This window comes from Pituophis catenifer, unplaced genomic scaffold (assembly GCF_029215685.1).
Source record: "Pituophis catenifer annectens isolate HBS135680 unplaced genomic scaffold, rPitCat1.0.hap2 SCAF_2, whole genome shotgun sequence".
Taxonomy (NCBI): Eukaryota; Metazoa; Chordata; class Lepidosauria; order Squamata; family Colubridae; genus Pituophis; species Pituophis catenifer.
The window spans coordinates 31,935,852-31,991,153 of record NW_027256882.1 but is presented as its reverse complement, the minus strand read 5'-3'; the positions used below and the strand labels follow the sequence as shown (position 1 = coordinate 31,991,153).

The 55,302-nt window shown below is 43.7% G+C and overlaps 1 protein-coding gene across 2 annotated transcripts; it reads left to right on the top strand.

Moving 5' to 3' along the window:
• The first annotated feature begins 16,793 nt into the window (after nt 1-16,793).
• Nucleotides 16,794-54,866, top strand: PBX2 (PBX homeobox 2). Of its 2 annotated transcripts, none has more exons than XM_070936587.1 (9): nt 16,794-17,215; nt 19,778-19,851; nt 40,478-40,722; nt 44,680-44,870; nt 47,305-47,440; nt 47,686-47,734; nt 48,531-48,619; nt 52,494-52,580; nt 54,475-54,866. In XM_070936587.1, exons 1-9 carry the CDS (start codon nt 17,010-17,012, stop codon nt 54,565-54,567), a joined length of 1,170 nt encoding a protein of 389 aa, XP_070792688.1. In that variant the 5' UTR covers nt 16,794-17,009; the 3' UTR covers nt 54,568-54,866. The 2 variants fall into 2 exon arrangements, with proteins under 2 accessions (XP_070792688.1, XP_070792687.1); XM_070936586.1 differs by having other exon boundaries at nt 47,686-47,830.
• Nucleotides 54,867-55,302: the final 436 nt, after the last annotated feature.

The window sequence follows — 55,302 nt, the reverse complement described above, 5'->3', positions numbered from 1 at the left end:
ACGCAGTCTGTATGTCATATTGGAATACATCAAGATTGAGTGCTGATGCTACCACTAGAGCTGTTTTGACACTCTCTGTTCTTACTGTGGGGGAATACGTATCAGTATAGTCCTCCGGATATTTCTGTGCATAACCTTGTGCAACTAGTCTAGCTTTGTATAGGGTATTGCCTCCCTCTAAGTTCTTAATTTTATATATCCACCTGGTACCAATAATTGTTTTATCTTTAGGTGCAACTGCAGGTGTAAATACATTTAGTCCTTGTAAACTTTCCATCTCTTTTTTCATCGCTAATTCCCATTTTTCTTTTTCTCTACTAGGGAGTTTTAACACTTCCTCATATGTATTAGGTGTTGTAGGCTCACCATCCATATGCATTATATAATCCTTGTATTTATTTGGTATTTGATTTCTGGTGTTTCTAATAGTTTTTTTAGGTTTACTATCGTTATCATGCAAATATCTTGCTTCCTTTTTTGTTAGTGTATCTGTTTTTATTTTGTGTTGGCTATTTGTCCATGTTTTGGTTTTGTTTTTATATTTGTTGATATCTTGCTTTTCTATAGTCTCTTCCTCATGAGATTTTGTATCTTTGTTGTTATTTGGAAATATTTCATTAAGATGTATTTTAGACCAGTTGGCCTGTTCATGGAACACAGCTGTTCTGGAGACTATAAATTTGTTATTATTATCAATGAATCTGTATCCTTTAGTGCCTGTCTCGTAACCCATAAATCTGAGTCTTCTGGATACGTTTTCTCCCTTTCTTCTTAATTGCTTAGGTATGTGTACGTCTGCAGTGACTCCAAATATGTGCATGTGTGCTAATTTTGGTTTCCTATTATACATCACTTCATATGGTGTCTTATTTACAATGCTGGACCAGGTTCTATTCTGTGTGTAATTTGAATAATGTAAGGCTTCTGACCAGAATTGTTTGCTTAAGCCAGCATCTTCCAATGTGCATCTAATCATGGTTTGTAATGTTGAGTTCTTCCTCTCCGCAATCCCGTTCTGGAACGCAGAAAATAGGCTAGATGTGTAATGTAACATTCCTTTGTCTTTTAACCATTGGGAGAATTCTTTAGACATGAATTCACATCCCCTATCTGTCATGATTTGTTTTATTTTGATATTGTGTTGTGTTTCTATGCGTTTGTAAAATTCCTTAAATTTTTGAAAGGTTTCATCTTTGTGTTTTAATGTATAAACAAATCCATAGCGGCTATAATTGTCTACTATTGTCAAGAAGTAACGTTTTCTATAAGTGATTGATGGAGTTAATGGACCAACTAAGTCCATGTGTACTAAATCAAAAATTTTGTTGGTTGATCTAGTAGATTTTCTTGGTCTGGGACTAGTTTTTAGTTTTGTAGATTTACATACTGAGCATTCCAAATAGTTTTCACAATTTTTTATTTTAACACCTTCTGCGTGTTCAGTCATTTTTTGTACTACAGGAAAACTGGCATGTCCTAACTTCCTATGTAAGATGTGAGCACACTCATCATGAATTGGCTTACCTATTTTTGGTTTTTTTTCATTGTGTGTATCTATGTGATCATGAGATATTTTACATTCATCATTGTCACTGTTGCTAATATTTTCATTATCTACTTCAATACAATCTTCCATATTTGAATCAATGTTATGCAACCATTTTTCCTTTGTTATCAGATAAGGTAGACCTCCTTTAATCATCACAGTGCCTATATTTATTTTATTCTTCTCCAAAGTCGCTTTTCCTTTAGAAAAAACAATGTTAATGTCAGAATCTCTACTTAGTTTTATGGCACTTAGTATGTTATGAGGTATTTCAGGTATTAACAATACCCCCTCTATTTTTCCTAGACCAGGCAGGGTTACATTCCCTCTACCTAATACTTGAACCTTTTCTTGGTTAGCTACCTTTATTACAAATTTATCTTCTATAAATGAAGATAATATATTTTTGTTATTAGTGGTGTGATTAGTTGCTCCAGAATCAATAAGCCAATTATTGTTCTCATTTTGCTGTATGTTAGTGTTGTCTTGTTTATTTAATCCATTTAGTGAACCAGATTTTCTATCTTTTGAATTATCTCTGCCCCCTCTATTCTCTTTGTAATTTGGTGGGCTTCTATATCTATGTCTATCTATGGAAGACTGTCTATAATTGTATTTGTTTCTATATTCTGACCTATGTCTTTCTTTTGAAATCTTGGGGCAATCTCTCCTATTGTGTTCCCTGGATCCACAGTTATGACATTTAAATGTTTCATTATATTTTTCTTGGAAAGCTACTTTCCTATATGGTTTGTGTTCTATGTGATTGTTAGAACGATTCCTTCTTGAATTGTCTTCTGCTATTAATTTATTGGATAGACTTTCTATGGATAAGTATCCTAGATTGATTGTGTCTAAATGTGTTATATAATTGTCCCATGATGGATCAAGTGAGTTGATAATAACACTTTTCATTGTTTGGTCTGAAATCACCTCCCCCCTCAAATGCAGCTCAGCTCTTATTTTGTTTAAAGATATTAAGTGCTCACTTATGGAAACCCCTGGTTTTATCCTAGATGAAAAGAAATCTTTAGACATCCTTGTGGTGGTAGCTACACTGTCACTGTGAAACAAATTAAACATGCATTGAATAATTTCTGAAACAGTCAGATTTGGCTTAATGCTGTGATACATTGCAGGAGACACACTAGATATTAATAAGAAAAATGCTCTATGGTGTAAACAATCTATTTTTAGAGTCCAAGGTCTTTTTGGGGGACTAGTGATAAAAAATAGTAAGTTTTCCTTCATAAAGACAACCTGGAGCTGTTGATACCATTCTTGCAAATTAATGCCATCTACCCTTAGCTTTGGGAAGTCACTGGGTAAATTTCCGACATTATTAGGTCCATTACTTACAACCTGAGGTAGTCCGTGGTCTCGTAAATGCAGAAAGTTACAAAACGGCATGGGGATGCTCGCAACGAGCCTGCACGGTCTCCTCGCCAGTTCATGTCTTCCCGGGCCGTCTGCGTAGTCTTGCGCATGCGCGTTGTCCATTTCTTCCTTGGAGTCGTCGTGAAAGGTTCTCCTCACTGCAGCTCGCTCGTTCCGTTCCTCCTCAGATGAATCGGTCTCTGGTTCGATTTTGGGAGTCCTGACGACGGCGGCTGTTCTTCCTTTTCTTCTGAGGGCGTTGGTGCTTGCTTCGGTCTGTGGCGTGGGGCGGTATCGGCAGGGCTCTCTGGGTTCGGGCGTCGGCGCTCTCGTAGTCAAGATGGGAGCGGGCAGGTCTTGAGGCATTGGCTTGCTCGCTCGCTTCTTCGTTAGCTTTTTAGTAATTTTTAGTTTTGGCCCAAATGCAGCAAAAAGCGTTTTCATTGCTGATTTTATTTGGTAGTTTGTTGAATCACCTTCACTTTCTGATTCTGATTCTTCTGAGGAGTTTGAATCTTCTTTTTCATTTTCGTTGTCTGATAACGTTTTTCGCGCCAGAAATTTTGAATTGAGCTTTTTGATTGGCTCTGCTTCGCTCACCTTGGAGGCCTGTTGAAACCAAGATGGCTGCCATTCAAAATTTCACGCTGGATCACCGTTTTTCTTCTTCACAATATTTTTTTCTGCAGTCATATCACTCACTATTTTTGGGTCTTTAGACTTTTCATTAGTGATGTTTTTCTCTCTCGCTGCTCCGCTGTTCTTCAGCATATCTTGGAGGTTCGCGATGAGGCTTTCATCGTTCTTCTGGCTCTTTAATAGTTTTAATATTTCTGACCTGAGTTCGTTATTCTCTATTTCGATTTCCTCCTGGTCATCATTTTCATCTATAATTTCTTCGTCTTCAGTGGTGTATTCTTCAGATTCTCTCGAAATTGCGTTTGTGGATTCGTTGGTTATTTCTTGTTCTGTTTCCATTTCTTTGCTGTATGCCCTGGTGTTGGGCCTATCTTTCTTAGACATTTTTAAGTTTTTATTGAGTCAATTAACCATCCTCTGCTACCAGCTTGTTGCAATATTTTCAGGATCAGACTCAATAAGATTAGTGAGAGTTAGAGGTTTGAATATATTTTCTTTTATTTACAACAGGCATTCTATATTCACTGAATATTCACAGATAGAAGCTAGGAAAAGGATGCAGACAGCTCCTTATATATACAATGGGAGGAGCTAGATGTGGGAGTGGTGAATTATGAATACATTAAGAAGTGAAGAATAAATTAACCCCTGATACCCCGTTCATATACTATTTACACATTGGAGAATAAGGCATTTACATCTGACAGATTTGGTCCTCTATAAAGTTTTTAGAACATTGTGGGGCCATAATATAGGACCGTGATGATGAACCTATGGCATGCGTGCCATGGGTGGACGCATAGCTATATCGGTGGGCACGTGAGCTCAGTTCTGGCGCGCACCAGCTGATTTTCAGGCCTACTGGGCCCACCAGAAGTAGGGAAACAGGCTGTTACCTGCCTCCGGAGGACCTTAGGAACTGGTGGGGAAGGCCCATTTTTCTCTCTCCTCAGCCTCCAGACTCTTTCTAGGAGTCTGGGGAGGGTGAAAACAGCCTTCCCCAGCCCCCCGGAGGCCGGGGACCAGAAGTTGGTGAACGGGGTGGGGAAGGCCGTTTTCACCCTCCCCAGACTCCTAGAAAAGGCTGGGGAGAGCAAAAAATGGGCCTAGCGTGTCAGGAGCATGGGGAGCGTGGAGGGGTCATGCACGCATGTGCAGGGGCAGGGCGCATAGAATTATGAGTATGGGCACGCACGCAACCCCCACACTCCTGCATGCAATGGCAAAAAGGTTAGCCATCACTGATATAGGACAAAGATCAACCAAGCTCTATAGTCTAGACAGAAAAGGACTCTTCCAATTGTATGCATTGGATGGAATAATTTTTTCAGGGTTAATGCATTTTTTTTTTCTGTTGTCATTATCTGGTCACTAAGTCGTGTCTGACTCTTCATGACCCTATGGATCATAGCATGTTTTCCTGTGTTTCCCGGAGCCTGCCCAAATTCATGTTCATTGCATCGATGACACCATCCAACCATGTCATCCTCGGCTGTCCTCTTCTTCTTTCGTCTTCAATCTTTCCCAACATCAGGGTCTTTTCCAGTGCATCCTATCTTCTCATTAGGTGGCCAAAGCATCTGAGCTTCAGCTTCAATGGTGTCTGTTCTTCCAAAGGACAGTCAGCGTTGATTTCCTTTAGGATCGACTGATTTGATCTCCTTGTAGTCCATTTGAAAGCATCAGTTCTTCGGCGCTCAGACTTCCTTGTGGTCCAAATCTCACAGCTGTATACATTATTACTGGGGAAACCATAGCTTTGACTATATGGACCTTTGTCGGCAAGGTGATGTTTCTCCTTTTTAATATGCTGTCTAGGTTTGCCATAGATTTCCTCCCCAGGAGCAAACGTCTTTTAATTTCATGGCTGCAGTCACCCTCTGTGGTGATCTTGGAGCCCAGGAAAATAAAAATCTGCCCCTGATTCCATTTAGAACATAGAGCACAGAGTTGGAACAGACCTTGAAGGTCTTCTAGTCCACCCTCAAGCAGGAGACCCTAAATAATTTCAGACAAATGGTTGTCCAGTGTTTTCTTGAAAGCCTCCTGTGATGAAGCACCCATAATGTCTGAAGACAAGCCATTCCACTGGCTGATTGTTCTCATTGTCAGGAAATTTCTCCTCAGTACTAGGTTGCTTCTCTCCTTGTTTAGTTTCCATCCATTGTTTCTTGACTTCCATTCTGGTGCTTTGAAAAATAGGTTGACCCCCCCCTCTTCTTTGTGGCAGCCCCTCAAATATTGAAACACTACTACCATGGCACCACTTCCTGTACCAAGGAGCCTTGGTGGAGCAGCGGACTAAAGTGCTGTTAAATAGCACTTACCTGCCAGCTGCCTGCAATTACTGCGAGTTCAAATCTCACAGGTTGACTCAGCCTTCCATCCTTCCGAGATAGGTAAAATGAGGACCCGGATTGTGGGGGCAATAAGCTGACTTTGTATAAAAAAGAACACCGCCTGGGGGTAGGGGGGCGAAAGCCCTACTAAGCAGGTATACACAAAAGTATGAAGGCTATTGCTTAACGCATTGTAAGCCGCCCTGAGTCTCCGGAGAAGGGCGGCATATAAATCAAACCAATAAATAAATAAATAAATAAATAAATAAATACCCCTAATCATCTTTGTTGCTCTTCTCTGCATTGAAACATCTTTTTTATATATATAATTTGGTGACCAAAACTGGATGCAGAATTTCAAGTGTGGTTTTACTAAAGCTTTATAAAGCAGTATTTCTCCCCCTTCTCTTTCTTCTAAAATTTTCTTCCCCTTCTATTTGCCAGGAAATGATGGCTTTTTTTTTTTTTTGTCTACCACAGTATTGTTTTTTTTTCCGCCATAGTTCCTCCTGCTGGTATGGTTTCATACTGGTTGTTCTATGTTCCTGCTTTTAAAAACTAAAACCTTGCATTTGTTGCTATCAAAGACAGCCGCCTGAATGGAAAGTGATTGACAGAAGATATATGGATATAGACTAAAACATGGTTTATGGTATGGGGAAAAAAATAAAATTATGCAAAGTAGCAACAATAAAAACCCAATAAAAGGGCCAGGGTGTAGAGGACTACATTAAACTAAAAGCAGCTTGGAAGGTAAAATTGTGAACTAAAAATATTATTAGTGATGTATAACAAAGATAAAATAAAATGATATGTTAGTGATAGTACAGTAAAACTCAATACGTTTCAGCAATTAAAATAAAAGGGGGGGGCGGGACACTAAGAAAAAAATCCACACAATATTAATGTGAAATTAATTGAATTCTTAAACTTATTCTTAAATCCAGAGCATACAGAAACATGGAATAACGTGGAAACATGTTATTCTAACAATGAGAAGAAAGATGCTTCTTCTCATTTTTAAAATATAAAGACATTTCAAAACTTGACAGAGCATGTATTCTATTCTATTCTATTCTATTTTATTCTATTCTATTCTATTCTATTCTATTCTATTCTATTCTATTCTATTCTAAAAGACTACATTAACATCAGTTGCAACTTGAAAGCAACTTGGACATGCCGGAATCATATGAATAAACAAACACTCAAATGTCTTATTTACTTTTGTTTGTTTGTTTATCACATTTCTATATCACCCATCTCACATAAATGATACCTTAAAACACCAGCATGAGATATCTAACCCCCAATCTTTTCTCAAACATGCTTTGAAGAGTATCTATGGAGATTCTCAGTCGTCCAGGTCATGATTGTCCCAAAGATGCTTTTTCAAAACACAACTGAACTTCCTTTGCTTTTCCTTGAAGACTTTTCGCTTCTCACCAAGAAATGTCTTCAGTTCTTCAACAAACTACAGAAACTTCTTGGAGGAGAAACGAAACATCTTCAAGGAAAAGCAAAGGACGTTCAGTTGCCCTTTGAAAAAGCACCTTTGGGACATGTTTTGAAGAGCCTGGTAAACAAAATCTTCTTTTGCTGATGAATTAGGAGAAACCCTTCCATACTTCCACCTCTCACAATACTAGACAATACAGTATCAATAGTAGAGACCTTCAAATTTCTAGGTTCTACCATATCGGAAGATCTAAAATGGACAGCTAACATCAAAAACGTCATCAAAAAAGCACAGCAAAGAATGTTCTTTCTGCGCCAACTCAGAAAGCTCAACCTGCCCAAGGAGCTGCTGATAGAGTTCTACAGAGGAATTATTGAGTCTGTCATCTGCACCTCCATAACTGTCTGGTTTGGTTCTGCAACCCAACAAGACAGATACAGACTTCAGAGGATAATTAGAACTGCAGAAAAAACAATGGCTACCAACCTGCCTTCCATTGAGGACCTGTATACTGCACAAGTCAAAAAGAGGACTGTGAAAATATTTATAGACCCCTTGCATCCTGGACATAAACTGTTTCAACTCCTACCCTCAAAATGACGCTATAGAGCCGTGATGGCGAACCTATGGCACAGGTGCCACAGGAGGCACGCGGAGCCATATTGGTGGGCACATGAGTGTTGCCCTAGCTCAGCTCCAGCATGCATGCACGCACCGGCCAACTGATTTTCAGGCCTTCCGGTCCCACCGGAAGTCAGGAAACTGGCTGTTTCCGGCATCTGGAAGGCCTCCAGGGGGATGAGGAAGGCTGTTTTTGCCCTCCCCAGACTCCTAGAAAGCCTCTGGAGCCTGGGGAGGGGGAAAAAACGGGCCTACTGGGCCCACTGTGCCATCGCATGCCAAAAGCAGGGGGAAGTGTGGGGAGGTCACGTGCGCATGCCCGGGAGGGCGGGGCTCATTGAATTATGGATGTGGGCACCCACACCCGCGATCCCCCACGCTCCCCCTGCTTTTGGCACGCGATGGCAAAAAGGTTAGCCATCACTGCTATAGAGCATAGCACACCAGAGCAACTAGACACAACAACAGTTTTTCCCCAAACACCATCACTTTGCTAAACAAATAATTCCCTCAATGCTGTCAAACTATTTAGTAAGTCTGCATTACATCACCCATCTCCTTCCACTTATGACTGTATTAACTTTGTTGCTTGTATCCTTACCATTTATATTGATATTGTTTCCTGATTGCTTATTTGTACCCTATGACTATCATTAAGTGTTGTACCTTATGATACTTGACAAATGTATCTTGTCTTTTTATGTACACTGAGAGCATATGCACCAAGACAAATTCCTTGTGTGTCCAATCACACTTGGCCAATAAAAAATTCTATTCTATTCTATTCTATTCTATTCTATTCTATTCTATTCTATTCTATTCTATTCTATTCTATTCTATTCAGATCATTCTCCCATGATACTGGCTGGGAATTTTAAAAATTCAACAGATTTGAAGAACACCAGATTGGAAGTATTTGGAATACACCATCATTGTCTTGGAATATCAGAAGAATAAGAGGCAGACATGTTGGCAAATAAATAAAATGAACATGCCAAATTGTGGTTTGACTAACTATAATACATTGCACAAATGATAAATAGCTACGTCTGAACAATGCATGAAACTATGAACCACTTAAACCACAACAGCTGAATTCACACACTACCCATTCAACCAGAATTGAACAAACTGCCTCGTGACCCAACTGGCATTCCGAAGAGCCAATACGGAATTCTAACAAAAAGTGGTTTTTCTTGTATAAGGTAGCTTCCTGTTTGCCTGTTATTTCTCTGAATGCACATACAATAATTTATCTCAAAGAAGAGGGGGAAATACTCACCTGATCCAAGACTCGGCAAGCCCGAAGGAGTCTAGTTAGCTTTCTATTGTTATTCCTGAAAAAGCTCTCTAATATTAGCGGACTGAAAAATTAATAGGCAGGACAAATCTGTTGACTAGCCTTTTGGCTATTTACTGTACAGGACTGTGCAAATCCAGAGAATGAATTGATTTAATGTAAGTGAAGCCTCTTCCGTGAATATAATCACTGCATTATGAAATTCCAGAAACTTGAGTTGGAGAAACCAATTTTTCATGGCCAAGTGAAGCCATTACTGACAACAGTTCATTTAGTGACTGCTCAAAGTTACAACAGCACTGAAAAAAGTGGCTTATGAGCGTTTTTCACACTTACGACCGTTGCAGCATCCCCATGGTCACATAATCCAAATTCAGACGCTTGGCTGCTGGGCTGCTGGGAGTTCACAGGGGTTCGGGAGAACCTCTAGCTTAGATTCTGTGCAGTTCGGAGAACCTCCTAATCTCACTCCTGGCTGGCCCCGCCCATCCCGCCCTGCCCCTCCTAGGAGTCCTCACGCTGCCCGTTTTGGATGCAGATAAGTGCAGAGAGTGCATGGAGGCTCGTGGAGGGCAAAAAACGGACCTACCGGAAGTTCAGGAAAGCCAGAAACAGGCCCGTTTCTGGCCTGTAGAGGGCATCCTGAGCCTGGGGAAGCTGTTTTTGCCCTCCCGGAGGCTCGGGGGGGGGGAACCTCCGGAGTCCAGGGAGGGCAAAAACGCCCCCCTCCGCCGTGGTGCAGGATGCTGAATAGGCCACACCCACCATGGCCATGCCCACCCAGCAACCAGGCAGAGAACCCCTTGCTAAAATTTTTGAAGCCTGCCCCTGGATTCACTTAACAGTTGTGGCAAGAAAGGTCTTATTTTGGGGCAAAATTAACAAATGTCTCACTTTGCAATAGAAATGTTGGGCTCGATTGTAGTCGTAAATCAAGGACTACCTGTATAGGCTCCTGTAAGGCAGTGTTTCTCAATCTTGGCAACTTCTAAAATGCATGGACTTCAACTCCCAGAATTGAGGGGAGGAAAATTTTGGCTGTTGAAGTCCATGCATCTTAGAGTTGCTAAGATTCAGAAACGCTGCCTACTGGGTGACGTTTACAGTTTTGGGATCTGGATGGGATAGGGCACCCCACTACAACAACTCTTGTTGATTTTTGCTCTCACAGTACCACAATATCCTTCGGAGTTGCTTTTAAGGGTTGGGGATCAGAGATACTTCCTACTGTAAGAAGAAATATCCTTCTGGGTTCAGCTCCAAGTGGGGAAAAAGACACTGGAAACATGGAGACTGCTTGGAAAGATGGTTTAATGGTGGACAGGATCACATGGTTTGAGTTCCTGAACAGAAAAAGGGGCGAGATACAGCGAGTCCCCAGGTTTTATGCTCTCTCTGGCTTTGAACTTCCTGGGGCCCAGAAAAAGTATCCTGATTGGTTGTCAGACTCTCAGGGGGTGGGGGTCTTAGCTAGTCTTGCTGGCTGATGTAATCTTCCCAGGTGCCATGTGTTAGTTTCTGTTGCTAGATGGGTTCTATTGTGTTGCAGATGATGGTCCTTTGACAAAGGATTGGGTTTCTGCCTCTGGCCCATTAACGAAGGGTGGGGGGCAGGAAGGTGGGAGCTGCTTTGTCTTTAAAACACGCTTCTCCATTTCTCATCCAGGGAAACATAATATTCTGCCTTTTTAATATTTCCCAAAATATTTAATTCTTCTAGGAAAGGGGTGGATGCTAACTTCCTACACTACTTCGGGGGTACCGCAAGGTTTGCTCTTCATGTTTTAATATGAAGCTTCCGGGAGAATCCAATACTTAGAAGTGCAGCATTATATTGCCTTCCGAGTACCAGCTGCAGAGGTCACCAAATTCTTGTTCAACAGATGAACAGATGTGGAGGTCTGGATTGGATGAAAGATGCTAAAAGCTCTTTGTGCTTTGCTGTCCTCTGCTGGTTCCAGCCTCATCTCTCAAAAATAATGCACTTCCCATAAAGTAGCAAGTCTGAATTGGGGTTCTCTTGGATTCACAGGTGGTAGAAGCGAGATGCCACCGAGTGGGCCTTCTAAAAGCAGGAGGACCTGGCTACAAAAACCTGTGCCCTTATTGCTGCTTGGTTAGACTTCTGCAATGTACTCTACGTGGGGCTGCCTTTGAAGACCACCCAGAAGCTGCAGTATGCCCATCGTGCAGGCGTTGCATTGGCTGCTAATAGGTTTCTGGGGGAAATTGAAATGGTTACTTCAGGCCTAAGCCCAAAGATGACACAGTGAGGCCCAATCGAGTCCACTTCTTTATTTGCTTAGATCTGATTGACAGAATTTGGCCAGACTAAAGCTATAACCTTCTAACTTAATCATTATACCCTGGGAGATTCTAAGATGTGTCTACCCTGAACCTTTTCCTCCCTCCCTCAGCCAGTTCAGGACAGTGCAGTCTCTTGTGCTGGGGCCCTCTCTGGAATGGGCTGCCTCCTCCCTGGGAAATTGCAGTGCTGTTGATATACACCCCTACTATCTCTCAGTTGCACACTGCATTACAACTTTTGACAATACGGCTCGGGACTAAGATATTTCAGCCATGTGCTGGAAATGGTATAGCGTCTCCAGCTCGAGCAAGGGGCTGGACTAGAAGACCTCCAAGGTCCCTTCCAACTCTGTAATTCTATTCTATTCTGTTCTGTTCCGTTTCATTCTTAATCCTATTCTATTCTATTCTATTCTATTCTATTCTATTCTATTCTATTCTATTCTATTCTATTCTATTCTATTCTATTCCATTCTATTCTATTCTATTTCATTCCATTCTTAATCCTATTCTATTCTATTCTATTCTATTCTATTCCATTCTTAATCCTATTCTATTCTATTCTATTCTATTCTATTTCATTCCATTCTTAATCCTATTCTATTCTATTCTATTCTATTCTATTCTATTCTATTCTATTCTATTCTATTCTATTCTATTCTATTCTATTCTAATCCATTCCATTCCATTCCATTCTTAATCCTATTCTATTCTATTCTATTCCAGTCCATCCTACCCTATTCCATTCCTATCCTATTTTCTATCCTGTCCTACCTTCTATCCTTATCCTATCCCCGTGATGGCAAACTTATGGCACGCATGACCGAGGTGGCACGCAGAACCATCTTTCCGGGTATGCGAGTTGTCGCGCAACTCACCTGCAGCTGCGCATGCCCGCGTGCCCCAGCTGGTGTTTGGACCTCCGTTCCACATGTGCGCAATTCAGGGGACCCAGCTGGTCTTCGGAGCTCTCCTGCGCATGCGTGCGTATTTGTGCATATGCGTGAGAGTACTTGCACGCAGGGCACGCATGCGCAGACAGCATTTGTGCACATGCATTGCGCATGCAAAAACCACACACACGTGCAGGTGGTGCGATTATGCATGCAGCACACGGGGGAGGAGCCGTGCATTAGCACGAATGGCACACAGGCGTGAAAAGCGTGCGAAGCATGTACCTGTTCAGCACTCACTGAATAAAAGGTTCACTACCACTGTCCTGTCCTATCCTATCCTGTCCTGTCCTGTCCTGTCCTGTTCTATTCTTTTCAGGAGCACTTGACTCCCATGGTATGGCTGTCCAAAATTAAGCCAAAATATTCTCTTCTGGGGACTTTTTAGAAATTAAACCCTTGGCATCCATTGTTTCAATATATTGTTTTGACACTGTTCTTACATTATTGTTTATTGTCTTATTTCAGTGATGGCTACCGTTTTTATCACCGCATGCCAAAAGCAGAGGGAGTCGCGCACGTGCGTGCCCACACCGATAATTCTATGCACCCTGCCCCCCCGGTGCATGCGCGTGGCCCCCCCTGCTTCCCCCATTTTTGGCATTTGATGGCACAGTGGACCCGGTAGGCCCATTTTTCACCCTCCCCAGGCTCCAGAGGCTTTCTAGGAGCATGGGGAGGGCGAAAACAGCCTTCCCCACCCTCCTCGGAGGCGCTCCGGAGGCCAGAAAGAGCCCGTTTGCTGACTTCCAGTGGGCCCAGAAGTCCCGGAAATCAGCTGGCCAGCACGTGCATGCATGCTGGAGCTGAGCTAGGGCAACGCTCGCGTGCCCACCAATATGGCTCCTATGGCGTACCATAGGTTCGCCATCACGGTCTTATTTAGTTGTACTAAGTTACTTGGGTTGCATTTTTTTACGATATGATGCAATCTGCAGCTGCAGTGGAAGGAGCAGTTAAGAGACTGGCTAGCCTGGAATTGCTGAAAGGGAGGAAATGACATAAAACAGACACCCCACCCCAAAATATACCCCTTGGAGTCCTTATCTAGTTGTTCTGTAGTGCGTACAGTTAGTCCAGCAAGATTCTAGTAACTAGGCAAGTAGCAATAAATCTACTGCTCTGATCAACTCTCTCATATTGTTCTGTTTCCGTGCTCCTGACAATTATTTTGTATGTTTTTGCTGTTGTAAACTGCCGGGAAACTTCAAATCCTAACATGATCCAAATCCTTTGTCCTAACAAGTTTTTTGAATCGTACAAATGCTACATGTGCTAGAAAAAAAAAAAAACGGGAATGATTTGCATACATTGATACAAAAATTATCCTAGACTCATCAACCAGTTTTGTTTCTCAGCCTCCAGAAGGCTGGCGTTTATCCCCTTGGATTTAACATCTGCTTGTAAAAACATGAAGATTTGAAACCTGATATTTTTTTTTATGATGATGAAAGCCATCATATAGAAAATTGTTAAATTTAATATCCAGTATTTAATGTTGTGATTCTTTTATACTTGTATGGGATTAGGCTATATAGAATAGAATAGAATAGAATAGAATAGAATAGAATAGAATAGAATAGAATAGAATAGAATAGAATTTTTTTATTGGCCAAGTGTGATTGGACACACAAGGAATTTGTCTTGGTGCATATGCTCTCAGTGTACATAAAAGAAAAGATACGTTTGTCAAGAATCATAAGGTGCAACACTTAATGATAGTCATAGGGTACAAATAAGCAATCAGGAAACAATATCCTGATATAAATCATAAGGATACAAGAAACAAAGTTACAGTCATAAGTGGAAAGAGATGGGTGGCGGGAACGAATATATTGTTTTAAATTATAAACTTGAGTTTAGTGGACTTCATTCACACAGTTTTTTTTAAGAAAATTGCTTTGGCAAATGTGTATCTTTATAGCTGCTGCGCTACTTTTTCAAACTGGATTTAGGGCAAATGCTAAGCATATGGGGTTTTTTTGGAATAGAAAAGAATATCTGCAGCTCAGGCTTGAACTGTGGAGTCTTTGGTGCTCTCTGAACTTGGTTGTTTGCTTGCAAACCTCTCATCACCCAGCTAGGTAACATCATCAGGATTCTAACCAAGTGGAATTCTTTGCAGTTTTGGAAACAAGCTTCAAAACTACACACGTTGCTTAGGTTCGTCTGGTCTGTAAACCATGTTTAACACCCTTAGTGCTATGTGGACCCACTCAACTGTAATTTACCGAGTAAACTATGATTAAGCCAAATCCAGTTTAGTGCAATGTACAACCTCATAGTCCCTGGGCTGGCACATCTCATAAAGCTATTATGTGTTTATTTCAGTTTGTGCATGCATGGGGTAAATGTCTCTCAGCCCAGTAACTACAGATGTAAACCATGGTCTACATCTATAGTTTTTTAAAAAAACATTTATAGTTCCTTTTTTAAGGGACACGGTGTCTCAGTGGCTAAGACGCTGAGCTTGTTGATCGAAAGATCGGCAGTTCAGCGGTTCGAATCCCTAGTTCCACGTAACGGGGTGAGCTCCCATTACTTGTCCCAGCTTCTGCCAACCTAGCAGTTCGAAAGCACATAAAAAATGCAAGTAGAAAAATAGGGACCATCTTTGGTGGGAAGGTAACACCGTTCCATGCACCTTTGGCGTTTAGTCATGCCGGCCACATGACCACGGAGACATCTTTGGACAGCACTGGCTCTTCGGCTTTGAAACAGAGATGAGCACCGCCCCCTAGAGTTGGGAACAACTAGCACATATGTACGAGGGGAACCTTTACCTTATTTACCTTTAAAAAAAAAACTATATGGGAGCCCATCTCACTGAATGCAACTTTGGGTGGCATACAAGCAGGAATGAAAATTTAACAGAACAGAGTTGGAAGGGACCTTGTAGGTCATCTAGTCTAACCCACCCCAAGCAAGAGACCGGACATCATTTCTGACAGATGGCAGTCCAGTCTCTTCTTGAAAGCCTCCAGTGGTGAAGCTCCCACAACTTCTGAAGGCAAGCTGTTCCATCGGTTGGTTGTTCTCACTGTCAGAAAATTTCTCCTTATTTCTAGGCCGAATGATCAGTTTCCATCCATTGTTTCTTGTCTGGCCTTCAGGTGCTTTGGAAAAAAGCTTGAGCCCTTCCTCTCTGTGGCAACCCCTCGAGTATATTGGAAGACTGCTAACATGTCTCCCCTGGTCCTTCTCTTCACTAAACTAGCCATTTCCAGTTCCTGCAACCGTTCTTTATATGTTTTAGCCTCCAGTCTCCTGATCATCTTTGTTACTCTTCTCTGCACTCTTTCTAGAGTCCCCACATCTTTTTTTTTTTTAATAGTGTGGTGACGTTAAAAGACTTAAAAATAAATAAATAAAAGCGAAACGCCGGCAGAAGAGCATCCCTCCAAACGCCGCGTACCGTACAAACATAGGGCGGGCCGGGCAGGCTCCCATTTCATCTACACACCGCGCCAAGGGTGGCTTCTTCGATTTTAAAAACGCAAATAAAGAAGCCGTAGCCCAGCGCGACAAGCGGGCCGAATCCCCGGTTGGGTGGATGAAGAAAAACCGTCCCCTCCACTCCACCAAGCCAAAGGCAGCGCCACTCTTTTCGCAAACAGTTTGGGGCGGCGGCGGCGCGCGTGTTGGTGCCTGTGGTTTGTTTATGTGTGTGTGTGTGTGTATGTCTTTGGGATCTTCAGCGGGAAGGCTGAAGGCTAGCTGCTAGTTGGCGATCCCGAAAGATTCCCTTCACTGGATCCCAGTCCCAGCGGGAAGGGGCAAGCGCGGAAAATCCGTTGACTCTGAGGCGCTTCAGCCTTGCGCTCCGCGAGGGCGCACAGCGCCCCCGCCGCGGCTCCTCCGTTTCCTTTCCTTTCGTCTAAGCGCTTCTCCGCCTCCGGGAGGAAGCCGGTGGGCTCTGGAGAAAAGCTGGGCTGCTCGGCGTCTCTCCCGGCGTTTTGCTTCTCCCAAGCCAGCGGAGGGCAGCAAAAATAGATAAAAGCACAGTTTGCGCCTCTCCGCCTGGGCGCACCAAGAGCAGGGGAGGAGGCGCCGAAGGAGGAGGAGGAGGAGGAGGAGAAGAAAGGGGGGGGAAGGGGTAAACTGAGCTCCTCTCCTCCTTTCTCCTTCTCTTCTTTTCCCTCCCCCTTCTCAGCTCCTCCTCCTCCTCCCTCCCCCTCCCTTCTCCTCCTCCTCCTCCTCCTCCTCCAGCCCTTGTGCGGGACTCCATTTTCCAGTCCCAAAGTCTCCAAGGAAGGGGCCGTGGGAGCGCACCGCCAAGATGGACTAGCGCGCCAGCCTTTCTTTCTCCAGCGTCGCCCTTCCGTCTCGGGCGGCCAAAGCCGGGAGCGCCCGCCCGTCCTCCAGCCGCCGGGGCTCGCTTGCTCGCCCGCCCTCCAGCCAGCCCCATCGCTTCCTCGATCGCTCGCGGACGCGCGCGCGGGGAGGGAGGGGAATCCCTTCGCCGAGCATGGATGATCCAGGCAGGCTGATCCAAGCGCGGGGGGCGGTCGGGATCGCGGGGCACCCCTCGGTCCAGGGGGTCCAAGCCATGACCCCCCACGCTCTCCACGAGCCCCCTTCGGATAACGGAGAGCCCCGGAAGCAAGATATCGGCGACATCCTCCAGCAGATCATGACCATCACCGATCAAAGCTTGGACGAAGCGCAAGCAAAGTTGGTTCTCCTTCTCGAGTCTTTGGACGGCCGGGGCGAAAGGGAGCGGGGTGGGAAGAGTGGGGCGGCCCTGGAAAGTTGGGCCGGGAGGGCTCCCTTTGTGTGTGCGGGCGGGAGAGGGGTGCAAACTCTTGACAAAGCCTCACCGAGTTGTCGAAACGGGGGATCTGGAAGGCCCTGCGGTGAATTTGCCGGCTCGCCTTCCCCGCGAGTTTTTTTTTTTTTTTTGCCCTGAGTGGCTGGTTGGAAAAGAGCGCTGGGTGGAGACTGGGTGGAAATCCAGGAGTGGGACGGGGTTCCCGACTTTTAGGGGGTGCTCTGAACAACCTGGGCTTGATCGGCTCCTGGAAACCAAATTCCACCTTTGGGGCAGAAAGTAGAATTGGAAGTTCTGGAGAAGGGGGTATTCTTTTTTTTTTTTTTAAAGGGGGGGGGAGATGGGCTTTGCAAAGAAAGGGGTCGCTTTGGGGGAACTTGGTGGGGGGAGTTTGGTCAGAGGCTTGGAAATACAGAGCAAGTTTTGGTTTTTATTTATTGTTGGGAAGAAGTGGTAGGTAGGAGGCATAAAAACTTGATTAACAAGCAAGCAGGCAGGGTTCTGGGGCCTTCTGGATCTGGCATTTAGGATACAAAGAGGAAGGAGGGAACGGGATCCTGAGAATGGGTTTGGGCTTTATATGCAATCTAGGTGGACAGGCAAACCGATTTGCGGTAGAAAATATTTGCAGTAGTAAAAACAGCTGTTGGGCTTGAGGAAACTGTAAGATAGGATTTAGAGTGGTGGGATTCAAGTAATTTAACAACTAGTTCTCTGCCTTAATGATTTCTTCCAACAACCAGTTTGCAAAGCTGTTCAGACAGTTAACAACCGGTTCTCCCGAAGTGGTGCGAACTGGCTGAATCCCACCACTGATTTAGATACAGATATAAAAATTCAGTGGATCTGTTTTGAAACGGCAGGAGAAATAAATAGGGATTGAAACCTTAGCATTTAAGATCTAAGAGCTGATTAGAAAAAAAAAATTATGGGATTCTTTCTCCAAATTAACCATTCACACTCTTTTCCGCATCTTGACTTTCCACACAATTTTCTTTCTAAACATCTTGTGCCTATATCTATCCAGTTCTCCTCTTCTGGTGGAGAATTAGAGCTTCTCTGGTTACATTTTAGTATTGATGATTTATACCTGGTAATTTTTTGCATGTGTACCTTCTGATCTGGAGTGTAACACTGGCCTGGTATTAAGGTTGCAACTTCCGAATTTTTAACTTTGGGTGGATTCAGGTTGCGGTTTTCTTTAAAAATAGTTTATTTCCTGGCAGTCTTTAAAGAGCCATTGTTTTGCCATGATGCCGTTTTTTGCCAGGCATGGCTACTGCGATGTGTTTTGAAGCTCTGTTGTGTGCGAAGAGCTTTGTAGTACATTAGTTTGCTTCAGAAGATGGATTTCAGTTCCTGGAAGGTATTTGTTTTTTAATTAGGATTGTTGCTGTGAGTGGAGAGTACTCGGCTATGCTACTTAACTCTTGTGATGTGCCAGCCAAAAAGAAGGAGTATGGTATATTTGGATGGTTCCTCAGGGGTGTATTTTACTAAGACTTGTGGCTTTGTGTCTATTAAATCTAATATGAGTCCTAATAAATTGAATAGCAGGCTCTGCACGAGGAGTTTTTAACGTTGAATTGCTGGGCGCTGAAGCTTGTAAGAGAAAAGAAAAGAAAAGAGAAAAGAGGCTTTTGATTTTAAGATTTTAGTTTGGATTGCAAAAGTTGTGTTTTAGTGTGGAAGGTTCATAATTTTGAGTGTGGTTACGCTCCATTTTGGGGATAATTAGCCCTTTGGGGGTATTCCTTAAAGATGTATTTGTCTGCAGCAATGTTATCTAAGATTCAGATATTTGTTCTCTTTCTAGATGGTTTTAATTTACAAAAAAAAACAAACCAATTACAATACTTTGTGTATTGGGTTACTCTTTGGAACTGGGGTGAATTATGTATGCAAAATGGAGAATCTTATTTCACAGAGGGCCCCTTTGTATCAGGAAGTAGAGTATTTGCATACACACACACACACACACACACACACACACACACACATATATATATATATAATTAAATCAAGCAGAAAAATGGATAAAAACATCAAAAGCTGCAACAACATTCAAACTTTGGATTTTACTGCTCCTCTGTATAGACCTGGCAGGTGATGAATATAGAGTTTATTATTTTGTGGTTATGAAAAAGTTGTTGAAAGAAAAAGTTTTGCTGTTTTGCTGCGCCCCCGTGGAACGTATCCCATCATTTGGACAAACCTTTCCATAATGGAAGGAAATGCATGGGATTTTTTTTTCCATTGCTGGGGAAATCCGGATGTTGGAATTACATTGGGAATTGCTGGGGGGGCGGGGGGCGAAACTCTGCTAGATGTGGAAACGGATTAATTCAGTTGAGCGAGGCCTATGAGCGATGGTGGACACAAAGATTCTCTCCTTTTTCATGAAACTACAGAAAAGGAACCAAATGGCTTTATCTGCTGTCTTTCTTCCACTGTTTCAACTGCAGGAAACACACGCTGAATTGTCACCGCATGAAACCGGCTCTCTTCACCGTCCTTTGTGAAATCAAAGAAAAAACAGGTATTGTTTGAGTTTGGGGTCTCGATCAGGGGGTGGAGGGTTGATTGCTACTTTTCTAAGAGCATTATTTCCTGCTTCTTTTTTTTTTCCTTCGGGAATTCAATGATTTGGGGTTTGGAGGTTCGGAGAATGGGGTGCGCAAGAGAGAAAGAAGAGTGGGTATTTTCTCTTCAGAGGCCTGCTGTTTCTACGCCATCTTGACGCTGGCGTGTCTGGAATTTCTTTGCCGTCTGCCTGGTTTTCTTTCTTGTTTCTTTCTCCTCCCTCCCGCCTTCCTCCTCTGCTTTCTTCCTTAAACCCCGTTTGGGGGGGGCGATCTGAAGGGAAAGGGGTGCCTCTTACTCTTTTTGTGTTTGTCAATCTTGCTTGGAAAACGGGCGAGAGGCCTCTAAAAACACCTGCATCTTTTGTCCGCAAGAACCACCAACCTCCTTCTCCTCGGTGGCTTGGAAACATTTCGTCTTCCTTGGTCGAATGTCAACATTGGCCCTGATTTGAGGAACGTTGCACCACTGGATGGTTGGAGAGTCGGGTGTGAGTGGCTTAAGGATACCGGTACGGGTGCTGTGATGCGAGCAATTGTGCAAGTGAGAGAGGAGGAGAAATGGTGTTTCTCCATCTGTTTGCATTTGCACTTTCCCTAGATGAAAAAAGCGAAAGAGCTTTTCGGGATTAGGGAAAGGGATTAAGGAAAGGGAAGGGATCATCCTTCCAAGTTGTCATGAGAAGTTCATCTAAGCCACTGAGAGATCTGGGCCTCTCAGGCAGCCAAAATTGGAAAATAAGCCTCTGAGATGTGTCCTGGATAGTGTATGAATGGTATGACATATGTGTTGCTACATGATTTTATTTCAGAGGATGGATCCAGGATCTGTAAGCGGTTCTCACCTCATTTTTAGTAGACTCGTATCACCAGGGCTTCATTGCTGAGTGTGCTGACTTTTTGGGGGGAGAGTGGGGGAACATTGCTATTTCTGGAAGTTGTTTTGTAAGTGGAGGTGGGGGGGCAGGAGGGAGGGAGGGAGGGAGAGAGTGAGAGGTCACAGTGAATCTGAGTCTTCAGTTGACTTTAGCTGGGATCTGGGTCAGAATGTTTGAAAGAGTTTAGGGCAGTGATGGCTAACCTTTTCCAGACCAAATGCCCAAAGCGCGTACACGTGCCTGAACCCCCAAAATACAATGTGTGTGCCCCCCCACGCATGTAACCCACCCCCCACGCATGTGTGCGTGGCCCCCTGCACGTGCCCCACTCCCCCATGCATGCGTATGAGGCCGTACCCCACCTCCTGCACATATGCGACAGAGACCCAAAGACCAGCTGGCTGGCGGGAGGCGCGTGAGCATGCGTGCCAGAGCTGAACTGGGGTGATGGCTTGCGTGCCCTCAGAGAGGGCGCTGTGTGCCACTTCTGGCACACATACCATAGGTTTGCCATCACGGGTTTAGGGTTGTTGCTCTGTGTAAATGATCATTCCCTCTCTGAAGGTTGCTTAGTTTCTTGCAAACTAAACCTGGTTAAAAAGAGTAAGGGGCACCGTATCTGGGCTGTAGAATTCCAGATGATCCATGGATGGCAGACAAGAGAAAGTGTGAACGTATCCAGATTATTGCAGCCCAAATACGAAGCCAATGGAAAAAAATATGTATTGTTATTAATAATTGTAAGCTGCCCAGAGTTACCTTCAAGTAAGATGGGATGCCTATAAATTTTATAAATAAATAAATACTAAGATGGTTTCACCAATATTTCTATTGATATATTATCAATATTTCTACTGAAATCTGATTTCCTTTCCGGTGTTCTTTCTATTTTTTCTTGTTAACGTGTTTCTAGAGCTCTATTTACTTAGAATACCCTTCTAATGCATGTGATAAAGTTACATCGCAGTAATCAATCCGTTAACTCAAAGGTGCCATTGAATTGAAGGAGGCTTACTTTCTTTCCAGTAAACAGACATGTGACATTGGTGTTTTAAGTTTGTAGATAGGTTTGCTGCCTTTAGTTATTTGTAAAAATAATAAAGGCAGGAGGAATATGGAAGATTAACTTAGATTCGGGTTAAAAAGGACTCTGCAGTCTAAACTGCAGTTATATTACAATTTTACATTTATGCCTGCATATCATTACATCTCTGTCTGTAGCTGCTTATATATCCCAATTGTACATGTGGTATTTCGGTTGTATTTTTATCCAGCATAAAAATACCGAGGTGACCTTGAATTGCTAGTACAGCTCATACCACTTAACAACATGCCACCCTCTAGACGAGAAGCCAGTTTGACTTAGTGGTTAAAAGCAGTGAAGTAGAAGCTGGGGTGACTCTTAAATTTCACTCTTGCCTTAGATACAAAACCAGCTGGATGACTTTGGGTCTCTCTCTCCCTCCCTCCCTCCCTCCCTCCCTCCCTTTCTCCTCTCTCTCTCTCTCAGCCTTACAAAGAAAAAGACAAAGAAATACCATTTTTGAAAATGTTGCCAAGAAAACTGCAGGGACTTGCAGGCACTAGGAGTTATGACTGATTTAGAGGCGCCCCTCCTTCCCCCCCAAAAAATCCCACATCTGCAAAAGTCTGCTGGAGCATTCTGGGGATGTCAGATAAGTCTCTCAAACTCTTCAACTTTAAGATGAATGGACTTCAGCTCCCAGAATTCCCCAGCCAGCACATCTTAAAAGTTACAGAGTTTGAGAAATACTCAACCCGGACAGTGCTAAGTTAGAGATGACTACTTTATAGAAATAAACTATAAAATTTAGAACAAGGGTGCTTTCAGGCAGGTGCTGTAAGTTTGTTTCAGTGTGCATTCCCTCCAAAAGCAGTGGAATTAAGAGAAATTTAAGTGAATAGTACTTTTAAGTCAAAAATAATTTTAAAAGTTGTTTCTTTCTCAAATCGAGCTGAACTCTGGGTGGTGGATGTGGATGTGCGCGATTTAATGTAATCACTCTCCGTATATTTTATTGTTTTCACTTTGGGCTTTATTACACTTTTAAATTTGGCACTGTAACCAAGGACTTTCGAAAATCGCATAAGCTCCCTGGTTTTAAGATGTTTAGTTTGGATCAAAATTTGCAAGAAGGAAAAGAGCTAAGAATTATAAAATTTTGGGGAACATGTATTCTCCTCTTTCGGATTTTCTGAACTTTTGCAAAAAAATAAGCTCCGACTCGCCTGAACGAACAGCACTGAATTGTAGTCTCTTTGATAAATTTCATGAACCAAATCTTCCTAAGTGCGTTGTTCCAGTGTGAAAAAGTCATTACCTTGTCCCTCAATTCAGCCAATTCATTTTAAAGGGATAACTAAGACCAATTGTGTGAGTTATTAAAAACCACTCCACAAGCACAATGCACAACCGTACAGAAACCCAGAACAACATCCAGAGATCTGCCTGTTTCTCTTATCTTGAATAACTCATGTTTCAGGAGTTTGCCATTAAAAAAAACCTGAATAAAAATGGAAGGAATGAGACTGTAGTTCAAGGGAAGGCCATGCTCACTGAAAAGAACATTGATGCTTGTCAAGTTTCTCCCCTAAATCATCTTCAAGACTTCTGGAGGAATGTTCTATAGATAGATGTGTTCTGTTTGGCAGAAATCAAACCATAATAAGAACTGTCAATTAGCAAGCAAAGGAAGTGCTATTGACATGTTTTCTGGACGTTTTCCCACTTGTGGAAGATGTCGTAGTTGAAGAAAGAGTGACTCCTGCTTTGTCTCGAAGAATTCCACAGGACTTCTCAAGGACATGTTGAAGTGTGAGTGGGTCAGGCTGCAAGATGATAATGATGATGACGATCTCCAGAATACAGGAAGTCCTCAACTTACAACAGTTGATTTAGTGACTTTGAAGTTACGACAACAGTGAAAAAAGTGATTTAGGACCGTTTTTCACACTTATGACCGTTGCAGCACCCCCACAGTCACATGATCAAATCTCCGATGCCTGGTCAGCTGGTTCATATTTATGACAGCTGCAGTGTCCTAGGGTCATGAGATTAGCTTTTGCAACCTCCTGACGAGCAAAGTCAACAGGGAAGCCAGATTCATTTAAACAACCATGTTACTAAGTTAACAACTGCGGTGATTCACTTAACAACTGTGGCAAGAAAGGTCATAAAATGGGGCAAAATTCCACTTAACCAATGTCTCACTTAGCCACAAAAATTTGGGGCTGAATTGTTGCCGTTAAGTCGAGGACTACCTATCGATCACTTGACCAACCCACTTAAAAAACATCGTGAATTATGATTGCGATGGACAGACTCCATTATTGTCATAACTCGAGATGCTGGAAAGGGATGCTGCAATGGTCACAAATGTGAAAAATGGTCATAAGTCACTTTTTTCAGTGCCATTGTAACTTTGAATGGTCACTAAATGAACTGTTGTAAGTCAAGTCTACTTGTATAGCATTTCTTAAAGATGTGTTGGCTGTGAGAAAACTTTGAAAAAAGTCCAGGGTTTCCTCTCAGCTGGAATGTGTTTATTTTTGATTATTTTCAAAGACCATTGATGGTGAAAACAATGCATTATTTATTTATTTTTAAGAATTCCACTATAGGCAGTCCTCGATTTATGACCATAATTGAACCCAAAATTTATGTTGCTAAGGGAGACATTGGTTAAGTGAGTTTTGCCCCGTTTTACGACTTTTCTTGCCACAGTTGTTAAGTAAATCATGGCAATTGTTAAATTAATAATCTGGTTGTTCAGTGAATCTGGCTTCCCCATTGACTTTGCTTGTCAGAAGGTCGCAAAAAGGGATCCCATGACCCCGGGACATTGCGACTGTCCTAAATATGTGCCAGTTGCCAAGTGTTTCAAGTTTTGATAACATGACCATGGGGATGCTAAAATGGTCACAAGTGTGAAAAACGGTAATAAGTCACTTTTTTCAGTGTGGTTATAACTTTGAATGGTCGCTAAATGAACTGTTGTAACTCGAGGACTACCTACAGTTCCTGGTTCTAGGCAAAGTCAAGGCACGTGTCTTTAACTTTTAAATTTTTAGAGATGCTGGGACATTTGAGGGCTCATGTAGGAATGTTCTGTCTTGAAAATTAAGTATTGAAGGTAATTGAGAATCTCACCTGTACTAATAAAGGAGAATATTTGTAGCTCAGGGTTAACATGAGGGGGTCCTTGGTGCTCTCTGAGTTGCTTGTTTTCTTGTAAACATTTCATTACCCAAACTAGGTAACAAACAGGCTAGCTAGATGTTCCCTAGTTTGGGTAATGAAACCTCTGCAAGAAAACAAGCAAGTTCAGAGAATGAATAAATAAATAAATAAATAAATAAATAAAATAATAATAAATAACTTTATTGTCATTGTACGTGTATATACAGTATACCCATACAACGAAATTCATTTAACACCCAAAGACCAGGTCCAACACACGTAACAATCCCCAAACACACCCCCATCCACCACAATTCCCCACCCCTAAACCACCCAAACATCCACACAACAGACCAAGTAATGCTGTCCAACAGCTCACGGATGGTGGCCCTTTAGTTCATTGTTGAGTGCAATTATAACTCTGGGATAAAAACTATTCAGAAAACGTGTCCTCCGAGTTTTAATTGTTCTGTATCTTCTGCCAGAAGGCAACAGTCCAAAAAGATTATAAGCAGGATGGGAAGAGTCTCTGAGAATGTTATGCAACTTTCTCAAACAGCGAGATTCGAAGATGTCGTCCAGGGCTTGTAGCTGGAGTCCGATGATATTCTGGGCAGTTTTAATAGTTCTCTGTAGAGCTTTTTTGTCCGCTACAGAGTTGCTCCCATACCATGCAAGAATGCCGTATGTCAGGACACTCTCAATGGTGCTGCGATAGTAGGACAGAAGTAGAACACCCCTAATCTTACCTGTAAATATTATCATGGTTTTTTTTTCCTGGTGATTCCTCACCTGGACCCTTTGTTCGCCTTTTACTTTTAAGATTAATTGCGCAGCAAGCACTGGGGATTCATCGGAAACACATGTCTAGTAGCTATTTTATACAACACATGTGGCAAACCCTTTGCACTGCTTATTCTTTTCCCTTTTAGTATTAAACTGATTACAGGCCTCACAGTTTTATGAATTGTAATTTTTGTATAGTAGATCATGTTCAATTGACAGACTGGATTTTATTATAGATTCTATCTGTTATTTATTGTTTTATTCTATAATTTTTAATTGTATATTTACTGAGTGTTTTTATTTGTTCTGGTCTCTGGTCTATGACTGTAATAAATGGAATTGAATTGATTAATTTAAATGTCAGGTATCTATTCACAAGTCCATTGAGGGATTGTAAATATGACCAGCAGGCCTGCTTCTTCGCTTCTGCCTCTCAATCTGTGTTGCGGCCTTAAAATGGGGAAGAAGATGACTTCAGGTGATTCTGACCCAGGTCCATGGACCTCAACCAGATTGCTTTGTGGGGAACCTGGCATGGAAGAGCATTTTTTTGGCCTAGGCCTGGGATATCTGTGGGACCCCCTGCAGCCAGCGACAATCCCCAATTGCCCAGTGCGTTCCCACAGACAGAGCCTCCTCAGGGTGCCATCGGCCAGACAGTGTCGGCTGGCGACCCCCCAGGGGGAGAGCTTTCTCTGTGGGAACCAACTTCCCTCTGGAACCAACTTCCTTTGGAGCTCCGGATGGCCCCTGACCTTCGCTCGTTCTGCCGCGAGTTGAAGACCTGGTTGTTCCGTAGCCTGGACTGATGGGGGTTTTTTAATGAATTTTAAACTGTTTTAAATTGGGTTTTAATTTTATATTGTTTTAATAAGGAACTATGCATTTTACCGTTGTGAGCCGCCCTGAGACCTTGGAGATAGGGCGGCATATAAATTGCATAAAATAAATAAATAAATAAATAAATAATTTTTTTTCTTCCAAGTGAAAGGGGAGAAGAAGGAAGAGGTTCTAGATCAGGGGTCTCCAAACTTGGCAACATTAAAACTTGTGGACTTCAACTCAACTTGTGGACTTCAATGGCTGGCTAGGGAATTCTGGGAGTTGAAGTACACAAGACTTAAATGTTGCCAGGTTTGGGGACCCCTGTTCTGGATCATAAGCACACAGGGTTTAAAGTCATCCTGATTCTCTGTTAAAATCCTGATACAGATCTACTTGGGCACCTGGAGTAGAAATGATGATTTCCTTCAGAAATGGTGTCAGGTTTGGCTTGGCCCCTGAAAGGGCAATAAAAAAAGTCATCTTTAAATTGTGTCTTTTTTTGCTCTGGGGGTTGCTGCTGTTTTATTACGTTGTCCTCCTCTGTTGCTTGTCTTTTATACGTTTTTATGATCTCTGCCTCGTTGCAGATGTGAGCCTATTTCTTTTTTGTGGTAGGCTACCACAAAGTCAAGTAGTGGCATGCAAATTAAAACCATATTATCAAGGGTACAAATCAGCTATATTATATCTGGGCTTGTTGGGTGTACGTGCCAACTCAGGATGTATATTATTTCCTCCCCTCTTGCTTTATGACGTTAATTGTGCATACTTTTATTTATTGGTTTGAATCTTCTGCCCTGCCCTCTTGGGGTGCCCTCTGGGCAGTCTAGAGCCTGGCCCCACCCTTGCCAAATCCAGGGGACGTGATGTACTTTGCGTGAAGACTCCCTGGCAGAAATTATCCTTCTGGGCCAAGAAGTAAGAAAAATTGCTCGTAATTTTGCATAACTACACTGGTTTTGATTCCTCAAGGCAATGTAGGGATCTTCTTCTCCGTGCCTGTGTATTTTCTGAGTTATTACTCCCGAGTTCTCTGCGTGGTCTTGTGTTGAAGCAGTAGCCTGGTAACCATGGGCAATCTGACATTGCAAGGGAGCTGGCTGGCAAAGGGAGCAGGTTTTTGTTCCGGTTTCAGCAGAGAAACAAAGGAGATTGCCAAGAGAAGATACAGATAAATCCTTGACCTATGACCGGGCGCTTAGCAACAGTTCAAAATTATAGCGGACTTCCCAAAAGCTATCTAGGACCCAGTTTCAAACTTACAATGGCCAACCCCCGCCAAAGAACTGTGACTACAATTTGGGTGCTTGGCAACCAGCCCACATTTACAGTGGTTTCTAGTCTCCTAGAGGCATGTGATTGTGGTTTATGACGTTTTTGTGGGAAACCAGCATTTATTTCTGGTTTGTGGCAAAAACTGGCTCATAGCATCCAATGAGGTTGTTTAATGACCGCAGCATTGGCTTAATGGCTTAACAGCCACCACAAAAATAGGTCATATATTAGATTGGTCATGTGATAGGCTGTTTTACAAACGTCGTGGCTTATGACTATAATTTCCAGGCTGAATTATAGACGTAGGTTGAGGACTACTAGTAACCCATCATATGAGGAATATCTGTCTGAGGGACACGTGGGGCTCTGGAAAGAGTTCGTTCCCAAACTTAGAGATCCCCAAGTGGAAGACCCTTGGTTGGGTAGATCATTGGTTGGGTAGGTCATTTGATCAAAGGGTATCCAGTTTTGAGGAACTTTGTGGGTGTTAAATTTGGAAAGTGTGAGGGAGATGTTCTAACGAAATAGCTGCTTTTGTCCTTCATCAACTGGCTGCCATCAAAAAGTGAGGATGTACATTTAATGTCCTCTAGAACAGTGTTTCCCAAACTTGGCTATTTTAAGATGCATGGACTTCAATTCCCAGAATTCCCCAACCAGTATGCCTGGTTGAGGAATTCTGGGAGTTGAAGTCCATACATCTTCAAAGGGTCAAGTTTGAGAAACACTGCTCTAGAACAATGTTGTTGTGGCTCCGACCCCCGAGGCCGACTTATCGGAGGGAGAAGGCTCTGAACATGAAGGAGAGGAGTTGGCCAGGCCTCCCTCTTCAGGACCCTCCTCTCTGGCAATGCCTCAGGTGTCTCCCTTAGGAGAAGAGATTGGCCAGGAGCCAGATATCTCCTCACAGTCGGACAGTGAAGGAGATAAGTCTTGGCTGGATCCACGCCAGCGTCGGAGAGACAAGCGCACGCAACAGAAAAGGAGGCATGCCAGAGATTAAGCTGAGTCACTGGACCACACCCCACAGGGGATATAAGGGGGTGAGGTGGCCATTCAGACTCTGTGACGGACAAAACTAACTACTATTGAGTCACATTGCATCTTTGGAAACAACATTATCTGCCTTGGATTTAATTACGGACTGGACTTGACAATTCTTGAACTGTGTGTATCTTGTTTATGAGTAAAGTTCTTGGCAAGCAGCTACTGGGTTGCTGCCAATCCTCTTATCGAAAGAATTGGTTGTCTGCCAGTTTATTTAACCCCCGGCTGTCTGTTTGTGTGCGTGTGTGAGACGGGGACAGAACAAATGTTTCTCAGCCTTGGCAACTTGAAGATGTGTGGACTTCAACTCTCAGAATTGCCCAGGTACCGCCATGCTGGCTGAGGAATTCTGGGAATTGAAGTCCAACGTCTTCAAGTTGCCAAGATTGAAAAACACTGCTCTAGAATATTCTCTATGCCCTAAAGCAGTCATGGCGAACCTATGGCATGTGTATCAAAAGTGGCATGCAGAACCATCTCTCTGGGCACGCCAGCTATCACCCATTGCTCTTCTGGGTTCTGGCGCGTACATGCGTGTTGGCCAGCTGGTCTTCACATGCACGGGAGTGCCGAAAACTTGGAAGAGCAGCTCCCTGGCGCGCATGTGCACGCCGGGAAGTTGAGCTTCCGGTTTCTGGTGCTAACCCCCCCCCCCCAAGTGTGCGCTCCCATTTCGGCACTCAGTGCCCAAAAGGTTTGCCAACACTGCCCTAAAGCCCGTGTCTGTTTTAAAACATTTTCTGAATAAGTGGGTGTACTTCTAAAGAAAACGATCAGTATGAGGAGTGGTCCTAAATCGCTTTTTTTTTAGTGCCGTCGTAACTTTGAACAGCCACCAAACAAACAATTGTTACGTTGAAGTCTACCTGTACCCTTGTCTATTCCGAAACACTGATTCTTTGAGGTGGAGGAACCAGACTTGGTAGACCAAAGATCTGACTCGGCATACGGCAATGCCTTGTGTTGCTTTGTTTAATTTTTCTCTGTTACTTGCTACAGCACTAAGACGCACTACTCTGGCAGTCAGAAATTTCAGTATTTGTTTCTACAAGATTTTTTAAAAACCTGAAGACTCATGGGATCTTTCTTCCTAATGGGAGTGACTCCTCCCACTTTTATTTCTGGTAAAAAGTGGTTTTATTACAGGTAGCGCTCGACTTAACAGCCAAAACTTCTGTTGCTGAGCGAGACAGTTAACTGAGTTTTGCCCCATTTTTTGACCTTTCTTGCTACAGTTGTTAAGTGAATCACTGCAACTGGTTAAGTTAGTAGGTTGTGGAGTGAAACTGGCTTCCAGATTGACTTTTGCTTGCCAGAAGGTCGCAAAATGAGATCACATGACCCTGGGACACTGCAACCGTCATAAATATAAGTCGGTTGTTAAACACCTGAATTTTGATTTCTGGGATCTGCAACAGTTGTGTCAAAAACAGTCGTAGGACGCTTTTTTCAGTGCCATGGTGACTAAATGAACTGTTGTGTAAGTATTGTGTATTGTGTCAAGAAGTACCACATTAATTTGATTGTGGACATTTGAACATCAGGCAGGAGTTTCTAGAATCTTAAGGGTATTCTTAGGATTCTCTTACTTGAAGTCTCTTAAACAAGTTTGAGTTTTCAGAACACTCCTATAAAAGTAAAGAGAACAGCAGTGGGTATATTGTCAAGTTATATTTTAGTATTTTGTGACACTGAGATATCTAAATACTAGGAGTCCCCAAGCTTGGCAACTTGTGGACTTCAGTTTTCAGAATTCCTCATCCAGCCATGCTGGCTGGGGATTTCAGGAAGTTGAAGTCCACAAGTCTTAAAAGTTGCCAACGTTAAGAAAAACACTGCTATAGAGCACTAAAACTCTCATTCTGTAATGTTTAAATGGGCAAAACAGTGTATCATAGGACAAAAGTTTTTGAAGCAGGATACCTCAAGTGGCCCAACTTGTCCAAAATACGGGACCAGTTGATTCCCATAGAATTGAAATTTGGCCAATTGTATGAAGCAGTTTCTGAACATAATAGAAAATGTTGTGAGATATTTCCTGTGGTCAGTTCTTAATGTTTGATGTGCTTTTCCAGAGTTCCCCAACTTTTCTGGGTTGGCGGCCCGGAGTGGGGACAGGGGGGAAGAGGGGATGAATTTTGTGGGAGGGGCAAGCGCATGTGCATGCACAAGCACCTGTGATATTCGTGATGACAATGGTGTGAGTGGGGCGGTGAATGTCTGTGACAACACTGAGGCAAGTGGGACCGTGTGCGCATGCAGAGGCGCACACACCAGCCGGCCCCCCTCACGGCCTGGTGGCGATTAGCCCATGGCTCGGTAGTGGGTCGCGAGCCACAGGTTGAGGACCTCTGTGCTATGCAGTTCACTGTGGGCTATTTTCAAAGCAGACTCTGAATGTCTCCCTGAATTTTTAAGACGCTTTCAAGTATACATTAAACTCTGCCATTGTTGAAGGCCAATATTGAGGGATCTGGTAAGGAAATATCTCTGAAACAATGACCCCCACAGGTCACGAGTTGTCTAGTATTTAATAATAGCAGCATTGCAAGCAAAATTTATTCCTGTGGTGTTTCCCTCCCCCCACCCCCCCCCCACCTTTCTCCTGTGGGATGTACTTGGCTTCATCCCAACTTGGCACTGGACTTGATAGATGTTCTTCTCTGGAGTTGAAGCATTGTGTTTCAGTCCTCGGTCATCCGTTTTTCCACCTTTCCCTTTGCACAAGGTGGATGATCTCTGGTCTTCTGTTGCAGGCTTGAACGGTCAAACCTTCCTTAAACCCTTGTTTAAAATATACAACTTGAGACAAGCAACTCGTGCTTTGCAAAAAGTTGAAAAACAACTTCAGCAGAAGGGTGGAGTAAGGGGATTTGTTGTTGCTCAAACTGCTTTTGACTTACTTCATAATTAATCTGTCTTTAGAATTCAGCCCAAGTGGCTGAGTGACTCAACCAACTGAGCCTGTTAAACAAAAAACTCTTCTTTGCTTTCATTGAACAGGTTGTTGAGTCAAACAGAGTTGGCCTTATTCAAGATATTTTCTACCGCTAAAAGTCAGGGGGGTTTACAAACCGCAGCACACAAATCCAAAATCAAACAAATGGCATCTCTGCATTTGTCTACTCGTGCTTCCTTGAAAATAAGACTCTGTCTTATATTTTTTTGAACCCTGAAATAAGCGCTTGGCCTTATTGCCATGTGCTCAAAAGCCCGATTGGGCTTATTATCAGGGTATGTCTTATTTTTGGGGAAACAGGGTACGTTGTTGTTATCTAATGCACAACAATATGAATTACAACACAACAAGGAGCCCTGGTAGCGCAGCAGACTAAAGCACTGTTATTAACATCAGCTGTCTGCAATTACTGCAAGTTCAAATCTCACCAGGCTCAAGGTTGACTCAGCCTTCCATCCTTTCTAAGGTAGGTAAAATGAGGACCCAGATTGTGGGGGCAATAAGCTGACTTTGTATAAATATACAAAAGTATGAAGGCTATTGCTTAACGCATTGTAAGCCGCCCTGAGTCTTCGGAGAAGGGCGGCATATAAATCAAATTAAAAAAAAAAAAATGGAGTCAGAGCTGCCAGTTCTTTAGCTAGTGCTGGCTTTCATACACATTGAGTTCTTCCCAACTGGTGTAATGTATGTGTGGGTCCAAGCACTGATGCCTTTTCAATTGACAGATGGAAATTTTGTCAATGTGCAGATTTTCTAAATGCCAGCCAAGATTTTTCCATTTTTATTAAAAATTTCTCCTCACTCCTCACTCCTCATGGGCAGGGAAGCTCAGGGTACACTTTTGCTGGTAGATTTCGATATCAACCCCATAGTAAACATTCACTAACCCCTGAACACATGGAGGCTAGAATTCTAAAAACGATGACAAATGAAAAACAATGGAAGATGCCATGCATTTAAAATGCATGGATGCACTCTACGTGAAGATGAATGCTGGTGCTGTTTTGACACTGGTCTTTTAAATTGCACATTTTTTCCTTTTGAAAAGCACCATTGTTACAGTCTTTAGGACTTTTATGGAAGTAGCCAGCTGGCCACTTCATAGTGCACAACATTTGTTTCATTTATTCAAATACTCAATTTATTAAATAATTTATATAGTCCTCCCTCTTATTTTCTTTCCTTCCTTTCTTCCTTCCTTCCTTCCTTCCTTCCTTCCTTCCTTCCTTCCTTCCTTCCTTTCTTTCTTTCCTTCCTTCCTTCCTTCCTTCCTTCCTTCCTTCCTTCCTTCCTTCCTTCCTTCCTTCCTTCCTTCCTTGAATAAAACTCCTAAAATACTGCACAAAATTGGGACCGTCCCCCCTCCCCCCAAGAATATTCATTTTGATCTAGACCAGAATGCAGGCACACGGGGAGAAATTTATCATTATCGCTTATTATCTGATCCCTTGAATTGGAGATGGAAACTGGAAAGTCACGGCATGCCTGTGTAATGCATATCTATTATAATAACATTCTTAAATCACTCATTTCCCTGGCACGAATACTGCGTCCATAATTTTAAGTTGTGAAACAGGCCAGTAGTAACCGTTTTGCTGCCTGAGATCAAAATTCATTTGCCGGCTCAACCCTTCACATCTTGTTTTATTTCAAATGCACCTTCTGTTGGTAGACTACGACGGTAGATGTTTTTGCAAAATGATTTCTAAAAGCTAATAAGTATAATTTTAAAACCACTCAAAAGTAAGAAACGTGACATCATGTGATCTATTCTTTTTGTACTCGGCCTTCTTGCCCCCAAATAAGGATTGTGATGCAGAGGTGTGCTTTCATTTGCATAAAACGATTTACAACATCTCTTGCACAAGATCTGCAAATGGGAATGATGCGGCACGCTCTTTTTTTTTTTTTTCACAAGGCCTTATATATATAATTGGAAACAGTAGCAGATTAATTAAGCAGGCATTTCCCAAGGTGGAAAAATTGCTTACCACTAGCCCTCAACGTACGAGCACAATTGGAACCGGAATTTCTGTTAAGTGAGTCACGACCAATTTTACGGTCTTTTTGCCCCACTTGTTAAGCGAATTGCTGCGGTGGCTAAGTGAACCAGTCATTTGTTAAATGAATCCGGCTTCCCTCACTGACTTGGCTTGTGGGAAGAAGTTGCATATGGTGATTCTGTGACCCTGCAAACCATCATAAATTCACGCTGGTTGCTAAATGCTCAGATTTTGATCATGTTACAGTTCAGTGGTGGGTTTCAAAAATTTTTACTACCGGTTCTGTGGGTGTGGCTTGGTGGGGGTGGCATGGCTTGATGGGCGTGGGTTGGTGGGCGTGGCAGGGGAAGGATACTGTAAAATCTCCATTCCCACCCCACTCCAGGGGAAGGTTATTGCAAAATCCCCATTTCCTCCCGATCAGCTGGGACTTGGGAGGCAGAGGATAGATGGGGGCGGGGCCAATCAGAATTTTTACTACCGGTTCTCCGAACTACTCAAAATTTCCACTATCGGTTCTCCAGAACTGGTCAGAACCTGCTGAAACCCATCACTCTACAGTTGCGATGTTGTGACACGGGATACTTGCAAATCACCTTTTTCAGGGTCGTCATAACTTCCAATGAACACTAGTCGTAAATTGAGGACAACCTGTAAAAAGAAGCAAGGATTTTTGATTTACCCGTTTAGAAGGAGTGTGATTGACCTGGCGTTGTGAACCAGCATAGTTGCTTCCGAACAATAAGCCGTGTACCAAGGAATTCTGGTTTAGCGTTCCTGCAAAAAAACAACAACCCAGGAATAATGTTTTCCACTAGCTTTTGTCCAGCTGTTTGTAGAAAGAATGTTACTGTAAACATTTCGCTTCTCGGGACCCAACTTTGGATGACATTTGATTAAACAACTAAAAGCATAGTTCATGAGAAAGCAGCGGAGTCAGCCTCTTAAATTTGTTGGGATTAAGCCATGTTTACTGGCAGTTTGCAAATCTGCGTCTCCCTAAATGACTTTTAAGTACTTGAAGCAATTCCCAGTTTTCTGTACCGAGTGCCTTTCCTGTACATAAAACGGCACGACAACATCTATGCTTTAATTTTGAGAATTTCTAAAGGGACCTGCGGGGAGTTTTCTTCCAGTTTGACGTTCGGTTTAGCAAGCTTTTTATCAAAGGACACAAGAGGCATTCAGTGCGACTGGGTTTTAATAAATCCCAGGTGTGCAATGCAATGAAAATCAGAAATACTAGATGGATTGAACTTGACAAAGTCAAAGTACCGTGCAATGAATTGCATTTGGCTGCACGGATCTTAAGTGGAAACATCTGTGGAGCTAAAGCTGAAAAAGCAGCTTCTTTGCCCCTTTAGGTATAAACCCGTATGTGTGTGTGTGCGTGTAAAAAGAATAGTGCAAATGTGGAGTCGGTCTATTATAGGGGTGTCAAACTCAATTTCATTGAGGGCCGCATCAGGGTTGCGTGGCCAGGGTGGGCGTGGCCAGCTTGACATCACTCGTGTCGGGGGTGCCTGTGGAGGCCCGAGGGCTCTGCCAGCGAAAACGGGCTTCCGAGCTCCATTTTTGCCTGTGACAGCCTCCTCTGCCAGTGAAAATGAAGCTCGGAGGGCCGCAGCCAAGCTCTCCCAAGCTCCGTTTTCAGTGGCAGAGGCACTGCGGGCCGGTCCTTCACTGTTTCCAGGGTGGCCCTGTGGACCAGATCTAAGCACCTTGCAGACCGGATCCAGCCCCCGGGCCTTGAGTTTGACACCCCTGCTCTATCACAACCTTTAAACAACTTTTTATTTCCTTGGTTGGCTGCATAAGAGTTCTGCAACACAAGCCCACGGCTTGTGATGTAACACAACGAGGAGGTTTGCAATTCAGATCTTGGCACTAATCAGAATGCAGATAGTCCTCAACGTATGGGCGTAATTGAGTCTGCCCATGAAGGTTGTAAATCGTGACAGTTGTCAATCGGGTCACCCTCATGACCGACCCAATGTTACAACCTTTTCTGTGACAAAGTGACAGTTGTTAAGCAGCCACCCTAATCATTATGGCTCATCATGGGCCAGTTTTGTTGAATATTGGAAGTAAATGCTGGTTTTCTGCAAAAATGCTGTAAAAGACAGTCCCGTGACCGTGGGATTCGACAAACCACCATAAATATAGCCTGGTTGAGTGTCTGAAGTGCAGTCATGTGACCCTGGGAGTATGTTAGGCACAAACAACCAGACCCACACACGAACAGTTCAATTAGCTGTTTTATTGCTCAAGGCTCTACACGGGAATCTTCTGAAACTAACGGTTTGCACCTGGGTGAATCTAGATGATGTTCAACAGCGTTCAAGGGCGGGATCGGACTTTGCCCTTTTGTGCCCATGTAGGGATTCTAGGCTAGGTCCCCATTTGACTCCTCCCCCTGGCTTAGCCAGTCTCTCCTACAGGGGGGAACTGCTGGAACTTTGAATCCACGACATAAGTACACCCCAAGTAGAGGGTAATTTGAAACAGTTGCTAAGCAACCAGTCGTAGGGCAAGGACTACCTGTGCATGAAGTCGTTTTATGTAAGGCGCCACCTTTCATCTCTTCCTTTCCATTTGCAAGATGGGAATGTAACATTTGAAGAAATGATAATTAGAAAAACAGAAAGGAGGAAAGATACAATAACTGACATGAACGCCTATTACAGGCAGTCCTTGCTTAGTGACCAGCAACTCCACTGCTAAGTGACATAGTCATTAAGTGAGATATCACACGACTGTAATGGCCTTACGATGTCACTTCCACTGTGCTTGTTAAACGAATTGCCCATGGTCGTTAAGTGATTATGTCTTGCGCTGCTAATGCTGGCTTCTCCGTTGACTTTGCTTGTTGGAAGCCGTGGCAATCACATGACTGGAAGGATTCTGCAACAATCATAAATGTGGAAGACCGATTGTAACATTACTATTTCAGTGCTGTTGCAAATTTTAACACTTGCTGAATAGGAAGAGTTGTTAAGTGAGGCCCACCCACATCCCTCAAGTTAAACTAAAGGGCAAAAATGGCTGAAATGGAAGTTGATACTCTAAATGTGTAGGTTTATCGTTCATTATTATTGATTATACTTATTGTGCAATCTGGATCAGTAGAGGGTGCTGTTTTGAGACTTGTTTCCAGATCTTTTCCATCATTTAATGCAGTGTTTCTCAAGCTAAGCAACCTGAAAGTGTGTGGACTTCAAATCCCAGAATTCCCCAGCCACAATGCAGGTAGAAAATTATGGAGCCACTCGTTAAAGTGTTCATTCAATTGAGTAGAATTCAAAATGCTCCGTAGCACCAAAACTGATTTGTTTAGATAGCTGAAAAGTTTGGCTCGGGTCTTGATATTTTTCCCATTTTTATGAAAAGTCGCCGCATTTAAACCACACAACTTTCTTTTGTTATATTTCTATAGTTTTTAATTACTTCCTTTACTCATTCCTGGCAAATATCGTTATGTTACGGTTCCAGGATGCTAGACTGCAGGCTTAGTTTGCAAATCTGAGGCCTAGTACAAATTTAAATCACTTTGAAATAACTGATCCTGTCAGGGATCCAAGTAACACACCCATACCAAACAATCTCTTTCCATTCCAAAAAATGTTAGGGAGATTCTGCTTTGTGGGCTGCTGATTTGGATTCTCTTACAGATAGTCCCAAAAGTGGATTTATTCTGAGAGTTACAGGTTTTTTTGACCTCTGATAAAACCCATTGCAGTAAAGCACTACTGGAACTAATTTAAATTTGTATTTTGCACATGTAACAGCAGCTGAAAAATATGTTTTTTATCACTGAGTTAGCAGCATTACCTTTATGGCAATGCATAAGATAAAAAAACGTGAAATGTCTTAATTCATAAATGTGAAATATTATAATTCATTTCCAATTTTCATTTTTAACAATAAAAATAGTTGCTTTGAGAAAATTCCAGATGGAACACCAAACCATGCATTGGTTTTATTCTATCTACTTGCTCAAACCTATAGGCACACTAAATTATAAAACAAGAAGTTCTCAAGGAAGAAAAATCTACAGTAGATCCGAAATTGCTATCATTTTCTCAGTGTTGTACTTGTTTTTTTTTTGTTTTTTTTTTAATTTGATTTATATGCCGCCCTTCTCCGGAGACTCAGGGCGGCTTACAATGCATTAAGCAATAGCCTTCATCCTTTTGTATATTTATACAAAGTCAGCTTATTGCCCCCACAAACTGGGTCCTCATTTCACCTACCTTAGAAAGGATGGAAGGCTGAGTCAACCTTGAGCCTTGGAGAGATTCGAACCAGCAGTAAATTGCAGGCAGCTGTGTTAATAACAGGGTGCGTAGACCACTGTACTATCAAGGCTCTTATTTCTAGAGAGCTTAATTTAAACATTAATTAGAAGTTAATCCTGAAGCAGAAAAACCAGAAATAGCCTTGCCCCTGGTTTCCAGGCTAAAAAAAAAAAAAACCCGAAAAAAATATACATCCTTCAAAACCTTATTTGATAAAATAACATTGAATACCTATTGTGTTTTCTGTTTTTTCTCTGTACCTCCCCTCCCTCTCTCCCCCAAAAGTAGATCACAGTGGAATTCTTTGGCAATTGAACCTGATACCTGCAAGATTCGCTACACTGATTTGCTTAACAATTGTGGCAAAAGAGATTGTAAAATTGGGCATGGCTCACTTAAAAACCACCTTTCTTCACAACAGAAATTCTGGTTCCCATTGTGGTCGTATGTCAAGGACTACCTCTAAATGTCCACAGTCTTTTTCTTTTTATTAATTTTGCCACCCAACAATACATACAATTTCAGATCTATCATGGAAGACGTTCTAATATCTCATCCTGTTTTCCTCTAAGATTATTTGAAGACAGTGCAATAAGTGATAAGAGGTCAAAGTATAACTTTTATTTATCATATCTTGAGGAATCTCTCATTTTCCTACTGGCTGAGATTAATAGTCGGCGGATCATATTCAAGATTACGATTTCATATTAGACAGGGGAGTTCCCTGTCGAGCTCCCCTGTCTAATCCCGAGCTCCGTTTTTGCTGGCAGAGGGTTACAGGAGGCCGTGGCCGTGGCAGCCGATAAATGGAACTCGGGGCCCCGTTTTCGCTGGGAGAGCACTTGGGCCACCACAGGAGGCCCGACACGAGTGACGTCGAGCTGGCCACGCCCACCCCGGTCCCCGGAGGTCAAAGACAACCCTGAAGCAGCCCTCAGTGAAATTGAGTTTGACACCCGTGATTTAGGGGAATCCTGATGTAAAAAGAAAATCTGCACCGGTTGAATTTCTGGCTTGAAACACCAACATATCTATTGCCTTAATGGGAAAGGACTTTTCCCCACAGCTTCTGTCCATTGCAGGGGGGACTTTTAGGCAGAGCTAGAAATTCAGAGCCACTAGGAGCTTTTGATTTTATTAAAAGGCAGCTTGCTTTTGTGAGTTGCGTTTATCAGAAAAGATGCTCCACAGCTCCTGGTTTATTTATTATTATTTTTTTGCACCACAGACCAGCCTTTCTCCTCCCACAAGGTGAGCAAAAGTGGATGAAACTCCAACATTGTTTGGGCCTCCAGCCTCTTTGCGCTCACACCAGCAAGGAAGCTTTTCCAGAACTGGTAGAGTGAGTTGCACAGATTTGCTCCCACGGCCGCTCCCTGCTGGTGCAACCTTGCTTGGTTATAAATCTAATGCATTTGTCCCATTTCTCTATTTCTTCCCCCCCCCCCGCACGGGTATACACACACACACACACACACACACACACACACACACACACACACACTTCGCTTCCATCAAGTTGCCCTGCCAGTTGCGGAGCTGCCCCAGCTTGGCTTGGGTGGCTTCCTCAGCCAGCACATTTGCCTAACGGGAGGCATAAACAACAGATTGAGTTGCACCCGCAGCCTTGCCAGACGATTCCTTACGTAGCGGGAGAGCATGGGGTGATTTTGCAGAGGAGTGGGGGTTGGGGGTAGAAAGCTTGTTAAAATGAATGAAGCCAGGCAGGTTTGTGAGTTATTTCTTCTCTTCTGGCTGTGTGCCATCTTTGGGGGAGGCTCTCCCCCGCCCCCCTTGGAGTGGGGTGCAGAGAGGCCCCTGGGTTGCTATGAAAAGCAAAAGACCGACTCTGGATTGGAAACATGGGGGAGGGAGGGCAAAATTTCTCCCCCTACACTTTTTTTTGGGGGGGGGGGCGGTGGGTTGGTGAAGGTTAGAGAGCCAAACTGGCTGATCCTCATTCTTGCTTCTGTGGGGTCTTTGCTTGTGCCCTTCTCCTTCCTCGCTCTCTGTCCTGCTCTCCTTCTGGCTCACACAAACACACACACAACTCCGCAGGATGACTCCTGCCAAAAATTGCTACCCCTTTTCCAGGCCTGCTGCTACCATAGCAACGACCTCCCTGCAACCCAGCCTCTTGCCAAGCGACAGAGAGGCACCCGGAGGGGAGGGTGGGTGAGCCCAACGAAAAAGTGTGTGTGTGTGAGAGAGAGAGAGAGAGTGGGTGTACATGTTTGTGAATGCTTGCACACAAGCCTAGGTTTGCACAAGCGGGCCCGTTTAACCCTTCCTCTCCCGATGCTTGCAGGGCTGAGCATCCGGAGTTCGCAAGAGGAAGAGCCGGTAGACCCACAGCTGATGCGCTTGGATAACATGCTCTTGGCCGAGGGGGTGGCCGGACCTGAAAAAGGGGGTGGTTCTGCAGCAGCGGCGGCAGCGGCGGCGGCAGCAGGAGGGGTGTCCCCCGACAACTCCATCGAGCACTCAGATTACCGCAACAAGCTTTCGCAAATCCGCCAGATCTACCACTCGGAGCTGGAGAAGTACGAGCAGGTAAGAAGAACTGAGAGCAGGCACCTTTTGTGTGTGTGTGTGTTTTTTTGTGTGTGCGTGTGTGCGCGTGCATATATATATTTAAAGGGATTTGATCTTGATTTTGGCTCTTTCAACCAGTGGCTGCCAAATTCTTTGGCTTGCACACATTTAGGGCAATAAACCTTTTTGATCCTGCATTTCCCGATATTTCTTTTTAAATTACATAGGAATTGTCATATATGATGACATTTTGGGGACAAATGGAGCAAATCTATAATGCTGGGAAAGGTGGGAGGGAGGGAGGGAGGGAGGAAGGAAGGAAGGAAGGAAGGAAGGAAGGAAGGAAGGAAGGAAGGAAGGAAGGAAGGAAGGAAGGAAGGAAGGGCAAAGCAGATGAACTTGATTACAACAATGATGGAGAAAGTGTTGGGATTAAGAATCCATACAAAGATATAGTAGAAATAAGGGAGGGGAAAAAATGTATAAGTATGAAATTTTTGACTGATGCGAAACTGTTGAAACAGAAAAAGTGTTAAAGCTTTCTTTTTGTTTTTTAAAAAAATCTTTAATAATACCACAGAGTTGGTCTCCTCCGGGTCCCGTCAGCTAAACAATGCCGGCTGGCGGGCCCACGGGGGAGGGCCTTCTCTGTGGCTGCCCCAGCTCTCTGGAACCAGTTACCTCTTGAGGTCTGGACCATCCCCACCCTACTGGCCTTCCGAAAAGCTGTGAAGACCTGGCTTTTCTGGCAGGCCTGGGGCCGTTGATCTCGCTTTGCAATCTGGCGAGATCCGGCCATGAATGGTGTGAATGCGTTCTAAGGTTTTTAATGTTTTATTAATCTTTTAAATGTTTTTAGAATGGTTTTTTTAAAATGTATTGTGAGCCGCCCTGAGTCTCCGGAAAGGGGCGGCATATAAATTAAATAAATAAATAAATAAATAAATAAATAAATAAATAAATAAATAAATAAATAAATAAATAAATAAATAAATAAACAAATAAACAAATAAATAAATAAATACAAAGGACAGGGTTGGAATCTGATCCAATCATTCTGGAGAAAATCTATTTCCATGGCTGTTATAAGTCACTGGCTTGATGGCACATAGTCAAATCAAATGCTATATATTTTATTTTTATTTATTTATATTTTATTTTATTTATTTAAACCATTTATATGGCTACCCATATCAAACTCTGGGCAGCTTCCAGCCAAGGATTAAAACAACATCAATAATAAAACGATATAATGCATACCGTACATATGCCTATTAAAACATTAAACGTATTAAGTGTTTTAATTTATAAACCTATAACTAAATATTATTTACAACATTAAATAATGAATATTAAAAGCTGGCACCGAAGTTAATCTTACACACATGCAAATTCCTTGCTCAATCCCCCAGTCCTGTCCCTGGGATTGAGGGAAAAGCAAGATCTTTTCGGAAGGCTAAGAGGAGAGTGCGAGGCCTGGCGAACTTCAGGCAGAAGGTAATTTCCGTAGGGCAGGGCCTGCCATGGAAAAGGCACCCTTCCTACCTCCTATAAGATGCAATGTTTAAAGCAGCGGTCCCCAATCTTTTGGGCACCAAGGACCGGTTCTGTGGAGAGAGGTTTTTCCGCGGACCGGAGAAGGCGAGGTTTCGTGTGCTGCTTGGCATCCCGCAGAGGGGGCTTTGCTGGTTTGCGCAACCTGATTTCTGGCAGGCCGTGCCCTGGTACCAGTTCATGGACCAGGGGTTGTGGACCCCTGGTTTAAAGGAAGGAACTAGGAGCATGCCCATCCTATCTGACCTGGTAAGACTGGTCGATGCTCTTAAGAAAAGAAAAGCCTCATCCACGGGATGAAAGCAGCATACAAAACCACACCCTTTCCTGCCTTAGGAAGGCAGGGTATCTTCGAGACCGCCTTCTACCGCATAACTCCCAACGACCGGTAAGATCCCACAGAGTTGGTTTCCTCCAGGTACCGTCAGCTAAACAATGCCGGCTGGCGGGCCCACAGGGGAGGGCCTTCTCTGTGGCTGCCCCGGCTCTCTGGAACCAGTTACCTCCTGAGGTCCGGACCATCCCCACCCTATTGGCCTTCCGAAAAGCGGTGAAGACCTGGCTTTTCCGGCAGGCCTGGGGCCGTTGATCTCGCTCTTGCGATCCGGCGATATCCGGCCATGAATGGTGTGAATGAGTTTTAATGTTTTTAATGTTTTTAATTCTTAAATGTTTTTTATAATGATTTTAAATGCATTGTGAGCCGCCCTGAGTCTTCGGAGAGGGGCGGCATATAAATTGAATTAATAAATAATAAATAAATAAAGGCTGTCCAGCAAATAACCTGACTCTGTGTTGTACAGGGCTTTAAAAGTAATAACCAGCACCTTGAATTGCACCTGGGAGGAAACTGAGAGCCAGTGCAGCTCATGCAAGAGAGGTGTTACAGGGGAAACCAAGGGGCGCCCATTATTGTGCTTGCCATTCCTCACATTCTGGACTGGTTGTAGCTTCTGGCTGATCTTTATTTATTAAATTTGTCGTCCACCTATTTAACCACAGGGCAGAGGTGGGTTTCACATAATTTTAACCCCGGTTCGCCGCACACTGAAAATGTGAGCGCGTGCCTTCCGTAGCCTTCTGCGCATGTGCTTTGCTTGCATGCGCAGTTTGCACGCATGCACACGGCTTAAAAAACGTGGCTAAATGGGACAGCACAGCGCCAGGGCGAGTGGACGGACCCACCCGCAGGTCGCCACTTCCGGTTCGCCTGAACCAGTCCGAACCGGCTGAATACCACCTCAGTATGTATGGGTAGATAATACTTTCTTTTGAGAGCACGCAACAGTTTCATTTTTAATGTGGGCCAATGTGCTCGCAGTAAAAAAACGACAACAAAGGTTATCTTATCTCTTATCTTGATGAGGGTTGAATGGGGGACTGCTTTTATATGTGTATGTGTCTTTTTAAGGCTTTTACTTTAAAAACGTGTTTTTAATGGTTTATTCTGTTTGGGGCCTGCTTCTAAACTGTCAAATACTTCCCATTTCACAATAGGAAATACCCAGGCCTGTGTTTTAGTGGCCATAGTTAGCGCTTTCGAAGGATTACATGGGCAACAGGGTGAATGGGTAGAAAAACCAACATTTTCTAGGGAAGAAAAATTAATAGCACTATAGGTACTCCTTGAGTTACGACCACAACTGAGCCCCAAATTTATGTTGCTAAGTGAGACACTTGTTAAGTGTGTTTTGCTCCGTTTTACAACCTTTCTTGCCACCGTTGTTACGTGAATCACTGCAGTTGTTAAGTTAGTAACACGGTTGTTGAGTGAATCTGGCTTCCCCATTGAGTTTGCTTGTCAGAAGGTCGCAAAAGGGGAATCACATGACCCCGGGACATTGCAACCGTCATAAATATGAACCCGTTGCCAAGCATCTGAGTTTTGGTCATATGACTATACTGCAAAGTCATAAGAGTGAATAATGGTTGTACGTCACTTTTTCAGTAACTTTGAATGGTCACTAAACGAATGGCTATATGTCGAGGACTACCTGTACAAAGTTGATTAGTTGGAGATTCAAGGTTTTTTTTTTTTTTTTGCTTTAATTTATATGCTGCCCTTCTCCGGAGACTCAGGGCGGTTTACAATGCGTTAAGCAATAGCGTTCATACTTTTGTATATTTATACAAAGTCAGCTTATTGCCCCCACAATCTGGGTCCTCATTTCACCTACCTTTGAAAGGATGGAAGGCTGAGTCAACCTTGAGCCTGGTGAGATTTGAACTTGCAGTAATTGCAAACAGCAGATGTTAATAACTTAACATCTTAAGTTAAGACTCAGTAGCCAAAGATGGTGAATCTCTGGGATGGAGGACAGATTGCAATGGATGGGGAAAGTGTCAAGTTCTTGCCGTCATAACTTTTGATTCACCTGCCCCGTCTCTTCCTTCTTCCTTTCCATTCCTCGACCCACAAAGGCTTGCAATGAGTTCACAACCCACGTGATGAATTTGCTTCGAGAGCAAAGCCGCACACGCCCGGTGTCGCCTAAGGAGATTGAGCGTATGGTCAGCATCATCCATCGGAAGTTCAGCTCTATCCAGATGCAGCTGAAGCAGAGCACATGTGAAGCGGTCATGATCCTGCGTTCACGCTTCCTGGATGCCAGGTGGGTATTTTATTTCAGAGGTGAAATATGGCCCCTTTATGACTTGTGGACTTCAGTTCCCAGAATTCCTGAGCCTTATGACTTTTGGACTTCAACTCCTATGGCCTTTTTATGATTTGTGGACTTCAACTTCCAGAATTCTGGGAGTTGAAGTCCACAAGTCATAAAAGAGCCAATTCTGCTGATGGTTGTATCTGGGGTACCTTCCATATGATGTGAAATACCTAACTTCGGAAGTGTTGGCAACATGTAAATGTTGGCAAATAAATTCCCCGACTGTGGGAAATACAAATATATCATGGCTTCCTGTAGAACTGTGCATACTTCCTGCTATTTAAAACTGCATCATGAACAATTGAAAGCCGCAGAGTATTTGTATTATGTAAACCTAGCAAATATTTGAATGTTTAGCTTTGCAGTACTCCTCATTTAGCATCTATGATTGGAACCAGCAACTTGGGTCACTGGATGAAACTACAACCATTGCTTATGATTTTTAGCTTTCCTTTGTTTAAAAGACCCTTGAAGGTCATAAATGGGAGGATTGGTTGCAAAGTTTTTCATCACTTTCATCATAATTGCGGATGGTTGCTGTACAAGGCAGTTGCTAAATGAGGACTGCCTGTGTTTTTATTTTTATTTTTGCATAATGTATTCTGGACTTTACTCCAAGGAGAGAGGATGGATCTGAAGCATTCACTTACTTTCCCTACCGGTTCGCACACCCCATCCACGCATGCGCCCGGCCTTCCGTGCATGTGCTTTGCTGGCGCATGCGCCTTCCACACATGCACCCACCCTAAAAAATGTGCCTAAATAGGATGGCATAGAGCCGGGGCAGGTGAGCAGGCCCATCCGTGGTTTCCGCTACCGGTTCGGGCGAACCGCTCCAAACCGGCTGAATACCACCTCTGATCTGAAGATAGTAGTGATATGTTGTTGGAAATCTCATTTGGGGGCTCAATATACACGGCCTGCATGTTTTCAAGAAAACCTGGAGAATCACTGGAGTCTACCTGGAAAGAGTTAGAACTGCAGTTCTCAAGAACATCTCCAGATATTTTAGCACTCCTGTGAAATTTATATGTCAAGTCCAATTGTTTTTCTAATGTGCTGGTTTCTTTAAGTAATTTTGTATGGCAAATGAAGGTGAATATACGTGTCCCAGGATAACGTTGTAAGATTCAGTCTGGGTCGGTCACCGAAACCAGAGGTTTGGTCTTCCCAACTTTCAGACTCATGCTAAAGCTCATCGTCAGGGAACTTCTCTGTAGCCAGCTAGAGATTGACCCAGATTGGATTCCACAATTGTGTATGGGTTAGTTATAAAAAAAAAAAACAACTTTGCGATGATGGTAGAGATGGAGCTGGTGGTAGAAATACAGGTGGTTCTCATTCAGTGACTATTCCAACCTGGTGATGGCACTTAAAAGAAGGAGACTTCGGACTTGTCCTTGGAGTTCTGGCCATTGGTCACATGATTGCAATCTGGGTGCTTGGGATCTGGATTGTAATTAGGATGTCACAGCAAACCGTAGTCGTGTGATTGCAATTTCTGACATTCTCTGCTGGCATTCCCAGAAGCAGTGTCAATGGGGAAGCCAGCAGGAAATCATAATCATGCAAGGTCCTCATTTAATGAGCTGCACAGTCCTTGCTTAACGATGGTAACTGGGACTACAAGAATTGCCGCTGCCTAGCAATGCAGTCACATGACATTGCACTTTACAACTGTGTCGCTTAGTAACGACAATTCTGGTCCCAAATGCCATCATAATCAAATATAGAACTGCTTATATTTGAACAGATTATTTTTACCATTCAGATTATTTTTACCATTCACGCATTTACAGTCAACTAGTACAATGAAAGGAGGGCTGCCCTATAAAGGTAGTCCTTGACTTACAACCGTTTGTTTAATAACCGTTCAAAGTTAAAAACGGCACTGAAAAAAGTGACTTATGACCGTTTTTCATAGTTACAACTGTTGCAGCATGCCCATAGTCACATGATCAAAATTTGGATGCTTGGCAACTGACTTGTATTTATGACCGTTGCAGTTTCCCAGGGTCATGTTTTGCGACTTTCTGACATGCCAAGGCAATGCGGGAGCCAGATTCACTTAACAACCGTGTTACTAACTTAAGAACTATGCCAAGAAAGATCGTAAAATGGGGCAAAACTCATTTAACCAATGTCTCACTTAGCAACATAAATTATGGGCTCAATCATGGTCAAAAGTTGAGGACTACTTGTATATTTGTTCTAATATACCTATAAATCCCTACTCTTCCTTCTCCTTGTTTTTTTTTTTTTTAATTTTCCCCTTCTTGATCCCCTACGAGTGTTCCTCTTCGGTGGATATCGATACCTAAATGCCAATCATTCTGTTCTCACTGTCAACCTCCCCACTTTTGTTTCACGCAACGGACAGGCGGAAGCGACGCAATTTCAGCAAGCAAGCCACTGAGGTCCTGAATGAATATTTCTACTCGCACCTGAGCAACCCGTATCCCAGCGAGGAGGCCAAGGAGGAGCTTGCCAAGAAATGCGGCATCACCGTCTCGCAGGTACCAGGACCTTTGCGGGGGGCAAGTCTGAAGCTGATCCGAGCAGGCTACAAGACTGTCTGCAAGAGACGGTAGGGTCACTTCGGGAAAGAAGGTCGGCCGGGGGAAAGGGTCCAGGTTTGGCTGACCTATCGATCCATAATTCCCTTCCTTCCTCACCCCTCTTTCCCCCACCCCTTGTTCCCCTCCCACTTCCTGCCCCTCCATGTTGACCTCTGCCCTCTCCCTCCCCTCCCTCCTTCCAGGTCTCAAACTGGTTCGGGAACAAGCGCATCCGTTATAAGAAGAACATCGGCAAGTTCCAAGAGGAAGCCAATATTTACGCCGTGAAAACGGCGGTCAGCGCCGCACAGAGCGGGGGCGACTCTCCCAACACCCCCTCCTCCGCGGGTAACTCCCCTCCTCCCCAAAACTCCGCTACACCCCATGTTGGTGCAGGAGTCCTTGCTGGGATTGGAGAAGCATGGAACTGCCCTCCCCCCCTCCAACAGACGGTGGAGCTCCTGAGGAGAATCTCCATTCCCAGCTCTTCCGTCCCCTTCCAGACAAGCGGTCATCCTTGCTGAGTGCAGATCTAGATGCTTGCTTCTTTCTTTCCTTCCTTCCTTCCTTTCTTCCTTCTCCCCTGCCCCCAGGCCAATATAACGGTCTACGGGAATGGCCTTGGGAGACGGGAGGAAGAGCCACAGACTAGACACCAGTCAGATAAGAGGCAGCTGAGTCCACAGCAGGAATGTGGGCATGGAAAGCATCTCAGAAGGGTCCCTTCCTGGTTTCTTGGATGGTAAAGGTGAAGGGGGAAGAGATGTACCTTTCAAACTTGCAAGATTTATTTACTTACTTACTTACTTATTTTTAAATTTTATTGGCCACCCATCTTACCACAGGGTAAGTTTGGGATTCTGTTACTATAACCTTACACAAAAAATAGAGTTAGTATTCCTGGGTGCGCTTGGGGCTCTTGGCATGCACCTCGAATTACGTAACCTCTCAGTAGCCTTAATCTTTTCTTTCCTCGAAAGAGCTGCGTTTTCCACCCGTTCACTCTGTTGCTCTTTTTTCTCCCATCTTTCCTCCAATTTTCTCGCAGGCTCCGGGGGCTCCTTCAATCTCTCTAGTTCGGGGGATATGTTCATGGGCCTTCAAGGGCTAAATGGAGACTCCTATTCTACATCACAGGTTAGTTCCCCCACCACCACCACTTGGGACTTGCCGCATCCGCAGAGAGCATTGCCCAACCCGGCCGCTGTTGAAATGATACAAAAGTCTGTTCTCCTTACTGTTACTTTGGCACGACACTGTTTGGCCGTTTGGGAAGATTATGATCCTGATAATGATGAAGAGAAGCAACCTAGAACTAAGGAGAAATTTCCTGGCTGTTAGAACAATTAATCAGTGAAACAACTTGCCTCCAAAAGTTGTGAATGCTCCAACATTGGAAGTTTTTAAGATGATGTTGGATAACCATTTGTCTGAAATGGTAGAGGGCAGTGATGGCTAACCTTTTTGCCATCGCGTGCCAAAAGCGGTGGGAGCTTGGGGGTCGTGCGTGTGCCCACACCCATAATTCAATGTGGCCTGCCCCCCCACGCATGCCCACACTCCCCCCCATGCTCCCCCCGCTTTTGGCACGCAATGGCACGGTGGGTTCGGTAGGCCCGTTTTTCGCCCTCCCCAGGCTCCAGAGGCTTTCTAGGAGCCTGGGGAGGGTGAAAATGGCTTTTCCCACCCTCACAGGCCCTCTGGAGGCCGGAAACAGCCCGTTTGCTGACTTCCGGTGGGACTGTTTCCAACCTCCGGAGGGCCTCTGGGGGCCCTCTCCTAGAAAGCCTCTTGAGCCTGGGGAGAGCGAAAAATGGGCCTTCCCTATACCCCGGAAGTCCTCCGGAGGCTGGAAACTGCCTATTTCCTGACTTCCGGTGGGCCCGGAAGTCCTGAAAATCAGGTGGCCAATGCACGCTGCAGCTGAACTAGGGCAACGCTCGCATGCATATGGCTCTGTGTACTACCTGTGGCATGCGTGCCATAGGTTTGCCATCATGGGTATAGGGTTTCCTGCCTAAGCAGGGGGTTGGACTAGAAGACCTTCAAGGTCCCTTCCAACTCTGTTATTCTATTCTATTCTGTCAGGGCTTCAGGCTAGATTAAGGAAGAGGAAAAAATATCCCTGAGGAACGCAGTTGCTGATGACTTAAGAAAACTACATCCAGACATAAACGAAGTTTTGAAGAGCTTGATTTATAGTATAGGCTCTTTTATCTTTCTGGGTTTTTTTTTTTTAAAAACCCTGGATGTGGTTGTAGAATAAGGGATGAAAAAGAAGATACCGAATCCTAGACCAGGCCAAGTCTAAAAATGCCACAGAATTTCTAGAAGCCTGGCACTGACAAATCATCCATCAATAGACCCATAGACATTAACAACATCTACAGACAATGCAAAAGAGACAATCAACCAGCCCAAAAAAGAACAAAAAGAACCAAGCACCTCTCCACCAGTAATCTGCACCCAGATCAGCATAGAGTCAACTCCAATGGTTAACTTCAGACCAACAATCAAGAGCCTTGGTAGTACAGTGGTCTAAGGCACCCTGTTATTATGCTGGTTATTAAGACCAGCTGCCTGCAATTACTGCAGGTTCGAATCTCGCCAAGGCTCAAGGTTGACTCAGCCTTCCATCCTTTCTAAGGTAGGTAAAAGTCAGCTTTTTATACAAAGCTGACTTTGTATAAATATACAAAAGGATGAAGGCTATTGCTGAGCACATTGTAAGCTGCCCTGAGTCTCCGGAGAAAGGCGCATATAAATCAAATAAAAAATAAATAAATAAAAAATTTAAAAAAAGTAAGCAATATCCCAATCAAGAAACTGCCAAAGAGCCATCAGTAAACAGCCCAACCAAAGAATCTTTTAAGGTCCACCTACACAGACAGGCAAATCACCAGAATATAAACTGACAGCAAACAGCACTTCTTACTAGCACTGATGATGTTACCTAGTTAGGGTAATGAGATGTTCGCAAGAAAACGAGGAAGCTCAGAGAGCATCAAGGTACCAAATGTGGCATTTTTTTTTCCTGACAGGCAATAATAATCGCTGAGGGAGATGGGCGATTAAGAAATGTGAAAATAGAAATAAATAAAATAATAACCTTCTTTATTTATATTTGTGCTGTTCAGAAAGGTTGGACCAAAATTCTTTGGTTCCCCCATTATCAGAGCAAATAGCTTCATTGATTCAGTGTAAGGGGACATTTAGTCAAACCCATCTGAGAACATAAGGCCTTTCAGATTGTTTTCTATCCTCTAGGTCAGGGGTCTCCAACCTTGGCAAGTTTTAAGACTTGTGGACTTCAAATCCCAGAGTTCAAAGCTGGCTGAGGATCTCTGGGAGTTGAAGTCCACAAGTTTTAAAGTTGCCAAGGTTGGAGACCCCTCTCTAGGTTGGTGGTTTGTTTTTTTTTTAATTTCAGCAACTGTAAAATGTGTGGATTTCAACTCTCAGAATCCTTACATCTTAACGTTAAGGTTGAGAAAAAGTGCTTTAGGTGACTGATTGCTAATGGAAATTTCACACCATGCAATGCCCTTATCCCACAGCAAACCTATGTAATTAACTGCTGTAATCTCAAAAAAATTAACTGTTTAAAAAAAAAAGCTTCTTCACAAAGAAATCCTGTTTAGTGAAAATCCTTTTCCGTGTTAATTTAACATGTTTACATGTCCTGTCTTTTTAAGTTGATTCTATTTACATGAAACAAACATAAAGACTACCCCACAGTTTGTGGGTTTTTGAGTATTTATAATACACATTTTTTTTTCTGTGTTATTTTAATTGGGTTTTTTTTTTTGCTTTGTTATTGTGGTTTTTTTATGATTGTGGCAAGATAATCATAATTATTCTGCCCATTCATAATTATCGTAATTATCCTAACTCACCCAGATTGGATCTTGCATAATCATAATAATTTATTAAACTTGTAGGCCCGTGATGGCGAACCTATGGTACGCATGCCCAAAGTGGCACGTGAAGCCTTGTCAGCCGGCATGCGTGACTTTGCCTGTTTGTCTTCCGGTTTTTTGGTGTGCATGCGCATGCAATGATCAGTTGTTCTCCGTGTGCACGGCAGTGCCGAAAACTGGTGTGCACATGCACGCTGGCCAGCTGATTGTCAAGTGCGCATGTGCGCCAGAACCTAGAAGTTCGGCTTTTCCGGAGCGCAATCCGTTCGTCCGCGCAGCAGTGCCAAAAACCAGCTTGCGTGCCAGCCAGCTGATCGTCGGGGGGCGCATGCGTGCTAGAATCCAGAAGTTTGGCTTTTCCGGAGCTCTGCCATCCGCTCGACTTTTTTTGGCACTCGGTGCCGAAAAGGGTCGCCATCACTGTTGTAGGCTGTCTGATTCCCAACCACTCTGGGTGGTTAACGATGAAACAAAAAAATTAAAATTGATAAACAGTTGGCAAGCACAGCAGACTGGATGGAATGGGGCCAGGGGTCCCATTGTCCCTTGTCAAAGGACTGGTGAAATGTCAGATCTTTGCAGCATTTTTTTTAACAACAGCAGAGTCCGTGGCATCTGGATCTCGGGGGATTCGCATTCCAGAGGATATAAATTTGATAGCAAATGAATATCGTACATAAACAAATAGCAACTGAGCCAAAAGTAGCCACAATTCAAAGCCAATATAAAAATAAAACAATATAACAATGCTCATAGCCAAGACTGAGTATAAAAAGGATGTATCCTCCCAAGAGAACGAGCTCACCAAGGCATGGGAGAAAAGCCAAGTCTTTACAGCTCTGGGAAAAGATAAAAAGAGTCTAATGTTAAGTTTCTTGGCTGTGGGAACTGGGGAGGAAGTTTAAATGGCTGTTTCCCTCAAGTCACTTTTTTTTTTCTTTCTGAAGTACTAGCGTTAAAGAACAGGGTAATTCTAGGGCAAAATATGTGTGGTGCCCTGAATTGATAATGGATATTTCTCAGTCTCTCTCTCTTTATCCTCCCAAGCTTGTATTCTTTCTACCTTTTGTCTGTTTTTCTTTTGCTTCTAGGTGGAGTCGATGCGTCACTCCATGGGGCCTGGTGGCTATGGGGACAGTATGGCTGCCAACCAGATGTACAGCCCACGTGAAATGAGGGTGAGTTTAGGTCAAGAGGTGGATAACTTCTGGTTTACTTTGGCCTCAGGCAGCAACATTTCAGACTAGTTGCTTGGGTGTCTTTGTGTAATACAGAGTTCCCCAACCTTTCCAGGTTGGCGGCCTGGAAGGGGCAGACGAGGGAAAGAAGGGATGGTTTTGTGGGAGGGGTAGACGCGTGGGTGCGCACGAGCACCCATTACTTGTGCGAGTGGGGCTGAGAGCACCCGCAACGCTTGTGTGAGTGGGGCCGAGAACTGCTGCGATGCTCATGCGAGTTAGGCCGCAACGCTTGCGTGAGTGGGGCCGAGAGCACCTGCGAGACTTGCGCGAGTGAGGCCCAGAGTGCTCGCGCGAGTAAGGCTGTGCATCTACACACAACAGCTGGCTCCTCACATGGCCCACTTGTGAATAGGCTGTACCCCGGTAGTGGGCTGTGGCCCACAGGTTGGGGACACTTGGTGTAATAAGATGAAAACAGAAAAAGGTCTTAGTTAAATACAGGTAGTCCTTGACTTAAAACAATTCATTTAGTGACCATTTGAGGTTACAATGGCACTGAAAAAAGTGACGTATGATCATTTTTTCACACTTATGACCGTTGCAGCAGCCTCACAGTCATGCGAATAAAATTCGGATGCTTGGCACTGATTCATATTCTATTTATGACCGTTGCAGTGTCCCGGGCCATGTGATCCCCTTTTGCAACCTTCTGACAAGCAAAGTCAATGGGGAAAACTGGATTCACTTAACAACCGTGCTACCAATTTAACAACTGCAGTGATTCACTTTACAAACGTGGCAAGAAGAGTCGTAAAATGGGGCAAAACTCACTTAACAAATTTCTCACTTAACAGCCCACATTTTGTCCTCAATGGGTCAAATGGTCATAAGTCACTTTTTCAGGGCCGTTGTAACTTGGAACGGTCACTAAATGAACTGTTGTAAATTGAGGACTACCTGTACTTCAGAAGAGGAACGGATGTGTGAAATGATATTCCAGAGTTCTCAGACAGTTGCTTAAGGTACATAACAATTTGTAGCATCTGGGAAGTAGGAGTGATCGTTTTTGTAGGAGACAAGTTGGATCTGAAGTTCTTCTGAAGAACTTCAGTTCTTCCTTATTGGGAATTTTCACAGGGCAGGAACTGAAAACTGATATAGATAGTCCTCAACTTACGACCGCAATTGAGCCCCAAATTTCTGTTGCTAAGTGAGTTTTGCCCCATTTTATGACCTTTCTCGTCACAGTTGTTAAGGGAATCACTGCAGTTATTGTAACTTAGTAACATGGTTATAAAACGAATCTGTCTTCCCCGTTGATTTTGCTTATCAGAAGGTTGTAAAAGGGGATCAGATAATTCTGGGCCACTGCAACAGGGGTGGGTTCTACTTACCTTTACTAACAGTTTGCAATGGGATTGCACGTGAGAGCAAAGCGAGCACACGCGCCTTGCTTCTGCGCATGCAGATCGCTTCTGATGACATCAGGGTCAGTGGGCGGGGCCTCCCGCTGGTTTTACTACTGGTTCTATAGAACCGGTCCGAACCGGGGGCAACCCACCACTGCACTGCAACCGTCGTAAATGTGAGCCAGTTGCCCATTGTCTCAAATTCGATCCCGTGACCATGGGGAGGCTGCAACGGTCGTAAGTGTAATAAATCATATTATGATCATAAATAATAATAAGTCGCCTTTTTTTCAGTGCTGATGCAACCTAGGTCGCTAAACGAAAGTTGAGGACATACCTGTACTCACTTTAGAGCAGGGAAATTTACCATCAGTGGGGGGGGGGTGCACTGAGGGAACTCAACCAATCTCATTGTACATATGTTGTGTACTGACAATAAAGGTTTTGAATTTTTTGAATTTTTTTTTTTTTACTTTCACTAGGCCAATGGGGGCTGGCAGGAAGCAGCCACTCCATCTTCTGTCACCTCCCCAACAGAAGGTCCTGGCAGCGTCCACTCTGACACCTCCAACTGATCGTGCTGTGGTGGCCGTTCCCCCCCTTTTCACGTTCGTCCTGATGCCAGGGAAGAGAAAAAATGCCAGTTGTGAATGGGCTGGGCAGAGACAGGACTCTTTTCATTGCCTTAGGGTCACCGCATCACCGTGCCGGGGAAGGGTGGGAAGGGGATCCGATGACCCAGGGATCCTTTGGGGCAGATCGTTTTTGAGATGCACCCATTGGATAGAAGACGGTCGTCCTTCTGTGACCCTGAGTGACATCTTTGATAACCAAGACCTGACTCTTTAAGCATCCTGGAGGGGGACCCAGCATTATTGGGAGGTGGGTGGGAACGGGTGGGAGGTGGTGTCCCAAACGGCTTACCGAATTTGCAGGGGATAAGCTACTGTGGTACCTCTGCAACCAATATCATCGTCCGATGGATCGGTTTCATAAGGTTATACCCGCCCCCCGAAAGATCTGCGATGGCAGTGTGGACGGATCTCTTGTAAGAGAAGGAGCAAAGAAAGCTTGCCGGATGGATGGGGCTCATCTTGGCATCTCTCCGTGATGGGATGATTCCAAAGGGATAGACTGGTGTCTTCCTGTCCAGTTTAACCAGATGAAACCGTGGGCGATTCGGATCCTGCCCTAGAGCCAAGATGGCGTTTCCTTCATATTGTTGTAATCGAGGATAGTGGCTTCTCCTGTGGGATGTTTCTGAAAACAAGACGTGCTCTTTCTCTCGCTCCTGTCCTGCAAACGGATTG

Excerpts from the sequence above, each read along its gene's own strand:
- PBX2 (XM_070936586.1), top strand. The coding sequence starts at position 17,010 with ATGGATGATCCAGGCAGGCTGATCCAAGCGCGGGGGGCGGTCGGGATC. Across the intron at positions 44,871-47,304 it reads TCACGCTTCCTGGATGCCAG|GCGGAAGCGACGCAATTTCA; the intron begins GTGGGTATTTTA and ends CGCAACGGACAG. Across the intron at positions 47,831-48,530 it reads CAACACCCCCTCCTCCGCGG|GCTCCGGGGGCTCCTTCAAT; the intron begins GTAACTCCCCTC and ends ATTTTCTCGCAG.